Raw genomic sequence first — 72,089 nt, forward strand, 5'->3', positions numbered from 1 at the left:
CCATTTGCCCATTCCCTTCCCCCAGGGAACTGCAGGGGATGGACCAGTTGTTCCCAGGGAGTGTAAAATTGCAGCTTCCCAGTAAAGCTTCCCAGATGACCATGCTTATAATATCTGGCCTCCATTTTGCTCCTTTCCTATTGTTAGAAATAAGGCAAGCCCCTAAAACCAGGGGCTCCGGTAGAACACAAAGGATACTCGGGAGCCAGACAGCAAGGCAAATAGGTTGACTCCTGCAGAGCCCTGGAAGCACACACACTGAGCTGGCCATTGGCTCGGCATTTTATTCTGTACTCAGCATCTGTCTCTCACTCTTGATTGGAGCTTAGTCTCACAGTCTTTCTCGATTGGCTCATTTAAACCTTTGAGGTTTCAAAATGGCAGCCCCCAGGGAAGCTGCAAGTCACATGGACCAAATTGGTGGCTGCCTAAACTGTCTTTGACGGAAAAAAATTACTTGTTTTACCTTACACTATTAATAGCAATATGCACAACACTTAAAAAACTGTTATTTGTGCTGCTTCATCAGCACAAATACTAAAATTAGAATAGTATGGAGAAGATCAGCATGGCCTCTGAATAAGAATGACACACAAATTCATGAAGCATTTCATATTTAAAAAAAGAAAAACCCAAACAAACATAAAAACCATTATTTATCTTTTTTATGTACAGGGATAAGCAAAAGTAGATTTACAGGTGTTAGTACACCTAACAGAGTCTATTCTTGTATTATCAGTTACTGTATTATAACTGTAGACCTATTTTTGCCTACACCTGTATATGTCCAATTCCTATCATTATACTACTATTGATTTCCCAAGGGTAGAAATTTCCTCACCTCTCAAAGTTCTCTGTACAAGATTTTGTATATAATACATAGAGCATACTGCTTTCTCCTTCTTCTTCTTCTTCTTCTTCTTCTTCTTCTTCTTCTTCTTCTTCTTCTTCTTCTTCCTCTTCTTCTTCTTCTTCTTCCTCCTCCTCCTCCTCCTCCTTCTTTTTTTGATTAAAAACAAACAAACATCCGAGTCCAAATCCCTGGCACTTACTTGCTGTGCAACCTTGGGCAAAAGAATGAACTTTTCTTTTTTAAAATATATTTTATTGATTTTTTACAGATAGAAAGGGAGAGGGAGAGAGAGTTAGAAACGTCGATGAGAGAGAAACATCGACCAGCTGCCTCTTGCACACCCCCTACCAGGGATGTGCCCGCAACCAAGGTACATGCCCTTGATCGGAATGAAACCTGGGACCTTTCAGTCCGCAGACCGATGCTCTACCACTGAGCCAAACCGGTTTCTGCAAGAATGAACTTTTCTGAAAGCTAAACTTTTCTTATTTAACAAAACCGTACTTTATAGGGTTATCTTGAATTAAATGACATAAATCAAACATTCTAGTCAGTACTCCACATGAAGCAGGTATGCTCTATATAAAAACTTTTGCTATGAATAAAGCCTCATGTTAAGATAAAAAATACAGGTACCTTAAGACCTGGCTACTCAAAGTGTGGGGCTATGCAGATGCACTCATTGCCATTTCTGGGAGACTGCTGGAAAACTAGAATGTCAGGCCCAACCCCAGACCTATTGAAGGCGGATTTTAACAAGATTCCCAGGTGATTCATATGCATGTCAACATTTGAGAAACACTGCCTTAAAAGATAAAGTAAAGCCAAGGGATCTGTACATTGATTTGCCATAGTATTTTGGCAATTTAGCATGCATATCCAATGGGTTAGATCCTCAACTAGTCTCCATATTTGATGGGGATTTCTGATAAAGAGCCCCCCAAATAAAGTTTGCAACATTATACGCATCATAGTAATTCCTTCAAGGGAGTTAACAGAAAAGGCTTCTTTCTTCTTTAAACTTCAAAACCAATGAATTGATTTCTACTAAATGTGAATACAGAGGGACTTGTTGGTTTGAAACTTGTCTTGAAAGGTGTTTTTCTTTTTTCACTAGCCTCAAAATTTTTCTTTTCATCCCTAGGAGTTAAAGAACAAGGGAAAGAGTTATAAAGAATATAATAATATAAATTATTTTATTGTTGCAAATGGCACTTGCAAATAGAAGTTGCTTAAACACATCTAGTTCTTGAATCTATAATACAATATACATTTCATTTGGCATTTATTCTAATGGGACAGGAACCAAAGGAGGATTTGATGTGGCCCGGAGGAGATAGGGGTGAAAAATTTCTCTTCCAGAAGCTTCTCCACAAAGGGAGGAAATCTGAAGATTTGAGGGCTCAACAGCGCTATTTTCACTTCCCTGTTGATTTGTGAAATAATGTTATTTGGGCTTAAGTTTTAGTTTCTTCTTCATATGTCTCACGAGTCCCTGGTTACTTTTATAAACATGAGTCAGTACAATGACATGATAAAAATAGACTCAAGGGGGTGGGGAACTAAGAAGAAACATTCCAAGGAGAATATCAATTTTTATTTTATTTTATTATTTTATTTTATTATTACTTTATTATTTTATTTTATATTTTATTTTATTTTATTTTATTTTATTTTATTTCATTATTTTTGGAAGGCCACTGACTTTATTGATTTTAAAAACTTTATATGGACAGTGACTGTTTTGCCAAAAGAGAAGCCAAATGTCATTAAACAGACCAGGGGAGAGGGTAGGGGCCAGAAATCCACTCAGAAAAGCTGGTTGTTGACCTGAAACTGGCGGGAAAGAGAAGGGAGATGCATGCAAGAGTGAGAATTCCAAAAAAGTTGAAATGGTGAGGGGAGAGAACTCCCCTGAAACCCGAAGGCCATTGGTGGTGAGCAGACAGCAATCGTTTCCCTTGTAGAGGACAAGGGAGTAGCTCCCAGTCACCTGCAAACTCTGGAGACTCAAGGCTGGGGTTAGGGATTGGGGGCTCCCAAGAGAGAATCACAAGAAGGCATCACACCACTCTCTAAGGCACCCGAAGCAGTCCCAGGACTGCTTGGCATTGGCGCCAATGTGTCCTTTAGCCACTCCCTGGAAGAGGTCTTCGTCTTTCTTTAGCACCAGAAACTGGCCAAGGACCACGTAAGCCTTGTCAAAGCCCCTTTCCTCCAGCTTCTTGCCCAGGACTTCACCAATCCCGGCCAGGCTCCCCACTGGCTTTCCCCCTTGGGCTCTGCCACGAAATCTTGGTGCTTTTGGGAAGTTGTCATCTTGATCAGGATTGATCTGCAGTTCCAGCTCCCGTAACCACTTCTCCCGCCGCTGGCTGCTCCCGCGGATCAGAATATCATATTTTAAAAATCTGGAATTTTCTCTGGGGTGGTAAAAACTTGTACTTGGCTTTGCAGTATATAATTCTTCCTTCAGAAATCTACCCAAATTGCACAATCTGGTGGGATTAGAGCTCACAAAGATTACGGAGGTTTAATTTTTCTCCGCCCTTTTACCTTTGGGCCAAGACCTAAGAGCTAGCTAGCTGTTTGATTGGCTCTCGTGAAGTGTCCTATAAAATTCTAACCATTGCTTGGTGACAGAAACTAAAGTTTTCGTTAATAGCATGAGTATAGAGCAGTATTTAAACTGCTTGGGGCTTTTGCCCTGCAAAGCCATGGTCTTAAATTGATCAGGCTGGAGAGAAAGATGAATTTGGGGAGCTCACTATCACTTTTGGATTTGAAGTTTTACTGTTCATTTTTGTGGGTTACAGTTCAGATTATCTAAAAATGTAGAAACTACTAAGGAGAATGGAATCCATCTGATATCAAAATCCAATTTCACCCTACTAATATATCTTTTTCATTTAATTCAGTCTTTTAGAGAGGCACAAATAAGAAGAGATACTAAGAGGTCCAACTTTCCCTTTGCCTTCATTCTTTTAAAAGTCTGAAAGGAAGACAAAAGAAAGGATAATAAGATAGATGGGTTTCCAGTAGGAACTGATGCCTGAAAATTGAAATTCTCCACAGATTTGGTTGTGTCTTTGGCGTCCTGGTCTTAAAATAAATATTTGCAGAGTTCATACAAATATTCATTTGTGTGAAATGCAAAGAATAGGTAAACAACACCAGGAAATTCTCAGTTGCTCAACTAAGGAACAAAACATGTATTTTTCTCTTTCAAGAACAATTTATGATAGAGGAAGTGAAGAAGTATTTTGACTTGAGGAGGAAGTGTCTCTGTTCCCAAGCACTGACTGGGGGGAGAGGTAACTGGTTAACAGAGAAAATTTGAAAACTAGGAAAGAGGAGCAGAAGTGTGTAAAAAATGGGCAAAAAGAAGCAAGAACTTGTAACAAGACTGTCAAGAGTTTCCAGGGTAATTTATTTTGGATTTAATAATAAAGATTTGTATTTTGATGTTAGGGATTGTTGTTAGATTATTAAGTCAGAGAATGTCAAGTAATACCAAAAACTGACAATTAGAGAACAGAAATCAAAATAGTTCATGGGATTGTCAATTCCTCAAGTATTCAGGTACTTGCCTTGCTACCTCTGATTAATGCCAACTACAGGGTAATATTCAATAAGGATGAGCTATTCTATACACTATACATGGCCTTAAAATGAAACATATGGGATTAAATTCAATTTGCTCCCTTAATTTATGTCATATTTCAATTTTGAATTATTTTTCAATGGAAAAAATTTCAAAATGCTTCAGAAGCATTATGAATGCAGTAATCATATTATTTGATGCTGAAATGAAAATCCCTGAGGTGGAAAATGGGAGTTATTCAAGAGCAAACAGTATATATTACAATCAATTATATTCTAAGTAACAGAATCTCTAGTGCGCAACAAGCCATTACAGCTTCATAGGAAATCAGAATGTTGTAGTTAATAAAGCAATTATAATATGTCATCCTGTCCCCAAGATAAGCAGTACTGCCCTGGAGCTTACTTTATAGATTTCTTTGGTGTAAATTAGACCTACTGAAGTATAACCAAGAATCTTAAATGTCATATTAATTTTACTCTCTGGAATATATAATATGTTCCTAAACTCCTAAATGTTCAAGTTAATTTTTTTATAGAATATAAACTAAAATTAATCTTCTGCGGAGGAAATGCATTCAAACTTATATATAATACTGTAATTGTGTCTGCAAGAAATATAAAAATGACTAAGATAAACTGAAAAATGAATATGGGTAAATGGAGTTGTGTCTTTAAAGATGTTACATTATACATTGTTTTGACAAAGTTTATTATTATTTTTTTTTTTTACCATTATGTCTGCTGCATGGGCAGTAGGGCTTTTACTTTGCTCACTTTTCCTAGAGGTACAGATCAAATTCAGTTATAAACTACTCTGATCTGTTAAGTCAACTTGGCAAGTATTAGCGATTAATTGTTTGCAGAGATCAGAGATAAGGTGAAAACAGAGTCAACATACTAATCTTGGGTAATGCTATAAAGATAAGTAAGCATGCAAATTGTGGGGTCAAAGATTACATTTTTTTGTTAAAAATATATTTTATTGATTTTACACAGAGAGGAATTGAGAGGGATAGAGAGTTAGAAACATTGATGAGAGAGAAACATTGACCAGCTGCCTCTTGCACATCCCCCACTGGGGATGTGCCCACAACCAAGGTAGGTGCCCTTGACCAGAATTGAACCCGGGACCTTTCAGTCTGCAGGCCGACACTCTATCTACTGAGCCAAACCGGTTTCAGCAAAGATTACATTTTAAAAAAGAAATTATGTGAGCTTGTATATGTGTAGCAGTCAAATATCCACTAATGAGAATCTGGAGATAATAGGAGAGAGATGCCAGTACTGGAGGTACCAATTCACAGGTGATCCAAATAAGATAATGGAATATATGGTAAATGATGATTTTACTATTAAGCTACCAGGGGGAAAGCAAGAATTTCAATTCTAGGAAATAGAAAGTTGATAGGGGACTATTTAAAAAGCTTAGAAAGGAGAAAGTGAGGAGGCAGGAGATTAACTAGCAGTGTACAATGACACAAAATCCACTGGGTGGTACCATGTTTCCCCGAAAATAAAACATCCTCCAAAAATAAGACCTACTTACAGGTTTCCTTCTGAGTGAAATATAAGGCATCCCCTTGAAAATAAGGCCCCACTAGGCTCTGTCTCAGAATGAAAATTAATTTACCATAAACTGGTCATTAGGGTCGCCCTGACTGGCGTCTAGCAACCAGTGATGTTACGCAGAGTCCTGACGTCACTGCTGTGTGGAGGCGGAGCGGAGGTCGGAGTGAGCAGTGAGCGCAGGGCGGGAGAGAGGAGGAGACTTTCTCAGATGTGTGTAGAAGAACAGGAGGATTAGAGCAGACTGGAATCGGCGAAGGTGGTGAGTGCTGGTCTGTCTCTGATGACACTACCTGATGCTCGCGGCTGCCCTCATGATGACTGAAGGTTCTCAGTCAGTGGCAGACCCTGCTCCAGCCTAGATCCAGGCCCCAGCAAGCCCAGTGACAGTCCCCAAGCAGGCCCCAGAGGGTAAATGTCTGATAAAGGGGTAGGGGGGATGTCTGGTGAAGGTATTCAGTGGCACAGGGGTGGGGGGAGGGGATCACTTAAAATGACACAGGAGGATCAGAGGGGGCAATCAAAATGACACAGGAGGATCAAAAGGGTTACTAAAATGGTAATCCCCCCTCTGATTCTCCTGTGCCATTTTGATTCCCCCCTCGACCCCCCTGTGTCATTTTAAGTGATCCCCCTCCCCCCATCTTGATACCCCAATTCCTTTTTTTTTTTGCCCCTAGAAATGAGTGCAAAAAGAAAAAGCTACTCCGTGGAGTACAAGAAAGGAATCATGGAAGACTCTTGGGGCCAAATCTTACTGCTTTCTGCAAAGAGATGTTGAGTATCCGATTGGTCAGAAAATGACGAGCAGAGAATGGTAACCTCATTGAACAAGTGGACAAGGGAAATGCTAAAAAGCGCAAGTGTGGATCAGGTCGGCAACCATTATTTTCCAAGCTGGAAGACCTGATCTGTGAATGGGTTGTTGACAGGAGAGCAAAGGCTTTGGTTGTGAATAAGGCTCAGATTCAAGAATTTGCCCTTGCAATGGCACCACAGTTTGACATAGCCCCCGAAGACTTCAAAGCATCACAACACTGGCTGGATAATTTCCTTTTGCGAAGTGAACTGTCTTTAAGAAGATCTACAACATTGTTTAGATTGGAAGATACTCAAGTTATTAAGCGAGCACTTGCATTCAAGTCCTTTATTGATGATGCTAACTTCTCTAAATACAATCTTTCCAACATGATTGCTATGGATGAAGCTGCAGTGTTTATGGGCCAATCATCTCAAGCAACAATTGAACAGTGGGGTGCCTACTTAGTGTACATTCCCTCCACTGCTTACGAAAGTGCACGTGTTTCCTGTACTTTGGCAATTAGTCTGGATGGCAGTAAAATCCCACCTTTAATCATTTCTAAGGGCAAGAAGGAAAAGATTGAACGTGTTTTGGGCGTTTTTATTCTTGAAACTGAAAAAGCCTGGGCCACACAAGCAGTTATAAGGAAGTGGGTCGATTTAATGCTGCCGCTTGTTATGCGAGGGAGCCAAAGAGGTCTGCTAGTCTGGGATGCAGCCAACACTCACCGCGCTAAAGACATGAAGACATTTTTTTGTGAAAGGAAAATAGATCAGATAATGATTCCTGCAGGAATGACAGCCTATCTCCAGACTCTTGATATTGCAATAAACAGGCCATTCAAAGACAATTTGCGCATGGAAATTAATGACTACATTGAAAATAGAATGGAGAGAAATCAGCGTGGAAACTTTGTGAAACCTAAACTGCAAGAAATTGTGACTTGGGTAAAGAATTCATGGGAGAAAATCACTGACAGTTGCATTACAAATGCACTGCGAGCAGGCTACCTTGACAAGAAGTACTTATTAAAAGACAGTGCTATTGCTAAACATGAGAGATTTGGTCCATTGATTCTGAAAGAAATGGAGTCACAAGAAATTCACCAGGAAATTCAGGAATTGGATTGTTATGATGATGTTCCAGAAGATGATGACATGATTGTCATTGAATAAATGAGTAAATTCTTGATACTGTAGGATTCACAGTTTGTCTGGTTTGTGTTGACAACTACCGTACTACCATACCGTATACAGGTAATAAATTTCCTTTATTTTCATTTAACAATAAATGTGTACCGTATTCTTCTTCATGGAAAAATAAGACATCCCCTGAAAATAAGACCTAGCGCATCTTTGGGAGCAAAAATTAATATAAGACACTGTCTTATTTTCAGGGAAACAGGATAGTAGGGACACCTTCCTAAAGGAAGGGCTATATCAACAACAACAACAACAAAACTGGGTAGATACAGTATTATTATACCATCCATGCATTAGATGTCTATGTAGTTGTTAAAAAAGGATGAGGGCAATCTGCATGTAATAACATTGGAATATTTTTACTTTTTATTTTGTTGTTGTTTTTATTAATTCTCAGCCAAGGACATTTTCCCATTGATTTTTAGAGAGAGTGGAAGGGAGGGCGAGAGACATACAGAGAGAAACATCAATGTGAGAGAGACACATCTACATCAATTGGTTGCCTCCCACATGTGCACCAACTGGAGCCAAGGATTGAGCCTGCAGTCGAGGTACATGCCCCTGACCAGAATCAAACCAGGGACCCTTCAGTCCTCAGGCTGATGCCCTATCCACTGAGCAAAACCAGCTAGGGCTGAAATTTTTTTAAAAATTTAATTTATTGGGGTGACATTGGTTAATAAAATTATATAGGTTCAGGTGTACAATTCTATTATACATCATCTGAACTTGGTATTTTTCATGAAGTTGAGATTTGATGAAATAATTTTGTGAAGTGATCAGTTGTGTGTATTCACATATATGCATGTACATACATATTTAACATATACATATATACCTTTATATAGTTATAGGAAAGGCAATAATGGATTTTATCTTGAATTGGCAATTGGCATGTAGGATGTGACAGAAAGAGAAACTGTTGAGGAATTTGAGAGTGCTGCTAAGAACACTTGAAAGTGAGTAGAGGGTATACAGGGTGGCAACAATATGGTGAGGATTGGGGATAAGCTAAGAATGGATAACATATAATAGAAATAGCATGAAGAAAATTTGACATCAGGAAAGGAAACCATCAACAAAATGAGAAGACAGCCTACTGAAAGGTAGAACATATTCACCAATGATACACCTGATAAAGAGTTAATATCCAGATTAACCAAAGAATTTATATGCATATATGCATAACCCATGGACACACAGTGCAGTGAAGGCCTGGAAAGAGGAAGGAATTTGGGTGAAAATGGTCAATGGGGGGAAAGAGGGACATCACTAATACTTTCAATAATAAAGATAAAAGCAAAAGCAAAAAAAAAAAAAAGTCATATGACTTAGCACCCAAAAGTCAAACAATCTGATTAAAAAACGAGGAAAGGGATTGAATAGGTATTTCTTTAAAGAAGATATAGACATCAGTAGACACATGAAAAGATGCTTAATGTCACTAATCATCAGAGTAAATTACAATTACAATGAGATAGCACCTTACACCTGTCAAAATGACTATCATCAATAAAATGGCAAACGAAAGTGTTAGCGAGGATGTGGAAAGGGGGAACTCTCGTGCACTGTTGGTGGGAATGCAAATTGGTGCAGCCACTATGGAAAACAGTAAGGAAGTTCCTCAAAAAATTAAAAATAGAACTATCATATGACCCAGCAATCCCACTTCTGGGTATTCATTCGAACAAATCTAAAACACTAATTCACTTGATCTTAGCCAAAAGGCTGAGAAGCGATACAAAAAAAGTATATCCACTCAATTGTTCATTGCAGCATTATTTACAATAGTCAAGATATGGAATCAACACAAGTGACCATCAGTAGACTAGTGGATAAAAAAGTAATGGTACATATATAGAATGGAATATTATTCAGCTATAAAAAAAGAATGAAATTTTACCATTTGCAACAACATGGATGGACCTAGAGGGTATTATGCTAAGTGTAATGTCATACATAGAAAGACAAAATATTATTTTGCTTATATGTGGAAATTAAAAAGTGATATAAATGAACATACAAAACAGAAACAAACTCATAGATGCAGAGAACAAACTGATGGTTGCCAGATAGGAGAGGGCTTGGGAGACTTGGAAAAGAAGTGAAAGGTTTAAAAAGTACAAGATAATGCTTACAAACTAGTCATGGGGATGTAAAGTACAGCATAGGGAATATAGTCAATAACCTATAATAATAAAAGCGTGATATGCTAACTATACCAGACTGCCTAATGACCTTCTGGACACATTCTGGATGAACCTCTGGATGAATTCAAGGCTACAAGGGCCAAGGCAAGCTACCGCAGTTGTGAGAGCTGAGCCTCTTGCATGACTTTCATGCATTGGGCCTCTAGTCCTATATAATTAAAAGGCTAATATGCAAATGTTCCCCACAGGCAAGAATTTAGCCGACCAGGAGTTAGATGTGCACTGACCACCAGAGGGTGGTGTGGAACATGGCTGGCACCGGCTACTTGGCGCTGGCATTGGGTGGCAGTGAAGGCACTACTGGCCTTGATGTGCCCCCACGAGAGTGGGACTGTGGTGGGATGGTGGATCAGGTGAGTGGGTGGCACCAGGCCAAGGTGGGTGTAAGTAGAGGCCCCAATTGCCCCACCAGTCTCCCCACAGATTGGCTCTGATCGCCAGCCAGGCCTAGGGATCCCACCCATGCACAAATTTTATGCACTGGGCCTGTAATATTGTAATATCTATGTATGTTACCAGATAGACTTATTAGAGGAATCATTTCCTAAGTTATATAAAAGTCAAGCCATTATGCTATACACAGAAACTAATATAATGTTGAATGTCAATTGTAATTGAAAAATAAAAAGGGGATAAAATGTGACTTAAAATACTAGTTTTTAAGTCAAAATTTCAAAAGGTATAGGGTAAAAAGTAGGATTCATTTTCAAAAGCAATTATTTATTTTTAGTTTTCTGTATATCCCTGTAGAAACATTCTATGTATAAGCAAATGCTTTAAAAATACAAATTGGACTATATTATGTTCTTAGTAAAGAATGTATTTTGGAGAGAAACCAAGATGGTGGCATAGGTAAACACCTGAAATTGCTGCCTCACACAACCACTTCAAAACTACAACTAAAACACCAAAATGGACATCATTCAGAACCACAGGAAGCCTGACTGAGTGGAAATTCTACAACTAGAAGGGAAGAGAAAAGCACACTGAGACTCAGAGGAGGTGCAGAAGTAAAGTGCAGAGGTATAGAGGTGTGTGTGCAAAAAGGGCTGGCAACTGAGGATGCTGTTGTCTTTTTCAATTGGGAGGGATACACAAGCTCCTGACTGCTTTGAACTCCAGTTCCAGGCGAGACTCTGGGGACCCAGAATCATACAGGAAGAAACTGGTATGTCTGGCAGCGTGTGGAACTCGAGGGCAGCTTTCTCTCAGAGGTGCTTGCAGTGATTACCGTGGGACACTGAGACCCCAGGGGCATCATAGGGCAGGGCTGAGGATCAGCCATAGCTGTTTGATCTGCCCTGTTGATTCCCTGAGACCCTGACCCCTCCAAGCTGTGCGCAGAGGCTTTTGCATATGAATGGCCTGGCCCTTTGAAATGTAAACTTACCTAACAAACTGCAGCTAAGTCAGAGAGACCCAGAACATCCAAAAGAAGGCCTAAGGTCCCACAGCAGCTTGCATTGCTTCACAGCTGGGCCTCATCTGGGCACCACCATAACCCAAACAAAGAAGAGGAATCTACAGATCTCTCTGTAGCTCCTGCTGGGTGGCCTAAGGCAGAGGCTAAATTAGCACCTCCTTGGAGATCCAAGAGCCAGTGTATCCAGTGATCAGAGTGAGACCGCCCAGATTACAACTTCTATGATCCATAGGAATACACTCAAGGGGCAGACTCAGTGAGTACCAAAGTCTCACTGAAGCAAGTCTTGCCACATAGGGAGTCTCCAGCACAGAAGTTCTCCCATCATAGACACAGCTTATCCTAACAGCTAATTAGCCTGTAGGTCAATTCCTCCCTGGGATACCAACAACAATCAAGGCTTAACTACAACAAGATTGTGCACACAGCCCACAAAGGGGTGCACCAAGAGTGTCCACCTCAGGTAACTGGGGAGGCTGAGCAACTGGGCCCTATAAGACATCTAACATACAAAGCCACTCTATCAACTCAGGAAAGCAGCCAAAATGCAGGGACAAAAGACATGTCACAAATGAAAGAAATGGAGAAAAGCAAACTACTGGATATAGAGTTCAAAACCATGGTTATAAGGTTTTTAAAAGAATTTTCTAGAAACCACTGATAAATTTAGTGACACCCTCGAGGATATGAGAAAGGACCAACTAGAAATTAAGCATACACTGACTGAAATAAAGAATAATATACAGAGATCCAACAGCAGACTAGAGGATTACAAGAATCAAGTCAAAGATTTGACATACAGAGAATCAAAAAACACCAACCAGAAAAGCAAAAAGCAAAAAGAATCCAAAAATATGAAGATAGTGTAAGAAGCCTCTGGGAAAAATTCAAGCATATCAACATCAGAATTATGGGGATTCTAGAAGAAGAGAGAGAGCAAGATATTGAAAACCTATTTGAAGAAATAATGACAGAAAACTTCCCCTACCTGGTGAAAGAAATAAACTTACAAGTCCAGGAAGCGCAGAGAACCCTGAACAAAAGGAATCCAAAGAGGATCACACCAAGACACATCATAATTAAAATGCCAAGCGCAAAAGACAAAGAGAGAATATTAAAAGCAATAAGAGAAAAAGTTACCTACAAGGGGGCACCCATAGGACTGTCAGCTGATTTCTCAACAGAAATTATGCAGGCCAGATGGGAGTGGCAAGAAATATTCAAAGTGATGAATAGCAAGAACCTACAACCAAGATTACTCTACCCAGCCAAGCTGACATTCAGAATTGAAGGGCAGATAAAGAGCTTCACAGATGAGAAAAAGCTAAAGGAGTTCATCACTGCCAAACCAGCATTACATGAAATGGTGAAAGATATTCTTTAAGAAGAGGAAGAAGAAGAAAAAGGTAAAGATAAAAACTATGAACAACAAATACATATCTATTAACAAGTGAAACTAAAAATCAAGTGAATAAAAATCTGATGAACAGAATAAACTGGTGAATATAATAGAATCAGGGGCATAGAAAGGGAGTGGATTGACAATTCTTGGGGTGAAAGGGTGTGGGGCGTGCAGGAAGAGACTAGACAAAAATCGTACACCTATGGATAAGGACAGTGGAGGGGAGGGGGGAAGGGCACAGGGTGGGGTGGGAACTGGGTGGAGGGGAGCTATTGGGGGGATAAAGAGGGACGACTCTAATAATCTGAACAATAAAGATTTATTTTTAAAAAAGAACCTATTTTGGAGATTTCCTTTTATTATTAGACATTAAACTACCTCACTCTAACAATTGCATGGTATTCTACAATAAGGATATTCTTTTATTTGTTTATCCAATATCCTGATTCTGAATGCCCCCACCACTTGTTTACATTCTTTTAAAAAATATTTTTATTGATTTCAGGAAGGAAGGGAGAGAGAGAGAGAGAGAGAGAGAGAGAGAGAGAGAGAGAGAGAGAGAGAGAGAGAGAAACATCGAAACATCAATGATGAGAGAGAATAATTGAGCAGATGCCTCCTGCACACCCCCTATTGGGGATTGAGCCCACAACCTGGGCATGTGCCCTTGACCAGAATTGAACCTGGGACCCTTCAGTTCATAAGGCAATTCTCTATCCATTGAGCCAAACTGGCTAGGACTTGTTTACATTCTTAACCTATGTTGCTACAAATATATTTTTACATGTCTGTGCACAGGTGCAAATATATCACATGGATAAATTTATAGAAATGAAATTGTTGGGTAAAAGGATATGAATATTACAATAAAACAAACACTTTGATGGAGACTGGGAAATTGCCCTAAACATGTTTACAGTCTGATCAATAGTGTATGATAGTGCCTGTTTGTACAAAACCTTGCCACTAAGTGTTTAATTGATTTTTTTTTTAACTTTTGTTAATTGGAGAGAGAAAATGGTTTTAACTTGCATTTTTAAAGACTATGAGTACAGTTGAGAAATAATACTTCTTAAAAATGATAATTAGTGATAAAACTGAGAACTTTCTAAATTGTATCTGACTTTGGGTCTCTTTTGGGAGAGAGGGCCCAGGGAATTTAGTTATAAGAGTAAATGTACATGGATAGGGCTCATATAATGTGTAGTGATCAACTATTTTAACCAGAGACAGTTTCATAGATAGGTTTCATTTTTTGAAAAAGAGGAAGAGACACCCTTCTGTGGCTGGGTTTGGGTTTGTCAGTTGTCACCTCCCCCTCCTTTCTGGGACTTCCCACTGTTCTTTAGAACAAATCAGACGAGCAAAACCGACTCTTTTTCCATTGGATCAGTCATAAAAAAAAGTGGAAATGCAATGAGCGGCTTAGTTTCTTGGTTTTCATCAGTGAAAGGAATACTCACCAAAGGCTTGCGAACATTTCTGGATAAAGCACTGGCTGGCTTATTCATCTTCGTATGGTCAATCGTGTTTCTGCAGCACCAAAGGAGCAGATTGGTTAGTGAAGGTAAGAAAATGAGGCAACAGGCCCTGTAACTACTAACCTTTTCTTTCATTTCTCTTCTCATACTTAGTTTCTTTAATATCAGAACTCAGATCCAATCTTAGGAAATGTGAAATGCTTTTCTAGTTTACCAAATCAGAGGTGAGTGGGAGTTTAAGTAAACATCCAATAACGAGAAATTAAGTCAAACACTTTCTTCTCTTACCTCATGTTCACATTTGAGGCATTGGTAAAGTATCCCCCCGCCAAAAAAACACACACAAAAAAAAAACAAAAACAAAAAAACACAACTGATTGATCTGATCAAATATTTGTTGTGTAATTTATTCAGTCCTCATTCACTAATTCCTTCACAGGTTTAACTTATGTGTTTTTAAAAGAAGGCCAACTATACTTTCATAAAAGTAAAAATATATATATATAATTTCACAGGCTAAAAAAACCTAAACAGAATAACAATTTTGCAGAGAGAGCACAACTCTTGAATCGTTACGGTGATGAAATTTTTAGAGAGGAATACAATCATATACATTCCAATTGGATTCGACTCTTAGTTATTCATTGTGAGCTTATGATAAGTGTTTTTCTCTGTGGCAGGACATATTCAAAGTGAATGTGATCTATAGTGATGATGGCTTTATTTTATTTATTTATTTTTTGTTTTTTTAAATATATTTTTTACTGTTAGTATTACAGATATCTCTCATTCTCCCCCTACCCTCTCCTCCCAGCCCCTTCTCACCAAGTCTTCACTACCCTATTGTCCGTGTCCATGGGCTATGCATATAAGTATATAAGTTCTTTGGTTTATCTCTTCTCGTCCCACCAACCCCACATCCAGGTTCAAGGTATGTTAGTCTGTTCCATGCCTCCCTGCTTCGGGTCTTATTTTGTTGGTCAATTTATTTTGTTCATTAGATTCCACAAATAAGTGAGATCATGTGATATTTGTCCTTCTCAGGTTGAGTGATGATGCTTTTTGAATTGCCATCTGGGTGATTTGTTGCTATTAAAGACAGTGCTTGTACAGGTGGGCTTTTGTTTGGATTATCTTTACACTTGATCTTAGCAAAAAAGAGAAGCAATTGTTTGAATTATCTTTAGATCTAGTCAAACATTCTTTTTCTTGTGCACATGTATCTGTCTTGAATATAGACCTGGGTTGGCCAGTATATTCATATGGATATTTTCAGAACATTGCTTGTAAAGGTCAGTGTAAGAACCTTGCATTTCTGAACTTGAGAAGTTTCTTGAAGGAGTAAATTATATTTAAAATTGGTGTAAAATATTCATATTATACAAAGATAGTGAACTAATTCTGATAACATTTTGATGGGATGTTTTCAGTAGTTATTTCAAGTTACTGAACCATTTTTAATCACATGCCTAATGATTATCTTAGATATATGATATTGCCCCTCTATGCACTTCTCAAACATGATAGAATGTAAATTTGCCTTCATTAGTTGTTAACCCTTACCAAAATTTTGGTGTGTAAAGTTTATACACACACACTGAGTGCAGATTATTATGATCTCTAAATGCATAATAATCTGATCACTCAGTATATATATTGCAAATTGCCTTTCAAGAACGTTTGCTTCACCCTCAAATTTGAGACAAAAAAATAAATTTGCTTACCTGATTCGAAATTTAAAAATAATAATAATGTGTTGAGGAATGTCAGTGGAAACAGTTAATCTCAAACATTGCCGGTGAGAGAATAAATTTTCCCAAGCTACTTGAAAGGCAATTTGCAATAGCCAGGATATAATAATTCAGCTTTTCCAAAGTGGGCAGGCCTAAGAAAGCATTCATGGAAGCATGCACAGTGGTTACACATAATGAAAACGCAAGAAAAATCCCAATGTCCACTATGAGAAATGATTTGCTAACATAAGCTGTGCCTGTATATGTATGATTTCTGTAACTGTTAAAAGATAGATCTATATAAGCAGACCTGCTGACAGGTGGGACCCAAATCGCACCCCAATTAGTTAGGCCCAAGACCTTCTATGGAACAGCAGATGCTGTCTTCCTGTCTTCAGTTCCATAAAACTATATCCTGTCATGTGGGATGCAGCCCCATCCCTCAGCCTCCATTATTGTGCGGTTGTGGTCTTTTGTGCACTGTTTCTCAACCCAGCCTATCAGATGACTTGGTTTGCATGCACGTAAATTGTTCTTCCAGGGATAGGATGTTCTGCTGCGTATCGCCTCTGACTCTCCCACTTGCTCCCGATCCCCAATCTGCCTGCTTTCCTTTTGCTCTTGCCAGTTACTCCTTCATTCAGAGGACTGTCCCAATGATTGATGATGGATTTCACTATTTATTTTAAAAATATTTTATTGATTTTTTACAGAGAGGAAGGGAGAGAGATAGAGAGTTAGAAACATCGATGAGAGAGAAACATCCATCAGCTGCCTCCTGCACACCCACCACTGGGGATGTGCCCACAACCAAGGTACATGCCCTTGCCTGGAATTGAACCTGGGACCCTTCAGTCTGCAGGCTGACACTCTATCCACTGAGCCAAACCAGTTTCGGCTGATTTTGCTGTTTAAAATAGCAGATGATTTTGCTAAAGTTTCACGCAATCCTGATGAATACAAGGGTTGGCAAAAGTATGTTTACAGTTGTTCCTATGAAAAAAGACATGCAGGTTATGCTGATTATGATAGCTTTGTTAACCCAAAAGAATATCACAGTGGCACAGTGCACTTAGGTACAATCTTGTAAGGGCTCAAGTTGCTGGCCTTCATTATGTACACACTGTTGTAGTCAAATTGCTATACTCAAGCACACTTTGGCACATTTATTATCATCAATTTTTTGACATGCTTCACTTATGCAGTGAATCATATCATCCACCTTATGTGGCTTTTGCGAAAAGACTTTATTTTTTATTTTTTTATAATATATTTTTTGTATTGATTTTTTACAGAGAGGAAGGGAGAGGGAAAGAGAGTTGGAAATATTGATGAGAGAGAAACATCGATCAGCTGCCTCTTGCACACCCCCCACTGGGGATGTGCCTGCAACCAAGATACGTGCCCTTGACCGGAATCGAACCTGGGACCTCTCAGTCCGCAGGCTACGCTCTATCTACTGAGCCAAACTGGTTTCGGCAAAACTTTATTTTTGACAACTCTCCAAAGAAGTCCACTGGGGTGAGGTCTGGTGATCGCGGTGGCATGCCACTGGCCCTCACTGTTGGGTAGTTGTTCACTACGAAACACACTGTTTCTACGAACTCCGTATTGTTGAAAGAAGAAGCCATTAATATCAGGCTGTCTCTGTGATTGTGGTAAAACACTGGCCCTCAGCATGCTGAGATACAGGTTGTGCGTGATAGTTGTATGGAGAAAATAGGTCCAAGTATCCATTTACACAAAACACCCACCCAAACTGTAGTCCCTGGCTGACTCAATGGTTCTATCATTACATGGGGATTTTCTCCTGAATAGCAGACACAGTTGGGTCAGTTTCCAGCACCTGAAAGTTTTAAAAGGTGCTTCGTCGGACCACGCAATTTTATCAGTGATGACATGGCCTTCTCTGAATTCACAACCACTTCGCAGAATTGTAAACTGTAATCCAGATCATGTTTTAATACCCATGAGGCAATCTTGCCTGACACATTTCCAAACCTAACCATTGCATTAGATGACTCAAAGATCTATGGGAAATGCCTAACTCAATAGAAACTCTTTGTTTTTGTGTGTTTTGTTTTGCTTTTGTGGGGGATGCCTGACTCACTAACATTTCATTTTCCTGGTTGTAATACTGTCTGGCTGACCACTTTTTGGAGCCAGTTTCATCAAATTTATCACATATGTTGTAAATTGTTTGTCTTCTTAACGAAGGTGTATCAAATCGTTGAGCACATTTTTGTCGAACCTTTTCTGCATTCTCTGTCTTCCAGTATTGTTTACTATTGAGTATCCACTTTCATTGGTTAAGTTGTCAGCCATCATTATCTAAAAGATAAACTAGCCGAAACTGGTTTGGCTCAGTGGATAGAGGGTTGGTCTGCGGACTGAAAGGTCCCAGGTTCAATTCCGGTTGGAGGCATGTACCTTGGTTGCGGGCACATCTCCAGTAGGGGGTGTGCAAGAGGCAGCTGGTTGATGTTTCTCTCTCATCGATGTTTCTAGCTCTCTATCCCTCTCCCTTCCTCTCTGTAAAAAAATCAGTAAAATATATTAAAAAAATAAAATAAAAGGTAAACCATAAGTAAAAATACAGAATAATAAGACCTACAAGTTGATAGTATGATAATTAATAAATAGATAATATAAGAATAAACTGTTTTGAGTATTCACAACTGTAGACCTACTTTTGCTCACCCCTGTATATTGGGGTAAGGGAAAGAAGAACCAAGAATTTCTCTCTAATTGGAGGACATGGATTCTGCATGAATAGTGAGGAGCTCTAAAATGCTGATATAGGAGATGAGACTTGAAAGATATGGGTAGTGGGAGAGGGGATAGATAGGAACCAGGGGTCTCAGGACAGAAGAAAAAATGCACAAATACCTGGGATGGGCATGGAGTGTGGAAGAAACTGGGAGAAGTTTCTGAGTCTTGTGAGGCAAAGGCAGAAATGAGATTGGGAATGCAGATAAGGACCATACATCATGAGGACCTAACCTGTATGGACTTTATTCTGGAAATGATTGGAAGCTGTTAATATTTAAACAGGGCACATGTTATATTAAATTACTCTGCTTGTAACATTAGGGGTGAGATGATGCCAGGCTATAGCAGTGGAAATGAATAAGGAAAATATTCATATGGCTATATTAAAATAACAGAGGTTAGCTTGGCCGATGTGGCTCAGTGGTTAAGTATTGACCTAGGAACCCAGATGTCACGGTTTGATGCCCAGTCTGGGCACATGCCTGGGTTGTGGGCTCAATCCCCAGTAGGCGGTGTGCAGAAGGCAGCTGATCAATGATTCTCTCTCATTATTGGTGTGTGTTTTTTTTAAAATATATTTTATTGATTTTGTACAGAGAAGAAGGGAGAGAGATAGTTAGAAACATCGATGAGAGAGAGTCATCGATCAGCTGCCTCTTGCACACCCCCTACTGGGGATATGCCCGCAACCAAGGTACATGCCCTTGACCGGAATCGAACCCGGGACCTTTCAGTCCCCAAGCCGATGCTCTATCCATTGAGCCAAACTGGTTTCGGCATTATTGGTGTTTTTATCTTCCTCTCTCTCTCTTCCTCTCTGGAATCAATAAAAATTAAAAAAACACATCAGAGGTTAAATCATTTGTGTCTGTCAAAGACATAAGCATTACTACACGATTGGATCCTATCTGTAGCTCTATGGGGTGGGCATTGGCTGTCTTCCTGGAGCTTTTCTTTCTGAATTTCATTGCATCTTCCTTCCTTTATTCAGTAGTGCTATTGTTATTAAATAGAGTCAGGGTTGCTACCATTTTCCTGGAAGGACTAATTGCTTGTCATGATTGTGATATTTACTGCTCTCAACTGTGCAGTATTATGATATGCTTAAAGATCATACCACATGCTTTGGAGTTTGTAAACTTGGACTTGACCTTTGCCTCTAGTACTTAGTTGCTTTGTGACCTTGGGAAGGTCCTTTGTCATATCCAAATATCAATTTTCTCATTTGGAAAACCCAGATTATGATATACAGGGTGCGGTAAAAGTAGGTTTACAGTTGTGAGTACGCAAAACACAGAATTTATTCTTGTACTAGAGGCCCAGTGCATGAAATTTGTGCACAGGAAGGGGATTCTCTCAGCCCAGCCTGCACCCTCTTCAATCTGGAATCCCTCTCACAATCCAGGACTGATGGCTCCCAACTTTTCGCCTGCCTGCCTTCGTGATTGCCCCTAACTGCTTCTGCCTGCCAGCCTGATCACTCCCTAACCACTCCCCTGCCAGACTGATTGATGCCTAACTGCTCCCCTGCCAGCCTGTTTGCTCCCAACTTCCCTTCCCTGCAGGCCTGGTCACCTCCAACTTCCCTCCTCTGCCAGCCAGGTCAACCCTAACTGCCCTCTCCTGCAGGCCTGGTCCCTCCCAACAGCCCTCCCCTGCTGGTCATCTTGTGGTGGCCATCTTGTGTTCACATTAGGGCAAGATCTTTGACCACATGGGGCCAGCCATCTTGTGTCTTGAAGTGATGGTCAATCTGCATAGTACTCTTTTATTAGATAGGATAGAGGCCTGGTGCATGGGTGGGGACCAGCTAGTTTGCCTTGAAGGGTGCCTTGGATCAGTGTGGGGGTTCCTTTGGGGCATGGGGTGGCCTGGGCGAGGGGCCTGTGATGGTTTGCAGGCCGGCCACACCCCCTGGTGACCCAAGTGGAGGCCCTGGTATCTGGGATTTATTTATCTTCTACAATTGAAACTTTTCAGCCTGGAGCAGAGTCAAGCCTTCTGTTTGCTCAGTGGCAGCATCCATTTCTGTTGGGATTTATTTATCTTCTATAATTGAAACTTTGTAGCCTTGAGTGGAGGCCTAGACTGGCCAGGGCTGCAAAAGCTTGACTTCCTCTGTTGCCAGGTGAAACCTTAGCCTCCTGCCCTCTTCAGCTTTGTGGTTGCCACTATTTTTGTTGAGATTTATTTATTTTCTATTATTAAAACTTTGTAGCATTGAGTGGAAGCCTAGGCCGGCAAAGACAGGCAGAAAGCTTGGCTTCCTCCATTGCTGGGGAAACCCAAGCCTCCCTCCTGCTCTCTGTGGCCACAGCCATCTTGGTTGGGTTCATTTGCATATTCACTCTTGATTGGCTGGTGGGCATGGCTGGTGGGTGTAGCAGAGGTATGCTCAATTTGCATATTATTCTTTTATTACATAGGATTATCATTTATTAATTATTGTATTACTTTCTAGTTGAAGAACTATAACCCTACTTTTGCCCAACCCTGTATATCTAACATGAAGAATTGTTGAAATATTAGGGATAATGTGTGGAAAGCACCTGACTCAATTGCTTTTGTTATTATGCCCTATCCAACTTATTGCATCTGTTTTTAAAAAAAAAATAAAAAAAAATATATATATATTTATATATATATATTTAACACACACACACACACACACACACACACACACACACACCCCGTATTTTTCGGACCATAAGACGCACTTTTTTCCCCCCAGAAGTGGGGGGAAAAAGTCCCTGCATCTTATGGTCCAAATATAGCCTACACATATACTGTAAAAAAAAAGTTTTTTTACTTGCCCGGCTCTGTGTGGTCTCTGTGTGCTTGCCCGGCTCTAAAATGGTTCTAAATGCTGCTGTTTACTTTACAGGGTTGATTACATGTGTTTATGACTGTGATGTTGGGTTTTAATGCACATAAAATATTTTAGGACACTATTTGTTTCAGAATCTTTTTTTCTTTATTTCCCTTCTCTAAAAACTGGTGCGTCTTATGGTCCGAAAAATACGGTGTGTATGTGTGTGTGTGTGTGTGTGTGTGTGTGTGTGTGTGTATATATATATATATATATATATATTTCAGAGAGGAAAGGAGAAGAAGAGAGAGATCAAAACATCAATAATCAGAGAGAATCATCAATCAGCTGCCTCCTGCATGCCCCCTACTGGCTATCGAGCTCACAACCCGGGCATGTCCCCTGACCAGGAACCAAACTGGGATATCTTGGTTCCTAGGTCGACACTCAACCACTGAGCCACACTGGCCAGGCTGCATCTCCTTTTTGACTTAGGTTTAGCATAGGGAAGTCATAGCCTATGGGCCAAATTGGCCCTCTGCTTTTTTGTAAATAAGTCTTTATTGGAACACAGCCATACCCATTCGTATCACCTATGGTGGCTTTCCTGCTATGATAGCAGAATAGTTATAACAGAGACCTAAAATATCAAATACTTGGCCCTTTACTTAAAAAGGTTGCTGATCTCTAACTTAGGTTTTTCCAAAGGTTCTCTCTTGTAAAGGTCTTTCCTCTTTATATTTTCTCTTGAAACCCATGCTTGCATTGTTTGGGTGTAAATTAAAAGTGTGTTTATGTGCAGAAGTTATAACAATAGTTTTCTGAGAAACTATGTAAATGCTAGTGTAGAAGGAAGAATTTATATTGCAGTTTCTTCTGAAACCAAGTAAATGGTTTAACAAAGTACTGTACTTTAGCACATATTTCTAAGTTTTGAATTTGCACATCAGGTTAATTTTGGTATTCCCCTGTCTGGTAATGATTAATGTAGGCTAAATTTGCCTAGAACATTTCATCTGCAAATGTCCTTGGGTTTCTTTTCCTTTACATTTAACCAGTCATGGAGAATTCTAAATATATTTAGACATTTTATATATATTCAAAATATACATATATAGCTTCTCTATGATGAGAAACAAAAAGTCAAGTGATAAAATATCTTTGAACAATTGAAGTAATCCATTGAGTCAAGTTTTGGTGTCTCAGATGAAATGAAGTCTAATAATGTTAACATTTGCTTGAAATATAAATTTTGTAATACCTTTGAAAAGACTGATTGATATTACAAGAATTTCACAGATAATCACTGAAATGTACTAAGAAAAATGCCAACAATTAATAAAAATAAAACCAAATAACTTTATTTTTCTATCTTTAGATTTTAGAATGTCATGATGTACAACACTTTTCATTCTAAAGGTACATGAAAGAGTTTTAATGAAAATCAAATTAGTTAACATCTGTATAATTTTTGTTTATGAGTTTCATTCAATATTCTTCGCACAGCTTTAGAACAATCTTTGGGAAAAACTGCTTTAGAACATACTAGTATCTGCTGCCCTCTGCTGCTAACTTTTCAGAAATGAATTTCGATTCTGAGTAATGCTCACCTAACCCTCTTTCTATTCTCCTGATACAGCCATAAACCCCTGCAATATTAAAGTTTGAGGGGAATCTATATATTTTAATACCACAGGTGAGCATTTAATTTATAGATGAGAACTTGAGTCTCTGAGCGGTTAAGCAACAAGTGAGTGTGGGCTCTATTTTCTGACTACCAGTGTTTGAATGCCTGGTGACTGTGGATACATTACTTAATTTTGACATCTATAAAATGGATATAATAATAGTACCTACATCTTACAATCTTCATGGGGATCCATTGGTTTATTACATAAAAATTAGTTAGGCACAGCTGGTATTGCTCAGTGGTTGAGCATCGACCCATGAACCAGAAGGTCACAGTTTGACTCCTGGTTAGGGCACATGCCTGGCTTTCAGGCTTGATCCCCATTAGGGGGTGGACAGGAGGCAGCCAATCTATGCTTTTCTCTCGTCATTGGTTATTTCTATCCCTCTCTCCTCTTCCTTTCCTCTCTCTGAAATAAACACACACACACACATACAAAAAAACAAACAAACAAAAAAAAAAAAACAACCACCACTTGTGATAATATCAGGATTGTAGCTAGTACTAATGTTAGCTACAGTATTTTATAAACTTGTCCCTAACTAGACTAAAACCACAGCTAGTCACAAGGTTAGAACTAGAATTCTGGTCCCTTGACTACTAGTTCAATAATTTTCTTTTGCCTTTGTGAGTCTCACTACATAACTAAATTTTACCCGTGAATGTGAATTTTTAAAACGTTACTTGTTTAATACATTTGAAGCTCTTGTAGTTTTTACAAAGCTACGTGATACCGCAGCTCTTGCTGTCACACATTTCCTCCTTGAACTGTTCAAGGCAGGCTCCTCACAGCAATTATTCCAAACACAGGCTCCACAAGCCCCCAAGATGAAGTCCTACTGCCCACATTTGAGCTGATTTTACTGTTGACTTTAACTAACCTCTCTAAGGAGCTCCCTGCCTAAAAATGTCCAACGCGTAAGACCCTTAAAGAAACTAAACTAAACCCAACAGCTCGCTTTCTAGATCTCCCCATTTTGGCTAATGCTGGTGCCATTTGCCATCATGCCCAGACTCAAAATTACTTTTGGCTCACTCCATTCTCTCATTCACTTTTTTTATTTTGTTTTGTTAATCCTCACTCCATTAGGGAGAATGGAAGAGAGAGGGAAAGACAGAAACATCGATGTGAGAGGAACACATCAATTGGTTGCTTCCTGCACAAGCCCCTACCAGAGCCCAGGCTGGGGAGGAGCCTGCAACCGGGGTAAGTGCCAATGACTGGAATTGAACCTGGGATCCTTTGGCCTGCAGGTAAACGCTCTATCCACTGAGCCAAACTGGCATGGGTTTTCTCATTCAGTTTGATGTCCAATATTCTTAGTCTCTCAAGTTCATTCCTTCTCTTCCTGTTTTGCTACCTCCCCTCCTAGATCCTGTTTCAATCACGCTGGAGGCTGCAACCAACCAACCAACCCCTTGCCTAACTTGGGTCCTTAGCGCCAATCTTACTTTGCTGAAATTCATCTTGTACTTTACTGATCAATTTCATCATGCTATGAATCAGCTCAGCAAACTGCCAAAGCTTTGTATTGTCTGCAAGGTAAATGGAATGACCTCAGCCTTGCATGACCCAGTTTACCTCTCTGACCTTATCTCCTCCTCCACCCTCATAGGAATCTTGTCCTTTAGCCTTCAGGTTATCAATCCCTAGACATTAGGACACACTGCCTGCCTTTCCATTTATTGGACCTGCCTTGAGCACCATACTTGGTTTTTATTCCATTAGAATAAAAGTACCATCCAAGTTCTCAGTCAATGGCAAATAGGGCAAAGGGCCCATTACTCAAAACAAAATCCTAGATCCTCTTTCTTCATTGTTGTGAAAGAGTAGAGGTTACTGGAGTACTCATAAACAGTATCCACATAAAATGTAAGAATTCATTTGGGTTGATTATTTATTATGAAAAGACATAGGATAAATAGTGGGAGATTTGGGGTGTGTCTGAAGGGGAACAGGGATGATAAAGAGTGATTCTGCAGCCCTAGCCAGTTTGGTTTAGTGGCTAGAGAGCATAAGCCTGTGGACCAAAGGGTCCTGGATTCAATGCTGGTCAAGGGCATGTACTGTGGTTGGAGACTCCTCCCTGGCCCGGGCCCTGGTCAGGGCATGTGCAGGAGGCAACCAACCAATGTGTTTCTCTCACATCAATGTTTCTCTGTCTTTCCCTTTTCTCTTCCACTCTCCCTAAGAATCAATGGGAAACTATCCTTAGGTAAAGATTAACAGCAACAACAAAAATTTAAAAAAAAAGTGATTATGGAAATTGTAACATTTCGGTAAAGGCTCTTAGGTAACCTTGACGGTGAAATAACAGTTGCATCCCACCCAGACTGGTGTCTGTTACTGACCACATGAGAATGACAACACAGGCCTCTTTACTTTTTTTGACCTTCTCTCTCTCCAAGACTTTTTCCCCCTTTCTCACTGCCTGTTCAAATTCCTCTTTTACTTTAGGGCCAAATAAAAGTTTATCGTTTACACAGTGATCTCTCTTTCTCTTCGTTGCCTTTAGAATATGCTCTATCTTCAATCACAAACTCAGCTATGCAGGAAATGCTCCTTTCTTTCCCCCTCTTAGTGACTTAAAAAATATTTTCTTTTTAATTCTTATTTTAATTAAAACATTAATTAAAGTTATACACATACACAATTTGGGTCAAATAATTTTAAGATGTTTGCAATGAAAAAAACCCGACACCCGCTTTCCAGAAGCAACTATTTTATTTTATTTTTTATTATTTTTGTATAATTTCTTTTTTTTTAAATGTACTTTATTGATTTTTTTTACAGAGAGGAAGGGAGAGGGATAGAGAGTTAGAAACATCAATGAGAGAGAAACATCGACCAGCTGCCTCCTGCACACCCCATACCGGACATGTGCCCACAACCAATGTACATGCCCTTGACCGGAATCGAACCTGAGACCTTTCAGTCCGCAGGCCGACGCTCTACCCACTGAGCCAAACCGGTTTTGGCAGAAGAAGCAACTATTTTAATCTCCTTTGACTAATTACTTGATTTTATTGCTATTTCTTTTTTTTAAATTTTTATTGATTTTTTTACAAAGAGGAAGGAAGAGGGATAGAGAGTTAGAAACATCAATCAGCTGTCTTCTGCACACACACACACACACACACACACACACACCCACTGGGGATATGCCCGCAACCAAAGTACATGCCCTTGACCAGAATTGAACCTGGGACCCTTTAGTCCACGGGCTGACACTCAATCCACTGAGCCAAACCGGTTAGGGCTTACTGCCATTTCTTTAAATAGCATGTATGTGTTGCAACTTTTGGATTTTTCAGTATGGGGCATTATTTATTGACTTGCCACCATGAAAGTAAGGATTTAGTTATTTTTCTTGCCCGGGCTTTCACCAAATATATACCTCCTTGTCCTGCTCCTTTCACTGGCTACTCAGTCTGGACATATAGGAAAATGCCCAAGACAATTTTTATTGATATTACATTACTATCAGTGCTAAAACTATCTTCATTCCCCAATTTTATTAGAATCCTGTGGTTATGCTTTAAATTTGATTGGATCAATTTTCAGTGACTTATATATTGTTATGACTATACAAAGCTATTTACAACTCAGCCATGTAGTGAAACAGCATCAATCAGCTGCTTCCTGTACTCCCTTTACTGGCGATCGAGCCCAAAACTCCGGCATTTGCCCTGACTGGGAATCAAACTATGTCCACCTGGTTCATAGGTTGATGCTCAACCACTGAGCCACTCTGGCTGGGCAGTCAGGTTGCCTTTTGAACCTATTATACAGCTTTCATCCTGGAATGTCCTTTACTTTCAGTAAAGGTAGGGCTTTCTCTGACACTTCCTGGGCCTAGGACAAAAAATGGGGCGCCTCAGTCCCAGCCTTTTAAAAAAAAACTCAAAAAACCTTTTATTTATTTTTTATTAAGATATTATATGTGTACATATCTTACCATTACCCCCCACACCCCCCTGCCATACATGCCCTCAACCCCCAGAGTTTTGTTTCCATTGGTTATGCTTATATGTATGCATACAAGTCCTTCGGTTGATCTCTTATCTCCCCCACCTCTCCCTAACCTTCCCGCTGTAATTTGACATTCTGTTTGATGCTTTACTGTCTCTGTATCTTTTTGTTCAACAGTTTATAATTTTCTTTATTATCCATAAATGAGTGAGATCATGTGGTATTTTTCTTTCATTGACTGGCTTATTTCACTCAGCATGATGTTCTCTAATTCCATCCAGGTTGCTGCAAATGGTAAGAATTCCTTCATTTTTATGGCAGCATAGTATTCCATTGTATAAATGTACCATAGTTTTCTGATCCAGTCATCTGCTGACAGGCACTTAGGCTGTTTCCAAATCTTAGCTATTGTATTGTAGATTGTGCTGCTATGAACATAGGGGTGCATATATCCTTTCTGATTGGTGTTTCCAGTTTCTTAGGATATATTCCTAGAAGTGGGATTACTGGGTCAAATGGGAGTTTCATTTTCAGTTTTTTTGAGGAAACTCCATACTGTTCTCCACAGTGGCTAGCTACACCAGTCTGCATTCCCACCATCAGTGCATGAGGGTTCCTTTTTCTCCACATCCTCGCCAACACTTGTCGTTTGTTGATATGTTGATGATAGCTATTCTGGCCTGGCCGGTGTGAGATGGTACCACATTATCGTTTTGATTTGCATATCTCAGCCGAAGCCTTTTCATCTTCTCTTCCTAGTCCTAGCCACACCTCATACTGAGCCCACATATCCAATTTCAATCCACAGCCCCAACAAGAAGCGGCCCCTTCATTACTACTGGGCCTGGGCATGGGTACATGTCCAGACCCTAAGTTGTCTCTGGTCATGATGGGTTTGGAGAGAAGCCAGTGCAAACTCTGAGATTGGGTCTGGGTGATTTGAGCAGGGGCACAACCACGGGAGGGCTGGAGTGGGGCCCTTTCCAGTGCAGGGTTTGGAAGAGGGGACCAGGCTCTCCTAGTCTGAGGGCCCCTTCGTTTCGCTCCTGTTTTCATGTAACCCCTTGTCTCCATTTTATTCATTTACTTACTCCTTTCAGAGGAGCACACCTTCCATTCACTTTCTGAGAAAGTTGCCAGGAGACAAACTATTTGAGACGTTGACTTTATCTATTTACTTTTTATTTTTAAAAATATATTTTATTGATTTTTTACAGAGGGGAAGAGAGAGGAATAGAGAGTTAGAAACATCAAACATCGATGACAGAATCACCGATCAGCTGCCTCCTGTACACCCCCCACTGGGGATGCGCCCAAAACCAAGGTACATGCCCTTGACCGGAATCAAACCTGGGACCCTTCAGTCCGCAGGCCGACACTCTATCCACTGAGCCAAACCGGTTTCAGCTTTATCTATTTATTTTTTTGAGATGCTGACTTTAAAATAGTTTTATACTATCCATACTTAATTGATAAATTGGTCATTCAATTCTAGTTTGAAATAACTTTTGTTCAAGAATTAAAAAAAAAATTTATTGATTTTTTTTTTTTACAGAGAGGAAGGGAGAGGAGGAATAGAGAGTTAGAAACATTGATGAGAGAGAAACATCAATCAGCTGCCTCCTGCACACCCCCTACTGGGGATGTGCCCAAAACAAAGGTACATGGCCTTGACTAGAATCGAACACAGACCCTTCAGTCCGCAGGCCAACACTCTATCCACTGAGCCAAACAGGTCAGGGTTGTTCAATAATTTTTATTTTTTAAATTATTATTTTAAAAAATATTTTTATTGATTTTTTACAGAGAGGAAGGGAGAGAGATAGAGAGCTAGAAACGTCAATGAGAGAGAAACATCAACCAGCTGCCTCCTGCACACCCCCTATCAGGGATGTGCCCGCAACCAAGGTACATGCCCTTGACCAGAATCGAACCTGGGACCTTTCAGTCCACAGACTGACGCTCTACCAATGAGCCAAACCGGTTTCGGCTGTTCAATAATTTTTTAGATATTGTTGCATGATCATCCTGCTTCTCATGTTGTTGTTGAGAAGTCTGAAGATTCTGGTTCTTGGATTTCCCCCCCCTCATTTTTTAAATCTCTAGAAATGTATAGTATTTTCACTTTGATTCAGGCATTCTATATCATTCACAATAATAATAAGCAGTGTGGTCTATTTTTACCTAGTATTTTGTGAACTCATGTCCTACAGTTCTGGGAAATATTGTTGAATTATTTGAATTTCTCTTCTGTTTACTCTGTCCTCTTTCTGAACTAGAAATTTCTACTCTTCAGATAATAGATTTCCTGGACTGGTTTTCTAATTTTAACCTTTCTCTACTATAATATTTTCCATCTTATAGTTTTGCTCTACTTTCAAAATGAGAGTTTGCCTCAACTTTACCTTCTAGCCATTCTATTGAGTTTTAAAATTGTATAACATTTTTAATTTTCAAGAACTTCAGGATGTTTTCCATTAGCATCCCAGTCACAATTCAAGATTGCAATGTTATCCTTATTGCCTTGAGAATGTTAAGGATTACGGAGCCAAAAAGCTAAATGGGGTCTATTGATTATAAACTTGAATGAAGGGTGATCTGGGTGCCCCATTTAGTTGGGGGAACCTCTGATGTCAATTGGTCTCAGGCGAGTCTGATTCCCCAGAACAGTCTTCACAATATCCTGCCTGGAAGGTATTCTGAGAGCAAAAGGGAGAGAGAGATCATGGATTTCAGCATCTAAATGCGTATGTTTATTTAATCTATTATTGATTCAGTAGTCAACCCTCAGCTGGCATCTCATAGCTCAGAAACCTTAAGTTTTCAGAGAATAAGTTCCAAGTTTTCCCTTGGGAATGGAGATGGGAGATAGTCACCTGGCTACCTGGAATGAGAGAGAGGATCTGGGTTTCTGACTGCCTTTTCAATAGACTTTAAGTGAATCTTTCTTATTTTAGATACACTCGCTTTACCTTACTTCCAAAGGGTATAGGGTGCTACCAATCCTTAGATATTTAGGAAAATTTAAATCAGATTGGCACTTAGGTTTTCCCATGGGTCTTGTAAGATTCAGCCTTTTTAGGTCTCCTAAGTCATTAACCTTTGGCCTCCTGCTTTCTAGTTCTAAAATGTAATTGCTTTAGTCTCTTCTCCTCTTCTCCCTCTTTTTGTGGATTGTATCTTTAAAAAATCACTTACTGGTGTTCTAATGAAGTTCAGGGTGTGGGAAATACATGCATATGCCTAACCAGCTATTTTTCCTGAAAATCATTGCTTTTTTCTACCTCAATTTGATCTCGTTTTTGAGCTCAGCTTACATTCTCCGAGTAATGACTGTCAATCAGGATGTCCTCAGTCACTTCAGGGCTTCGTCCTCCTTGGGTTTGCCTCTAAGTTCCAGCTTGCTTACATAGAGCCATAGGGTCAGTTGGGGACATGGGAGTGGGGGGTATCTCTGGTTGTCATCATGTAGTCACACTGACGTCCATGGTAATTTCTCTACCCCACTTGGCGCCTGTGCAGGAGGCAGCCGATCAATGATTCTCTCTTATCATTGATGTTTCTATCTCTCTCTCCCTCTCCCTTCCTCTCTGAAATCAATTTTAAAATATATATGTTATATCAAAGCTCAGGTTATGGTTTCTCAAAAGCCATTTCTTCAAAAACGATGGTTTCTTCTGAGAGTTTCTGAGGCCAGTTTAGAAACTCAAAAGCTGAAAGTTGGACTTCTGCTCTGGTTTTCTACAATGATGTTCTGAGGCCTTGAAAGGGGAAGGCCTTAGCTGCAGCCTTGGCCAGGGGGTGGGGGGGGTGGGGAGGGGGAGGAGGTACTGGGGGGAGGGTTGGGAAATAACTGCCTCACAATAAAGCCTTTTTTTGTAAACCTTTTTGCTCTGTTAATTATCTTCTCGTGTACTAGTATATAAAGATTTGCCTTTTCACCTGGATGTTCAGTTTGTCAAGGGCAGAAACACACTTAGAACAATTTTTTAGGAAAGAAAAACATTTTCTTTATCCTTATAACTGTGTCCAGCCTACCAGCACTACTTTATGGATTTGTTGTAGACCTTTAATTTTGTATCATTATGGTACACGACTATACCTGGAATATAAACATTTAAATAATTGATACATTTGTTGAATATGTCTTGGAATAGTTCCAAAAAGAGAAAATAAACATTGAAAATATTACTCTTATACGATTAAAACAATTATGTTCATTACTAGAGGCCTGATGCATGAAATTCGTGCAAGAGTAGGCCTTCCTTCTCCTGGCTGCTGGCACCGGCTTCCCTCTGGCACCCAGGACCCAGCCTTCCCTTGCAGCTCCAGCTTTGTCCAGAAGGACAGAAGGACGTCCAGAAGGATGTCTGGTCTAATTAACATATTACACTTTTATTATTACAGATATCTGTAATATTTATTTTATACAATTAAACATTTACTTGGGAAATAACTGCATGAATATAAAAGAGGCACCAATATTCTAAAAAAGGACCTTTATGTATGGTTAAAATAATCCTTTCCTAATTTGACTTTTCAATGCAGGTTCATGTTGACAGGTCTGTTTCGGAAGCCCAGCTTTCAAGGACAAAGAGGATCAGTTTTCCTTGTTGTCTAGCGCCCAGCGCCAAGAATGTCAGTGCGTTCCTTTTTTTAGAAAATGCAGCTGCTGCTTTCTAGCCTATTCTAGCCACTCCAGACTCAGCTGACAACTGCTGGGGGTGGGGAGGGGAGGCAGTTGTAGCGAAAGCCCATGGTCAGGAAATCTTTTTGGTAACTAGGGTAGAGGTAAACACCTCAGTTGAGTGCAGAGACATTTCTAGGACTTATTGTGAGAAGTACGCTGGGCTGCAAAGGTTGGTGAGGCTTTTTGGTCCCTCATGATGGGTTGATAGTGAATTAATTTCATACCATGCATTGTTGTCAGGTATTTAATTCAAACGAACAAATATCTTTTCAGTCTCTCCTAAGTGCAAACAACTGTGCTACATTTGAGGGATAAAATCCAAAGATGGGTAAAATATTGCTCTATTTTCAGTAAAACCGGTCTCATTGTTTTTCTCATAACCCACTGGGTATGTTGTTTTCTCAATTTGCAGCTTCTCAATCACTCTCCATTTCCTCTGGGGCAGGATGCAAATGCCTTTGCTTGACTCCTAATGCCCTTCACGACCTAATTCCGGCCTATTTTCCCAGACCCTTCCGCTTATGCTCAGCATCTTGGTATATGGTGAATAGGCCACAACACCATATTCTCTTATAACTCTGTGCCTATGGCTGGAACTCTTACTTAGTCTTCACAATTTGGATGAAATGTCATCTTCTCTGTGACATATTCGTAACTCCTTTCCCTTATCCATAGGTGGTGTTAGGAGCTCCTCTTCTTCGCTTTCTTTGTGCCTATCATGATCTGAACCATCTGTGATATAATATTGGAATTGTTTGCATCTAGTTTATCTTTTCCCATACATATTTTATATATAGTTTTATTAATTTTGAAGAGGAAGGGAGAAGGAGAGATAGAGATAAAACATCAATGATGAGAGAGAACCATTGATTGGCTGCCTCATGCACACTCCACACTAGGGATGGAGCCCCCAACCTGGGCATGTGCCCTGACCAGGGATCAAACCATGACCTCCTGATTCATAGGTCGACTCTCAACCACTGAGCCAAGCGGGGCAAGCCCATAGTGGAAATTTCTTGAAGGATGGAACTGTGTCCTATTTATCTTTCTATCTCCAGCACACGCCATAGTCTTGGTACAAAGCAGGCACAAAATTAGTAATGGCTTGGTGAATGAATGAAATGACTATTTCCTTTACTTTTTTGGTACATCAACTGTCAACTAAAAAAAAAAATCCAGTCTTCATTTTCCTCATTGTTACTCATGAACTCTCTTTCCAGAATGCTGTCGGAAGGGTACATCAGTGGACTTGCCTACCGGAATGACACCCCCTGGAATTGTGCATCTTATAATGAGAACGTGGCTGAGGAAGAGGTAGAAGAGACTAACTCTGCTGCTCTTTGCTATTCCTCTGTGGATGAATCCCAAGTCGGAAGTCTCTACCTGAGCTGCAAATCCTCTGGCAAGTTCATTTCTTCAGTGCATTCAAGAGAGAGCCAACACAGTAGAAACCAGAGAATCGCAGTGCTACAGACAAATCCCAACCCCTTGTTTGAAAGCCCCAACTTGGCTGCAGTTGAAATCTGTAGACACCCCAGCAGAGAGACCTACTTGGTTCCACCTTCCTGCAAAAGTATTTGCAAGAATTACAATGACTTACATATTGCAGGGGGCCAAGTGATGGCCATTAGTTCGGTGACCAGAGATTTTCTCTGCGAGAGTAGTTTTGAATCCGGCCCTTTGCTGAAATCATCTGAGATTCCTTTGCCGATGGAGGATTCCATTTCTACTCAGCCCAGTGACTTGCCCCAAAAACCTATCCAGCGCTATTCATCCTACTGGAGAATAACCAGCATCAAGGAGAAAAACAGCCTGCAAATGCAGAAGCCTATTTCTAATGCTGTGCTGAACGAGTATCTGGAACAGAAGGTGGTGGAGTTATATAAACAGTATATTATGGACACCGTGTTTCATGACAGTTCCCCTACCCAGATTCTGGCATCCGAACTCATCATGACAAGTGTGGACCAAATTAGCCTCCAAGTGTCGAGAGAGAAGAATCTGGAGACCTCAAAAGCCAGGGATATAGTCATTAACCGCCTATTGCAGTTGGTGTCCACTGAGATCAGTACTCCTAGTCTCCATATTTCACAGTATAGCAATGTGAATCCATAATGGGGAGGATGTTTCCATTCCCCTTTATCAACTCTCACAGCTAAAACAACACTTCATTCATTTATTCTGAGAATGCGGAGGAGGGGGTTGTGAAGGAGTCAAGAGCTAGAGAAGTAAACATTGGCTGGAGGTCAGGTGTGAATTAAGAGGAAATCTCATAATATTACACATGATGAAGGAATGTGGGAAGAGGAGCTATAAAGAGTGCTTTCAAAGCCAGGGTTGTATAGCAACAAAGCAAAAAAATAAAAATGATCAAAAAAACAAAGGTAAGATTCATTTCAAGGAGTATAGAAATTGAAAAAGAAGACAAACTAAAAAGAACACACATCATGGCAAAAGTAAAAGGCCAAAGACTTCAGGGTAAAGAGTTAAAATGTTTGTTATTCATAAAGTCCCTCAAGTTGCTTTTTCTTGAGGGAAATAAACTGAAGAAGGCTGCTATATTTGGGTAGAGAGATAGGTTCAATTTCAAAATACGTTTTTCTCTCTTTTCTATTCTGTATCAGGAAATCACTTAAAATTATGTTCTCTATAAACATGAAAACAGTAGCAAGTTGCAATTGTGTTTTTATTATCAAATGGAATGGTTACTTAGATATAGCCACACAAGAGCCACTCAAATCTCCTAATTCTGTTTTCTAGTGGAGATGAAATGTCCTAAATGGAAAATACCACAGAGTGAATATTAAACTATTTTGATTTTGCTATATATGATTTTCTTGGTGATGTAAAGTTAGTAATCTTATTTTTCTCATATTCTTTTTTTTAAATATTCCATTATTGATTTCAGAGAGGAGGGGAGGAGAGAAAGATAGAAACATCAATGACGAGAGAGAATCATTGATTGGCTGCCTCCTGCACACCCCACACTGGTGATTGAGCTGGCAACTCAGTCATGTGCCCTTGGCTGGAATCAAACCTGTGACTCTTCAGTCCACAGGCTGATGCTCTATCCACTGAGCCAAGCCGGCTAGGGCTCTTCCTTTTCTTCATGCTCTCTTGACTCTTCTGGAGCCAGGAAGGGGTCTTCTGTATCCCAAAGACAAGGTTGCAAGGTCTAGGGTCCGAAGATATCAAATTCTGTAAATCCATGCACCAGAATGGTGGCTTTGTGAGTGCTGCCCTGCTTTACCTCCTTCCCCTAGTTCAGGGATTGGCAAACTATTGGCAAAATCAACCAACTCTAGCCTGCCACCTGTTTTTTACTGGGGGATATAATTAACATATAACAGTATATTAGCTTTAGGTATATAACATGATTTAAGATTTGTATATATTACAAAGTTATCACCACAGTAAATCTAGTTACATCAATTTTAAGCTCCCAGGAGCCAAGAATTTTTTAAGCCATTTAAAAAAAATGGGAAAGCCAATCACAGTAATATTTTGTGACATAAATAAATTGTGATATTCAAATTCAGTGCCCATAAAAAAGGCTGTATTAGAATACAGCCACACCCATTCAGTTATGTATTGTCTATGGCTGCTTTCATCCTGGAATGGCAGAGCTGAATACATGTGACAGAGAAGAGATGGCCCACCAAAAACCTAAAACACTATGGTCTTTTTACAGAAGAAGTTTGCCAAAACAGCACCACAGCAGTGCCTTGCCTATATAATGCTTGCTTTGCTTAATCCAGCTTCTCTGGGGAAAGCTAACTCTGGGATGGAGACTGGCGAGCATGTTTATTGGGGAGTGTTGGGAACCTCTGTGATGGAGTAAGGAAAGCAGAAGAGGTTTCCATGGAGGCCTCAGGCCACCTCAGAGGGTCTTGTATTGGGTGGACCTTCAAAATAGACCCAAGGCTTTTGGTTCTTCAGCTTGACAGAAAAAAGACATAACCTTAGCTGAGGCAATTTAGTGGAGGGCAAAATTCCCAAAGTGGGAATCACGTGTGAGTCTTCAGCAGACGAATTTTGACAGCTGCTGTCACCCAGTTCCTCACCCAGAAGGAGGGATCTGTGGAGCAGAACAGCATCCTCATTTCTAAGTATTTGTATCTGTAGAGTGAATGATTTTTTTAAAAAAAAACAACGTATGATATTGTATAAGGAAATCTGGTTAAGTAATTATTCAGAAATGTTAATCACTGTTTAAAATATATCATAATAATGGCTGCTATGTATTAATTACTTGCTATGTGTCTGGCACCAGATAAAGCATTTTGTATGGATTATCTTATATAATTCTCAGAAGAACCTTATGAGAGAAAGTGCCCATTTTTTTTTTTAACAGAAGAGCCAGTTTGGCTCAGGTAAGTTAAGGAGTTTGCCCAGAGGCACACAATGAGGGGTGGAACTGGTGGAACTGGATTTAAATCTTGTTCCATTTAACTTGAAAATCCTGGTTCTTAACCACTACCACCTCCTCTTGTGTTGACCACTATGTTTGCCTCATTAAAGACTGGTTTTCTACTCCAAGGGCAAAGAACTCAATCTCTACCATTCTGTTTCTTCATTTTTTTTTCTTTATCATGTTTTACTTGATAATATTTATTTGCATATCTTCCCCCCTCTAGAATATAAGCCTTGATTTATTCATTTGTTTCTCCATGTCCCAAAAATCACTTGCTCATAGTAGATACCCAATCAATACATGTCAAATGAATAAATAAGTTTTGATTGTATGGGGTACTGCATCTGATGGCCAAAATGAAATGCAATAATATGAAGAACAAAATTTTGACTAGAAAAATGTGCTATTGAGAGTTCCTCCTTCAGAAGAAAATTGACTGAATAAGTGAGCTTTAATTTCTTACAGCAAGTTAGTAAATAGTATAATAAAATGCATTATAATAAAATATTATCATGATTACTTTTCCTTTTGCTTACTTACTAAGAAATAATTTTTTACAAAGTAGAGACATACCTCAGAGATATTGCAGGTTCAATGCCAGACCAACACAATAAAGTGAATTATAATATTTTTGCTGGTGGAGGGTTTTGGCTTCAATTTGTAAAAAATACATCTGTGAAGCACAATAAAGTGAAATGTGATAAAATAAGGTGTGCCTGTTGACTGGCTCATTTTTTTCAATGAGCATTTAATTTGATGCTCTATTTTTTTAGGGGGGATTTTCATTAAACATATGTAGAGAAGACACACCTGTGTGTGCATACATATAATATACATATACATATACATAGGAGTAGGCACTGTTCTCTGCAAGCTTACTACACTGAGTGGCCAGATTATTAAGATCTCTGAACTAATATATATATTAGAGGCCCGGTGCATGAATTTGTGCATGGGTTGGGTCTGGCCAGCCTGGCCAGGGAGAGGGGACATGGGTGGTTGGCTGGCCTGCCTGCTGGTCGAGGGGACAATTTGCATATTAGCCCTCTATTATATAGAACATACACTGAGTGACCAGATTATTATGCGTTCAGGCATCATAATAATCTGGCACTCGGTGTATATTGTTGGAGAGACCTAGTAAATAACTAGAGAACTAATACTAAAGCCACTCAATAAGCAAGAAATTGGCAAAGTGGTACAAACAGGAATACAATTATCAGTGATTGCAACCCAAGTGTGATAAGTGCTGACCAGGAGACATGTTAGGAGACACTGGAAAGTGGAAGAGCCTGGTGTAGGCAAAGATTCCAAGGAAAAGAGGAGAAGTGATGGGTTTAATTACTCTTTTTTTCTTCTTTCTTTTTTTTTTTTTTATCTTGGATTGGGAGGATAGAGATGTTGTGACATTTCTTTTTCAACATTTCTTTTTATTGATTTTTAGAGAGAGAGAGAGAGAGAGGAAGGGAGAGGAATATAGAGATAGAAGTATTGATGAGAGAAACATTATCGATCAGCTGACTCTTGCACGCCCCCCTCTGGGGATTGAGCACAAAACTTGGGCATCTGCCCTGACCCAAAATCGAACTGGGGACATCCATTCCTGGTGAATGCTCAGCGTGAGCCACACTGGCCAGGTGGGCCTAATTACTCTTGAAGAACAAGATTGGATCTAGGCAGATAGATGGGAGATGTGTTCTAGGCAGAGGCATGAGAGGGTTTGGTATGATATAATCAGAGCTGAATGAATGAATTGTTACTGATACTGTAACCAGTTAACACAAAATTAATGACTTAAAACAACACACACAAAAAATAAAAATAAAACAACACAAACATTATCTTACAGTAATGGTGGTCAGAAGTCCAAAATTATCACTGGGCTTAAATCAAGGCATTGTCAGGGCTGCATTCCTTGTGGAAGTTTTCAATAACACCTTCATAACAAACATTTTATAGTTCGCTCATTCTATCTTTCAAAAAATATTTTAACATATTTACAGCTTTCATTTCAATTGGTAGACTATTATTCATAGTTTGGATACAATTATTAATTTTGTGTTCACTATGACCTATTCTGAATACCATTTTGCTTTATAGATTTCTTTTTATTTTATTTTATTTTATATTTTATTGATTTTACACAGAGAGGAATTGAGAGGGACAGAGAGTTAGAAACATCGATGAGAGAGAATCATCGATCAGCTGCCTCTTGCACACCCCCCACTGGAGATGTGCCTGCAACCAAGGTACATGCCCTTGACCGGAATCAAACCCGGGACCTTCTAGTCCGCTGGCAGACGTTCTATCCACTGAGCCAAACCGGTCCCGGCTGCTTTATAGATTTCTTAATTTAGTGAGCACATTGTGTTTTTCACCATAATGCTGTGCTCTACCAAAATTAGTAATCATTCCATCCTCTCAAAAGTAAAGACTTTGTTTTCAAAGTTTAACATTTTGATGGTTCTCTCTATTGAGCATGCCTGTGCATTTCCTTCCCCCTCTCCACAGGCATATTCTCTTTGTCTTTCTTTCTCCTAAGATCCAAAGGCCCTTCTTTTGCCTCAATAACTTGTTTCATGAGCTAATTTTTTTCCTACAGTTCATTTCTTCTATCTCTGACTTTCTAAATAAACTTTTTCTTATAGTTTGAGTCTTGCCTCTGAATTCTTTCTTAGCCGGAACTGAAGTACCAAGGCTGCTGAACCAAGGTCCCATCTGATTCCTCCAGTCTAATGCCAGGTGCTGGTCTAACACCCATACTTTTACCCTTAGATGAAGCCAGAGAGCTAAAGGGGCTCATGGGTTCCTATCCCAGTTGGTTTGTTTGCTCTACCTGTGACCCAGTCTGCAAGCGGCCCCCAGAGGTGCTTCCCTCTCCTGTGATCCCCAGAGCTCCCTCAGATAGGCTGAGGTAAACCTTAGTACCACAAACTCCACAGCCATAAATTTCACTTACTCAGGCATCCAATTAAACCCCTGATTCTATAAAGTTGCCAGCAATCAAGCAAAAAAGAAAAAAAAATAACTCTTTAATTTATAATAGCATTGACAGTAATGTCAGATGTTTCATCTTCAACAGAATGAACACTCAAAGATTTATTTTAATTACATAAATTAAATAGAAAAAAATGAGCCATTATTGGAATTAACTGATTTTCTATTTGAAGCATCTGGGGTCATTTAACTTCATGAGCAATTCCTCTTTTGTTCTTGGCACAAGCCTATTTATAATAATTACATTAGCTTTTTTTATACATGCACAATGGAACTGAAAATTAGAAAAATTAATTTGGAATGGGTATTTTATCTCAATGAAAAGTGAAGTGTCATGTACCATTGATCTTTCTCAGGTACAGTTATAAAATAACTATAAAATTTTGTCAGATGTTGGTGCTTTTTCAGCAGATTTGTGTTTTCATGTAGTCGGTAATGTCATTGTGATTGCTGTGGCTGATGACAAATGTTTTTTCTTAATATTTTTTTATTGATTTCAGAGAGAAAGGGAGTGGAAGGGAGGGATAGAAACATCAATGATGAGAGAGAATCATTGATTGGCTGCCTCCTGCACCCCCCCCCCCCCACTAGGCATTGAGCCTGAAACCCAGGCATGTTTCCTGACCAGAAAGTGAACTGTGACCTCCTAGTTCTGTGGTCGGCAAACTGTGGCTCGAGAGCCACATGGGGCTCTTTGGCCCCTTTAGTGTGACTCTTCCACAAAATATTACGGCCTGGGCGAGCCTATTTTGAATAAGTGGCATTAGAAGAAGTTTAAGTTTAAAAAAATTGGCTCTCAAAAGAAATTTCAATCGTTGTACTGTTGATATTTGGCTCTGTTGACTAATGAGTTTGCTGACCACTGTCCTCTAGTTCATAGGTCGATGCTCAATCACTGAGCCACACCGGCCAGGCTCACCATTTTTTCTTGAGAAATGAAAATTCAGTTCTTAATTACACTTAATCTTCTTCCATTTTACATACCAAAAGGCTTAGTACAAAATACAATGCATTATCATACAATAAAATAAATAAATGGTAGCAGATTCATAGTAGTCAATAAGTGACAAAACTTTGTAGCAAGAGTGTTAACACTTCTCTCTGAAAACTTCTCAGCTCTTTTTCCCATATAGCTACATATACACATCACTGGTAATTTTCTAGGTTTCCCACTGACCTCACTAACTGTTAGACCTAAGAGTCTAATTGCTAGGTTAAAGGCTATATGTTTTCAAATTAAAGAGATAAATCCATTCTCATCAGTAATATACAAGACAGCTTGTCAATCCATATCTTTGCCAAATCTTGACATTGCAAAACATTAAAATTTTTGCCAGTGGAATATATAAAAATGGTATTTCTTTTGGGCCTTGATTTATACTTTCTAGACCACGAATGAAACCAAAAATCTCTACATATGTTTAATGATTATAGGTGTTTTCTGTTCTGTGAAATGTTTGCACATACCTTTAACTTATTTTTTTTCTTTTTAAAAATACACTTTATTTTTTAGAGTAGTTTTAGGTTTACAGCAAAAATGAGAAGAAAAGACAGAGTTCCCATATATCAGCTGGACCCATACACACACATCTTCCTTGATTACCAATATCCAGCACCTGAGTGGTCCATTTGTTACAACCTATAAACCTGCATTGACATGTTATTATCACCTAAAGTCCATAGTATATCTTAGGGCTGACTTGTGGTGTTGTACATTTTATGGACTTTGACTACCATATAATAACATGTATTCACTCTTATAGTATCATACAGAATAGTTTTACTGCCCTAAAAATCCTCTGTGCTCTGCCTATTTATCCCTCCTAATTCCTGGCAACCAGTGATTTTTCACTCTCTCTATAACTTTGCATGTTCCAGAATGTCCTATAGTTGGAATCACACAGTACATACCCTTTTCAGATTGGATTCTTTCACTTCATAATATGTATAAAGATTGAGATCTCCAGATATCTAGTGTATGGCCTGTGAAATCATACTTTCCGTAATACAGGCTACTTCCGAGCAATGGCTATGGGGAAAGGGTCAGTAGCCAGGTCTCAGTCTGGGCCCACTTAAATGAGTTCTAGGAGTCACTATGGAGGAAACAAGCCCCCTCGAATGGGGAGCCCCATTTTAATCACTCCTCACTTCACCAAGCTATTTATTCATGTCAAGGCTTTCTCCTCAACAACTCATTCCCCAACTGCAGAAACTTCAGAGAAGGCACCAGCCCTAGGTCAGACCATGTGCACCCATTTTCCTGAGATCCTCGGCACTGTTTATGCACTGCCCTGATTTAATTTCTGAAAACACCCATACCAGTGGGCTGAACCTCTGAAGGGTTTCTCACAGTTTTCCCCATACCTTCACTTTAAGGCTTAAAGTGACCTCTCAGAGACTGGTTTCAGCTGAGGGAGCCAACTGTCCTAATCTGGCATGTTGATTGATACTGAAACATGAGCAGTCATTTTGTAGGAATGAGTTTTATAATCACTGTACTGTATTTATTCATGTTCTCTCTGCTGTTTGAAATGTTCAAACTGCTGATAAGGTTTCTCAAGTGTTCAAAAACATTAGTTACACTAAATTTGTTATTGTAGCTTAATTTATTTAAGGCAGCATTTAATTAAGGCAGCATTTAATCTCTATGTCTTTAAGAAAAAGTGACTTTCCCAGTTTTGCTCATTATACATACACATTTGATAAATTGAACATTAAAGCAAAGTCCAGGTCGTGGTAATTTTTTACTCTACACACAAAAGTGTTTCAGACTTTAAAGACTCCATTAACAAATAGAAATGATTTAGTCAAATAAATATTGTAAATGGTTCAAGTATCCCCAGTGACCAAAAATGCAAATTAAGACAATGATAAGAGACCATCATTTATTAGTCAATTTAGTAAAAAAGCTCCAAACCTTTGTCAGGATTCCTATTTGGACGGCATATGCAATGGATGCATGCTTGAAAGGAATCTTACATTGTGAAAACAAAATACTTTGGTGCAAAACTTTAGGAAATTATATTAAACTAGTAACCTGTGCATGAAATTCATGCACATAAAAGGATTTAATTAGAGGAAATAATTTTAATATTGCTATTTGCCCTTTCTCTATAATAGAAGTGTCAGAGATGAAAGAAAATTAGTAAAATGTATATGAAAATATTTCTCCTGTCAGAGTCTAGGACATACCATGGGAACCAGAGTCAAGTCCCCACCCACCCACCTGTGCCTCAAAATTGTGCAAGGCCCAGATTCGGCCGGCCCCACTCCTATTGGGCTAGATCCAGACCCAGCCGGCCTCATCCCGGTCAAGCCCAGCTGGGTGGGTGTGTGGCTTCAGGTCATCTGGCCTGGTGCTGGGGTGGGGGGCATGGTCTGAGGTCCCCCATCAAGTCCTGCCAAGCAGGGGTGTGGCCTCAGGTCCCATAGCCTGGTACAAGGGCAAGGGGTGTGGATTGAGGTTCCTGGCCCAGCACTGGGGTGGGGGTCGAGGCCTGAGGTCCCCAGTCAAGCCCTGCCAGGTGGGGGCCATGGCCTGAGGTCTCCTGTCAAGGCCCACCAGGCAGGAGGGTGCAGCCTCAGGTCCCATGCCCCAGCCCAGAGCCACACAGACTCAGGTCCCTGCTGATTGCTTGTTAAGGCTTGCTACGAGAACTTGGCCTTTGCTGTGGGCATAGCCATCTTATGTTATGGAATCCCTGCCTCCACTGTGGGGGCAGTCATATTGTTATGGTGTGATGGTCAATTTGCATATTCCTTCTTTATTAGATAGGATAAATATTCAGAGTGAGAAGTGTCCATGATGCAATTTCATTTCTGGGAATGTATCCTAAAAATGGTTTTAAAGTGTAGATAACAGAGAGAGTACTTTAAAAATACGTCAAGGTAATTTTACTTTTTTGTGCTGATATGTATATATTTAAAAAAATATCTTTTTATTGATTTTTTTTTTAGAGAAAGAGGGAGAGAGAGAAACATTGATGTAAGAGACAAATATCAATCGGGTGCCTTCCAGGGATTGAACTCGAAACCTGGGTATGTGCTCTGACTGGGAATCCTGACCAGAAATTGAACTGGTGACTTTTTAGTGGATGGGATGATGCTCAACCAACTGAGCCACACTGACCAGGGCTGTATATGACTGTTACAGTTGGCCTGATGCAATATGTGTAGTAATGAACATGGGGAGATAAGGCTGTTACATCAGTAATTCAGAGATTTCAAAAAACCAATCTTCGAGTTTTGACCACTAAAATGGAAGTTTGAGTTAAGAACATTTTTTGGTTGGTTTGATCATCAGGCCAACTAAAGCAAAACTCACATCATATACATACAAAAAAGGAGAGGAGGTGGGAGGGAAGAGATTAACCAAAGAACTTATATGCATATATGCATAGTTCATGGACACAGACAATAGTGCGGTGAAGGCCTGAGGTGCAGGATGGAGGGTGTCAATGGGGGAAAACTGGGGGGAGGGGGGAGGGTTAAATTCTTATAATTGCCTTTATTGTATCGTTTAGGCCAGGATTCAGTTGTACTAACAGGCTCCACTGTAAGTACAATAGTTCAAGCAGGAAGAGATTATAGAATTCTGGGGAGAGCTGAAGAAAACAACTCTAGTTTGAGCTTTCAGGAACAACTTCCACAGACTCACCACTGAACCTGGCCATCAAGACAGCTGCTGCCTCTTATATAGTCAGGAGACTCCTGGCTCCAGAATTTGCTGTTATTGCCACAATCATGATCAGGAAACTGCTTCTGTGAGCTCCAGAGCGGTGTCATTCCTGCTATGATCCACACAAGCAAACAAACAAATGCCCTGCATCTGTGTTTCAACATTATGACTGAATTCTGAGACCTTTGTCAATGCTGCCACAGGAAACCAAATGCCTACAAAACCAGGTTTGCCACCAAAAATGGTTTAAGCAGCAGAAGTTCAGCCTCTGTCTCACTTCCACTTTCTAAATTTTGCATGGATGCATCTGATGGCCTGATTTTAAATCACACCCAGAATTCTAATCGCAAGGAAGCCTAGTTTTTCTTTCTGGCCACTGCAGAACAGGAAGAGGGTGAAATGGATGTTGAATGCCAAGCCACTCTACCATCACATATATTAAAACCCAGGCCCTGCCCTAGCTGGCTTGCTCAGTGGATAGAGCATTGGCCTGTGGACCGAAGGGTCCTGGGTTCAATTCCTGTCAAGGGCATATGTCTGGGTCACAGGCTTGATCTCCTCTAGGTGGCGTGCAGGTGGTGGCTAATCCATGATTCTCTCTTATGATGGATATTTCTATCTCTCTCCCTCCCTCACCCTTCTTCTCTGAAATCAAGAAAAATATCTTAAAAATAATAATAAATCCAGGCCCTGGGGACTGCATGATACTGATAATGAGAAATCTTAACCTTCAAGGTGATGGTATTAGGAAGTGGGACTCTGGGAGGTGATTAGATCATAGGAGTGGAGCCCTCATGAATCAGATCAGTGTTACTATTTTTATTTTTTAATTGATTTCAGAGAGGAAGAGTAAGGGAGAGAGAGAAACATCAGTGATGAGAGAGAATCATTGATTGGCTACCTCCTGTATGCCCCATAATGGGGATCGAGGTTGCAACCTGGGCATGTGCCCTTGACGAATCTAACCCAGGACCCTTCAGTCCACAGGCCGATGCTCTATCCACCAAGCCAAATCAGCTAGGGCCAGATCAGTGCTCTTATAAAAAAGAAAAAAAGACAACCAGTTTCGGCTGGTAGTGTACTCTTAACACTTGCTTTAGCCAATGGGACATTAGCAAACATTATTTAAAAAATTGGCTCGCCCTAACGGTTTGGCTCAGTGGATTCAGTGTCGGCCTGCGGACTCAAGGGTCCCAGGTTCGATTCCGATCAGGGGCATGTGCCTTGGTTGGGGTGCATCCCCAGTGGGGGATGTGCAGGAGGCAGCTGATTGATGTTTTTCTCTCATCAATGTTTCTAACTCTCTCTCTCTCCCTTCCTCTCTGTAAAAAATCAATTAAAAAAATGGCCTTGAAAAGCAATTGTGCCATGAACTTTGCCCTCTTTTTGCTTCTGGAACTCAGCTGCCATATGGAAAAGTCTGCGTTAGCCTGCCGGGTAACCAAGAATATGTGGGCTAGTAATCCCCATAGCCAGTGCCCACCACCAGACATGTGAATGGGGTCCTATGAATCCATCCAATCACAGATGCATGAGGAAGCCTAGATGAAATTACCTGCGACAGGCCCATTCAAGGAACTGCCCAGCTGAATCATAATACCAATACTTGTTTGAAACCACTAAATTTTAGGGTGGTTTATTATGCAGCTAAAGCTAACTCACACATTTCAAAACTTCAGAGATTTCTCGGGCATTGTGGGGAACTGAGATTGGGCCAGACTGTCAGGAAGACAGGTCACAAGTTACATGTTTTTTATAAAATGAATCACCTTTGCTTTCAGTAGTGAATGCCGGCAGAACACACAGAGCTGGAATCAGATCAATACCATCTTATGGACTCCATCTTCTTTCCCTAGTGCCATGAGGTAGAGTAAGCCCTACAGGCTTCTTAGAAACAAAAGGCAATATAAAGAAAATCTGAAACATTGGCTCATCCAAAACAAACTCAGTTTAAATCATTAGACTTCATGGAAGTTACCAGGTTGGACTAAAACTTAATTTTTATTCTATCTTGTGGAGTGAAGAAGAATATATCAGTTGTAAAAGATGGAGTTAGCATAAAGTGACTCAGAATAGGCAATATATTTTAACAAATCATTAGTTTCAGTGTAATTTATTATCATGTAAATTAATGTACAAATTAAACATTAATTAAAAGAAAAATGTTTAAGTAATCTACGGTAGAGCATTTGATGATATATATATATTTTTTTTTAATATTTTTTAAAAATATATTTTATTGATTTTGTACAGAGAGGAAGGGAGAGAGATAGAGAGTTAGAAACATCGATGAGAGAGAGTCATCGATCAGCTGCCTCCTGCACACCCCCCACTTGGGATCTGCCCGCAACCAAGGTACATGCCATTGACCGGAATCGAACCCGGGTCCCCTCAGTCCCCAAGCCGACGCTCTATCCATTGAGCCAAACCAGTCCCAGCTGATGATATTTTTTGATAAAACTATCTAAAATATCATTTGTGAAAATTATGTAACAGTATAGAAAAACTTACTCAGTAATATTAAGTGCAAAATCATGATATAATATTTTATATCCAGTATGACTGACAGTTATGTTTTTATGAAATGAATCACCTTTGCATAGAAAGTAGGCTGGAGAAAGGCCACAGTATTCAAACTGATTTTATGTAATGGGTAATGGGATTAGACATGACTTTTGGTCTTTTCATATTTTCCAAATTATCTTTAATGATATTGAACTATATGGTGCTGGTTTTGAAAAATTTATATTGTACTGTATGACTTTTAAAGTCTCTTCTAGGTCTAAGATTCAAGGATTATAAGAATGCATTCATTGAAAAATGTTTTAATGACATGATGCTTGTGCAATAATTTTAATTATTTTTGTTTACTACAGCCAGAGTTTAAAATCTGAGTGGTTTATTCACAGTCAAATAACAATTTATTGATGGCTAGAAGAATCTATATTCTTGTGGGGAAGCACAGTGCTTGGTTGGAAAGTCTATGAGGAGGATTCTCTGAAAGGTCAGAGGCTCCTAGAGCAGTGGTCACCAACCTTTCAGACCTCACGGACCACCAGTGACACTGGTTTGGCGACAGCTGCTCTAGGGGGAACCTTGCCAAAGGCAGCAGACCCTGCCTTGACTTTTCCAAATAAGTCTGAGCCCACAGCCATTTTACTGAAATCTTTATGATTAGACTTCAAAACGCCCTTGTTTAAAAGACACTATAGATGCATGTGTTTTCTCAAGGATGCTTATCCTGCTGATAGCATCCATCTAGTAGTTAATTTTAGTTCAAGCTGTTGTTATAATAAAAGCCTAAGAAGGCAGGCAAACATGGCTGCCAAGTTCCTATAGCCAAGAAGCCCCTTAGCCCTCTCTTTCACAGAAACATATGTCAGAGTAATCATTCATCCATCACTCAGAGTCTGCTGGTCAGCTCCGGCAGATGGTGCCCCATGTGAGGAGGCATTTTCTTACTCTTCTATTTCTGAGTCATTCATTAATCTTTTTCTGGCACTGTGGGAGATAAGTGAAAACTAAAATACTTCAAGACAAAATGAGAACATAGCAATTTTACTGTCTTGCCCTTGTTGAATGTATGTAGACACACAATGGGTATATGTCTGTCTAGAGAAGAAAATGTCTGTTAGAAACCCAAGCTAGAGAAGAGAAATTTCAGTTTTCAAAGAGCCAAATATTTGTGTTCAACTAAACAATGTGATACTACATGCATGGACTTGTTTATTTTTAATAATCATAGTATTTTTCTTGCTATTTAAAAATTTAGGAAGACTCTCAAGGAAAATGGAATAATTAATAAAGTTAGTTCCATTTTTCTATCTCACTAAGGAAGGAAGGTATTTTAGATATAAATAAGTAGAAACTTCAGTGTAGTAATACAGAAAAGTTCAGAGGAGCATAACATACGTGTGTGTGTGTGTGTGTGTGTGTGAAACAGAAATTACTTATTCTCAAATTCATACCTGATCAAATTGTGACCTACAAACCTCTGCTGGTCTGCGAATTATTTTTAGTTCAAAAATAGTTATAACTAGTTCAGGAACTTGGTGTAGGTTTGGCTTAATTGGTTTGTGTTTATTTGTTCTCAGTAGTTCTTCAATGTTAATGCTATTCCCAAGTTAAAGTATATACTTGTTATTTCAGAGGTTCTCTCTTATCCATCTTTGCATGCTACCCTGGCTATCCCCCCAATATTCCCTAATATTCCTGGAGCTCTTAATGTACCAACACTTCTTGGCATTTTGCAATCTCGTGTATGCTGCCTTCCATTAGAATACAAAAGGCACAGTGCATGTGGTCCATTATTTCCTAGGATTAAAAAGAATCATTTAGATGTTCATTACAGCCACTTTTCCTCCTAATGACCCAAGAATCCTTCAGATGGAGGGGGTAAATTCAAATGACTGCCACCACATTGTACTCAGAATCACTACTACCTTTCAGTGATTAAACTTTTGATATTGGTTTCAGATCTTTATGATTGAGATTAGGTTTCTACGATCTCCAGCTGCTGCACCATTAATTAATCATCTTCAGTAGCTTTGTAACTGTGTCAGATTCACAGTGCTTCCTCCTGTCTTCAAAACGAGGTAATTTCCAGGAGCATCTCAGTCTCTGATGCAAATAAACTTCTGACCACCTGTTCCAACAATTAGCCAGACAAGACCAGACAGGTTTGTATCCCTGATGGGATTTATCCGGTGCGGTGCCAGGAATATTATGAATATGACCACTACCCATACAATAATACTTAAATGTGTACAGCATTTTACAATCTGCAAGGGGATTTCCAATCAATGAGCTCACCTGATATTTTCTAAAACCTGTGAGATAGGTATTATCATCACTTTTATGAGAATATTTGTTTTCCTCTGTCAAGGCTGTTTGGATAATCATAGATATAAAGAAAATATAAGCAAGATGAGAAAAAGAGAGATTGGGGGTGGTGGAGAGAGGTACTCATTTTCTGGTAAGCATAATCTGACAGAGGTTGAAGAATTAATGAGGTTAAAGAAAAGATGTGCTGGTAGATCTGTGATCTGGCACTGCTAGACATTGGAGAGGTTTAGGAAAGTGAGATAGAAATTGTTTCAGTGATACAGGTGTGGGTTTTTTTCCATCTGCCACTGAGTTTTCTAAAAATTGTTGTACTAGGGAGCAGAGGTGATGGAGGTGCAAATATGATATTTCATTTTTTAAATTTGTGAAGGGAATGATTGTTAAATATAGCATCTTACTTTCATGCAAGGAAAGTGAAATATTTTTGTCATTGGGAAGAACTTAGAGTATCTGAAAGAAGAATGGGCACAATCAAAGAGTAATTAAAACTGTCAGCTTTTATTAAAGGACTCAGAGAGGTGAATTGATTTGTGGCATATGCTACAGCCACTAAGAGCTGAAACTGAGATGTGAACCAAGGCGTATTTGGTACCAAATATACTCTTCAACCCACAATATAATACTCTGCCTCATTTGACAGGTTTATATTTAGAGACAGAACCAAGATAGCTAAGGCATTTTACCTTTACTTCCTCATAGATGGGACTGACATTACAGCACACACTGACAACAGAGCCAGAGTCTTGGCTTTTGATTAAAAAAAAAAAAAAAAGCCAAAGTTATGGCTTACAACAAAAGATTTGGAAGATTAGAACATCAGTAATAGTTGGTTTTTTTGTTTTGTTTTGTTTTGTTTTGTTTGTTTGTTTTTTGCCCCTGAGCCTAGATAGAGAACTGTAGATGGAAGGAGCTTGGGCATTAAAGCAGTTCCTGAAAAGAGGCCCTTTGCATGTCCATCTCTGCCAAATTTGGGACAAGTCCTTGTGGGAGAGGGAGACTTGAATTCTCCACAACCATTAAAGGTTGTTTAGGTTCAGATTTACTATCACATTCAAAAGGTACCATCGGCTTCACATAGCACCAAGTTTTCCTACCTTTACCAAAGGATGCAGGACAGAAAAAACAGCATACTACTGACAGCACAGGCCTTACAACTCCCAGACCTGGCTTTCCAATGTCTTTAATTATTCTACCCAGGGACTAGCAAGATCACAAGAGAGGATGTTGAGTATACACTGAGTGGCCAGATTATTATGATCTCTGAACGCATAATAATCTGGCCACTCAGTGTATATCCTATATAATAAAAGGATACTATGCAAATTGTCCCCTCCACTAGGAGTTTGACCAGCAAGCAGGCTGGCCAACTGCCCATGTCCCCTCCCCCTGGCCAGACCACCCATGCACGAATTCATGCACTGGGCCTCTAATACACACACACACACACACACACACACACACACACACACACACACATCCTGAGTGGCCAGATTGTTATGCTTTCATAGATCATAATAATCTGTAATTTGGCTACTCAGTGTATATGGACCACTTTAAGCCAGGATGTTCTGGGGTTTCCTGAGCATTTATATTCTTATAGTATTGTAAATCTTCAATAGTGCATGACTAGATTCTATTCGCAATGCTCCTGAAACTCATAAATCACAGGTTGTACACTTAACCAATGAAAACTCTTGGTAACTATGTACAGCTTGCCCATACAACATGCTCAGTACATAGCAACCTTCTTAGGACCCTTGTTTACCTTGGATCTAGTATACTTTTATACATCCTTTGATTTAGTATTGCAAGAAGTTAAACCAAGGGTCAAATCTTCAGATGTCCCTGAGATGGGGAAACATTTATAATCCACCTATTAATGGTAGAGAGGCAAATATGCCTGAGACATCTCTATAACATTTAAATATGACCACACAGGACCTGCTTGTGGCTGAGAAGACTTGACAGAGAGACAACCCACTCAAAAAGGCCTTGCCATTGGCCAAAGAAGATGTAGCAGTAATCTGTGTAGACTGATGACTAAAGAGAAGAGAGAGGAGAATCCAAAATGGCAGCAGAGTAAGTGGAAGCTACACTGAGATGTTCTTAGGGCCAAACTGGAATTACAACTAAAAATTACAACAGAAAACAAACAAACTGGAATTACAACAGAAAAAAAAACACCCTGAAAAATCAACTGAAGACTAGCAGGAGAGAACCCTGATAAGCAAGGATGGAAAGTGAAAACCGCAAGAGACTGGTAGGAAGTGCAGGGGTATGAAAGGGCTGGCTGGGCTCCCACAGAAAGCAGCTGAAGGCCTGGAGGGATATCTCAGCTGTGGGGAGTTCCCACTGAGAACTCTGGGGCTTACACCCCAAGCATGGCTCCCCAGCCCAGAGCACCAGAACTGAGAAAGGTACCCATGTAACATCTGGCTATAAAAGGCAGCAGGGTTGCTATCTACTAGCGAGAGAGATGGCTGGAAATGCAGGCACTCTCTTAGAGGGCCAATGCGCAAAACTCCCTGTGGAGCCACTCACCTTATGATCCAGCAGATGGAGGGCAGAGTGGACTGGAGCTATGTGAGCAGAAGTCAGGATTGAGGGATCTGGGGTTAGAGCTCAGAAGGCAGCTGCCCATTTCCCTGTGCTGAGTCATTCTCCCATACTGCAGAGGATGTCTTCCTCAGGCAGATCGTTACCATCCAGCTTATTCATGGTATTTGCTGTCCTCCTTTGCCAATGCATTTATCTCTGAAGAGGTCTTTCTACTATTTTCAAGTAGATGCCCTGGCCGGTTTGACTCAGATAGAGCATCGGCCTGTGGACTGAAGGGTCCTGGGTTTGATTCCGGTCAAGGTCATTTACCTTGGTTGCAGGCACTTCCCCAGTAGGGGGCATGTAGGAGGCAGCTAATTGATGTTTCTCTCTCATCAATGTTTCTGACTCTATCCTTCACCCTTCCTCTCTGTAAAACATCAATAAAATATTTTCAAATACATGGTGCTGAATTGCAAGATTTCTTTTTTTTTTTTTTTTTTTTACCTCTGTAATCTCCCAGTCGTTTTTTTTTGTTTTGTTTTGTTTTTAATCCTCACCCAAGGATATTTTTTTCCATTGATTTTTTAGAGAGAGTGGAGGAGAGAGGGAAAGACAGAGAGAAACATCGATGTGAGAGAAACACATTGATTGTTGTCTCCTGCAGGAGCCCCGACCAGGGCCTGGGCGGGAGAGGAGCCTGCAACTGAGGTACTTGCCCTTGCCTAGAATCAAACCCAGGGCCCTTCAGTCCACAGGCTGATGCTCTATCCACAGAACCAAACTGGCTAGGGCTGTTATCTCCCAGTCTTGAACCTCTGTGGCTTTTGTAAGACAGTACAGCTATGCTATTTGTGGGTGGGCTTTGTTTTTCTCTCACCTTAATGGCAACCCCTGACCTCCATGGGGTTTCACCCAAGCACCCCTCCTGGGGATCAGTCACAGAGGGAAACAACAGTTCTACCGGAACAGCTCTTGGTTTACAGATAATCTGCTCCAGGACCTGACTCTAAGGGCAACCGGAGGTGAGTATTGGTGTTATGGGGCGACTCGCAAGAGACAACCACCAGAGACAGAGATAAAAATTTGTGAGCCTTTAATAAACTGGCCAGTGACTGCAGTTGCAGCACTCTACCACGGTCAAGTCCGAACTGCAGTACAGGTCACAGGTGTTATAGCAAATTTATACTCAGAAAACACAAGAGTGAGTTAGGACAGTTACAATGACAACCCAAAGCTTACAAAAGTGATTTCAGCCATTTCCAAGGAACTCAGGGCACAGGTGCAACACCTGGGCAGGCTTGGCCGGAGGAGCTTGAACCTCCACCTCCCTCTCAACTCCAAACAATCCATTGTTCAGTGACCTACTCTACCTCCCTCTGTCCTAAGACATTCTGCCTCCAGGCACTGGAGGAGTTGTACAATGTTTGCAGCCCAGAACATTGGGAGTCTAAGCAGAGGCACGGCTCTGTGGTTCCCTTTCTTTGTCTGAAACACCACCGCCCTGCCCAGTAGTGGAGAGTCACAAGCACGACTGAACCCTGTGCTCTGTCAAGCATCTGCTGACTCAGATGTTTGCTCCCTCTTCTCTCGCCCCACTGAGCTGTCCTCCCACCCCCACAGCTCTCTGTTCCTCCTGGCCAGAGGAGGTGCCTGCTAGCTTTCTCCCCATTCCTGGCTGCGGGGCTGTGGAGCATCTTTGCTTTCCTCCCTCCTCATCTCCCTGTTTATTCCCAGTTGCCCACCTTTAGATGTTCCAATGCATGTGTCACTCAAGCCTCCATCTATGTTGAGCAGGCATTTCTTTGTTGAATTGTAATTGGTTAAGTTGTTGAAATTTCAGGGAGAGAGGACAAGGGACTCTCTCACACCGCCATTCCTCTGACATCACTAATCCATTATTTGCTTTGAACAATCAACTTTTTAAAAAAAAATATATATATATTATTGATTTTTTTACAGAGAGGAGGAGAGAGGGACAGAGAGCTAGAAACGTCGATGAGAGAGAAACATCGACCAGCTGCCTCCTGCACACCCCCTACCGGGGATGTGCCCGCAACCAATGTACATGCCCTTGACTGGAATCGAACCTGGGACCTTTCAGTCTGCAGACCGACACTCTATCACTGAGCCGAACCGGTTTTGGCTGAACAATCAACTTTTTAAAAGTTAAATGCATCAGAATCATCTTTAATGTAAAACTATTTTATTGCAACTTGTTAGGGAAGAGAATGTGGGGTCTAAATATTATAGTGTAATTGAGACACAGTAATATTTTTATGAAGAGTTTGGAGTTTTTCATTTCTGTAGCATTTTATGAGATTTAAACCACAAGACTGCACATTGCTGAACGAATGTATGGTTAAAATGGGCTTTACCATGTGTAGTATTTACTTTCTAAAAAACTTATGCATAAAGTAATTATGAAGTAGTCTATTATGATGCTAAAGGTGTTACTGTAGTCTATTATGATGCTAAAGGTGTTACTTCTAAGAAAGGATGGAAATCCAGGTAGCTAGAAGGATACACAAGTGGAAGGCGTGCATTTGCCACTTAGAAGTGTATAATTATTACAACAATTGTGCTCACTTAGAGTGCACTGTAATATTCAAGCTCATAAATTCCTATAAGCTAATTTCTCTCACAGAAGGAAGTACTAAATGATTAAAGGGCTTCCTCTGTAAAATGCATAACTAATTCAAATAGCACTAAGAAAATTCATAAACTCATTCTGTAAACAGCTGACCTGGATAATTAGAAGAGTCAAGAATAAACACCTCAATTGAAAGAAAATTCTTGCTGAAAATTTGCTTTATTTCATTTTCTTTCATAGTGCTTCCTGCTCCCTGGAAAACGCAATGATTTGTGAAGTTACTGAATGGGCCAAAAAATCTCACTGAGCTAGTGACTTACAGGCTCAGGAAGTCTCAAAGCAACTGTCGAATGCATCATACTAATCATCTAAATTGAAAGACAGAAACTTTAGTTATCCATGTACTTCATCTATATTATATCAACTTATATATTCCTATAGAAAGACTAATTGGTTAGAGATTCTCAAGCTTTTAAAATGTAAGAACCCCTTTTATTTATTTATTATTATTATTTATATTTTTTATTAATTTCTTTATTGATTAAGGTATCACATATTTGTCCTCAACCCCCATTTCACCCCCCCCCAAGAACCCCCTTTAAAGCATCAAAGCATTTTAAGATCCATACAGGTTGAGAAAATACATTATTACAAGTTACTACTATGGATTCTGTAATGCTATAATGGCCATTTGTTGTTTTTTGGTCAGCATCTGTTCCAGTACCCCAATTTTCCGATGATGAAGCATCTGTACTTTCCTACTCTCAATCTATTCATGTTGGATGATTTTGATTCAATTCTTGGTTCTGGGTGTCAGCATGTAACTCAGGCATGGCCAATCAGAGCATCCCATTTCCCTTGCCACAGTAAATACTTCCAAGATGAGCATGGACTACCCAGTTAGAGGTGGTCTTTGAACTTTTACTGGGACTGTTGAGAGTGAGGCAGTCCCTTTTGTCCTAGACTTTTGGAATGTGCCAATATAAGCCTGTAGCTAGCTATTGGCACCACCTTCACAATGATAAAGTATGCATGAGAATAAAGCTCAATGACAAGAGATATAGCTGATATATTTAAAGAGATGGAGTGCCATTTTCATGGTTTGGGTCCCTACAACTATTCACGCCTGAATTTATTCATATACTTTTCAGATATACAAGCCCATAAATAACATTTTTAGTTTAAATATTTTTTTTCCTTACTTGAAAGCAAGGGTCTTTTCTAATACCAATGCTCTGATCTTTTATTTTAATAATCCCCAAGAGCAAGTAATATTTAAAAGCTTGGTACAAATATTCATGAAACATATTATTTAGCTAATGAGAAATTAACATTCTACGTGTATATGAATGTGAAGACCTTTGGCAACTACCTACTGCAAGGGGTCAGAGACCTATGGGTTTGGAACCTTTTTAATCTAAATTTTAGAGATTGCATAGAAACAGTTTAAAGCCACATTTACACAACTAAAATGTAAAGTAAGAAGATGATTATCTTGAAAATCTAGTGGGGCTTAGAAAGCTAATCAACACTGCATTTTCTCTCTGTCAGCATAGTTTCAAATTCAAATATGGCTCGCATCTAAAAAATATGCACTGCAGTTAGATGGTTTTTATAGTGATTAAAAATACTCCAGGGAATATACTACAATTTCATTTTAGCATGTAGAATATTTAGAACTTTAATAAGGCTACAAGGTATTATTCAGCAAAATAAAATAAGTTCATTTTTAATGTCATGTTAAAAAGAATCATAAGGATATGTACATAGCTATAGCTATTTTTCCAAGCATCATTTTATTACTCTGTAAGTTTGTCAAACTATACCACTGCGTTCCAGGTGCCTTCAAACACATCATTTTATTTAATTCTAACAGTAATTCTGTAAGGAGATGAATTAGAAGTTATTGAGATTATGTTAAATTCTATGGCGCATGAGGCATAAGCACACATACATGAATATATATTAGTATATGTATTTTAAATCCTTATTGTTGAAATTGTTACATATGTCCCCTTTTTTCCACCATTGACCTCTTCTAGTCTACCCCCATCCGCTGCCATAGGCCTTCACCACCCTATTGTCTGGGTCCATGGGTTAAGCATATACATATACAAGTTCTTTGGTTGATCTCTTCCCATTCACGTGTATATGAATGTGAAGACCTTCGCATCCTTCCCTTTGAGATTCCATAGTCTGTGCCACACTTCTATGTCTCTGGATCTATTTTGCTCATCAGTTTATTTTGTTCATTCGATTCCAAATATGAGTGAGATCATGTGATAATTGCCTTTCTCTGACTAGCTTATTTCACTTAGCATAAAATATGGCCGGATCCAATTTGCTAATATTTTGTTAAGGATTTTAGCATCTATATTCATCATGGATATTGGTCTGTAATTCTCTTTCTTTCTTTTTAAAAAAATATATTTTACTGATTTTTTAGAGAGAGAAAGGGAGAGAGATAGAGGTAGAAACATTGATCAGCTGCCTCCTGCACACCCCCTACTGGGGATGTGCCCGCAACCAAGGTACATGCCCTTGAGCAGAATCGAACCTGGGACCTTTCAGTCCTCAGGCGGAGGCTCTATCCATTGAGCCAAACCGGTTTGGCTGTAACTCACTTTCTTTGTAGTGTATTTATCTGGTTTTGGAATTAAAGAAATCCTTCTTTTTTAATGCTGCATAGTATTTGATGATGTAAATGTATCACAGCATTTCCCCCCAACTCATCTATTGATGGGCACTTGGGCTGTTTGCAGATCTTAGCTATTGTAAATTGCACTGCTATAAGCACAGGGGTGCATACGTTCTTTCTGATTGGTGTTTCAGGTTTCTTAGGATATATTCCCAGAAGTAGGATTACTGGGTCAAATGGCACTTCCATATTTAATTTTTTGAGGAACCTCCATACTATTTTCCACAGTGGCTGCACCAGGCTGCAGTCCCACCAGCAGTGCACTAGGTTCCCTTTTCTCCACATCCTCCCCAGCACTCGTTATTTGTTGATTTGTTGATGGTAGCCATTCTGATAGGTATAAGGTGATACCTCATTGTCATTTTAATTTGCATCTCTCTGTTGATCAGTGACTGAGCAGGTTTCTGCACACACAGTTTCAGTCCACTCTGCCCTCCCTCTGAGGAGCTCAAGGTAAGTGGCTGCACACGAATTTTGTGTGCATTGGCCCTTTAAGAGGGTTTCTTCATTTCCAACCATCTCTTACTGGTAAATAGCAACCTTGATTCTTTTCATAGCCAGGTGTTTTGTGGGCACCTTTCTCAGTTTTGGTGCTCTGGGCTGGGGAGCCCTGCTGGAATTTAAACCTCAGAGTTTTCAGTGGGAACCCCCAACAGCTGAGATATTCACCCAGAACTTCAGCTGCTGTTTGTGGGAGACTGGACAGCACTCTCATACCTCTGCACTTCCTACCAGTCTCTATGCGGTTTCCACTTTCTGTGCTTGGTTATAAGGGTTTTCTCCAGCTAGTCTTCAGCTGGTTGTTTCTATATTTTAGTTGTAATTCCACTTTGGTCCTGGGGGAATATCAATGTAGCTTTCACCTAATCCACGACCATCTTGGAATCCCTCTATGCCTTCCTTTTTAAAGAGTTTGTTTATTTATTTATTTTATTTTTAATTTAAAATCTTTATTGTTTAAAGTATTACACAAGTCTTCTTTTTCCCCCATTGACCTCACCCCAGCCAATCCCACCCCACCCCCAGCACATGCCTTCACCTCACTACTGCCTGTGTCCATTGGTTATGCTCATATGCATATCCTTTGGTTGATCTCTTATCCCCTCACCCCCACCTTCCCTCATAAGTTGAACAGTCTTTTCTATGCTTCTATGTCTCTGGTTCTATTTTTGTTCATCAGTTTATGTTGTTCATTATATTCCACAAATGAGTGAGATCATGTGATATTTACCTTTCTCTGACTGGCTTACTTTTCTTAGCATAATGCTCTCCAGTTCCACCCATGCTGTTGCAAATGGAAAATAGTTTATTTATTTACTTATTTTTAAATATTTTGATTTTTTACAGAGAGGAAGAGAGAGGGATAGAGAGTCAGAAACATTGATGAGAGAGAAACATCGATCAGCTGCCTCTTGCACACTTCCCACTGGGGATGTGCCCGCAACCAAGGTACATGCCCACGACCAGAATCGGACCTGGGACCCTTCAGTCCGCAGGCTGACACTCTATCCACTGAGCCAAACCAGTCAGGGCAAGAGTTTATTTTTTAATGATCAGTTTTAGGTTTACAACAAACTTGAGACTAAGTTATCAAGATTTCTCATAAATCCTATCTCCTGCCCCTACACATACATAGTGTCTCTCATTATCAATATCATTCATCAAAAAGGTACTTTTGCCCAGCTGGCATGGCACAGTGGTTGAGTGTTAGCCCATGAACCAGGAGGTCCTGCTTCAATTCCTGGTTGGAGCATATGCCTGGGTTTCAGGCTTGATCCCCAGTGTGGAGCATGCAAGAGGCAGCTGATCGATGATTCTCATCATTGATGTGTCTGTCTCTCCCCTCCCCCCTTCCTCTCTGAAAGAAATTTAAAAAAATATTTAAAGGTATTTTTTGTAGGGTTATGATACATCATAACCACCTAAAGTCTATAGTTCACCTTAAAGTTCACTCTTAGTGTTGTATATTCTATTGTTTGGACAAATGTATAACCATATGTGGTCATTATATTACCATACAGAGTATTTTTACTACTCTGTAAAATTTTACTACACTTTAGGGTAGTAAAAATACTCTGTGCTCTGCTTATTCATCTCTTCCTTTTTGCCCTCCTCTACCCTCTCCCACTTCCCTGAACTCACTGATATTTTTATTGTCTCCATGGTTTTGCCTTTTCCAGAATGTGATATATTGTATTGTAGTTGGAATCATACCATACGTAGCTTCTTCAGATTGGCCCGTTTCACTCAGTAATATGCATTTAAGGTTCCTCCATGTCATTTCCTTTCTTTGAAACATTCTCTTTGATTATTTTATAAAATCTAAATTCTTGACCATGATACTCATGGCCACTCATTATTTCTTCTACATATTTGGTTTTTCAGACTATCTTCAATGGCTCTCTTCACTTCTAGTGGAAGTGGACTCTGCCTCTTCCTGAAGACCCTTGGTCCCATGTTTATTCCATTTTCTTTGACTAGAATGCTCTCATGTTCCCAGTCCTGGTTAGTGTTGAAGGTATTTCTTCTTTCTCTGAGAATTAGAGCACTCTTGACACCTTTGTAAGACAGTTATCTTGCTATTCTATACATTATAAATATTTGTGCATGTTTATTATCCCTGCTATATTGGGAATTCTCTGAGGAAAGAGATTATTTATATTGCAATCCTCAAAAGAGCCCTTTACATTTTTTATCTTAAACATTTTTTAAAATTATAGTTTTCATTCATTATTATTTTATATTAGTTTCAGATGTAAAGCATAGTGCTTAAACAATCATATACTTTACCAAGTGTTCCCCCCAATATTACCAGTACCCACCTGGCACCATAAATAGCTATTACTATATAGAGGCCTGGTGCACAAATTTGTGCAGTGGGGGCAGGGGGATGAGCACAGGACATTGGCTGGCAGGCCCCAATCTAGTTGTGTGGATGTGCTGAGGTAGCAGCAAGCAAAGACCACAGACAGAGCTCCCCAAAACGGTCTGAACACTAGCTATGTTCTGAGGTGGAAATACAGCTCTGCTTCATTGCCTGTGCTTAGGCAGCCTCACTCTCCCTGGGGCAGAGTTGCTGACAGACAGGCCATCTCTCCTACCTCAGCCACACATTTTCTCAGGACTCCACCCCCAAGCATGATAGATAGCTGACTTCAGCCAATGGTGGCACATCACTGTAGGAGTGCTAGCCAATCAACGGTTGGGAGCCTGGAAAGGTGTGGGGGCCAAGCTAGAAGTGGCTGACGGGGGCAGAAAGGCAAGTGGTGTAGTGGCAGAAGTAGGATGGCGGTGATGCTTACTTTACATCTTTGCAGTTAGGCTGCTGCCTTGCCCATTCTGCCCCCTCTGAGCTGCTATTCTGTCTTGATCAGCATTGTGGTTGTTCTCCTCCTGCAGGCTTCCTGGACCCAGATTCTCTGGTGCCCAGAGCCTTAGCTGGGGGTGGGGGGGAGGAAGAAAGGGACCAGCCAGGGGTAGCAGGGGGAGGGACCATTGGAGATTGACTGTGGGAGTGCACTGACCACCAGGGGGCAACTCCTGTGTTGAGTGTCTACCCTTGGTGGTCAGTGCATGTCATAGCAACCAGTCGTTCCAATTGTTCTGGTGGTTTGGTTGTAATGGTCACTTAGGCTTTCATATACATAGATTATTGAATCCTTGAAGTTTATTCTTTTTTAAAAAAAATGAAAAGTGAGTAAGTTTTAGGTTTGGATTGTTTCTCTTATGCTGACCAGAAAATTGGAGAATAGTTTGTGAGTGTGTGTGTGTGTGTGTGTGTGTGTGTTCATTTTTACCTGTGTTTTGAACCTATTTCTAAAGACTAATTTAATTTAGGATTGTAGGTAGTTAAGGAATAGGAAAATCTCCTTGTTCTTGGTGCTATTAAGGCACTGTTTTAAGAATGGAGATAGATATAAGGCAGAGTTCCCTAATTTTTTAAAATTTAGATGGATACAGTATAAATCAGTTCTGGAAGTGACATAGCACCCCTCTGTAGTACTATATCTGAGAGGACTGTTAGATGAAAGTAATCTTTTCTAAACTCAAACTGACATGGGAACAGTTAAGTCTGATTTGTGAGCTACTGAAGTGTCATCTTTTATTCTCCTCAAAGACTTTAACAACTTGAAGGTGAGAACAAAGAGAAAGAAGGAAATGGAAGCTCATTTATTTTTCTTGATGTAGAAATTGATGTCCATCAAAATCATCTCTTTAATGATCTGCAATGATACAATTGATGGGTCGTGAAAATATTCACCGAGTTTTGACATACTGGGTCACATTTTAATTTTATTTTTGGTGTATTTTGAGATTCAGTTCTATTTCTGTGGATGAAATTCTACCCCACTACTTAATAGTGTGGGCATTCATGTCCACTTGTACCACAATTTGCCATAATTTCCAATGGGTTTTTCCCACTTTATTTTATTTTGAGTGTATGAGTATAATCTCACAAATTGTTTATCCATTAAAAATATTTCTTCCTGACTAAGGTACAAGAAGGGGAAAAATCAACTTGTATGTTCTAAGAATTGAAACATATTCCCACTTCTGATGGAACTGCATAATGCTTTGAACTATAGAAAATAAAAACAGAAAACCCAGAGAATATGATCACATATTTATTATGCTTTTAAGTTGTAATCATATGAGGGATATCATTAGTATTTTCTTAGCATTTCAGCGGTATGTATCACAATAAAGTCATTTATGTTTTCTTGATATCTACTTTTCCTGTTTCTTTTCATTAATTTATCCATCAAATATTTTCCGAGTACAACTCTATATGAGGTAGAGTTTTCCATGCTAGCATTCAATTGTGGGTTCTTAATTAATGCGGCCACATCCCCATCCTACTGTCATCTTTATCCCCTACATGGTAACCAGCATTGATTATAAAGTTCTAAGGTTATATTTCTACCTCTTTTTACAGTGTCTTTTTCTTAGTACATTTGTGACAAAGTGATTCTCAGAAATTTATCAGGACGTGAAGATGCAATCCTAATGCAAATGGAAGTTTTGCTTCCCCATGCCAGCAGGGTAGCTATTTCAAGTAATAGTTTCCATTATGGTTAATACAGTACTTCTGTTTCAATTGAGAACGTTAGTCTCCCAATGACAGGACTAATGTCTCTAGCAGCTGCTTGACTAGTTGTGAGAAAGGAATTCTTGGTTTCTTTTTTAGTTATGCAGGACTGTTATCTGCATAATTACCACAATGCATGATAGAAATTGAAATTCCTCCGTCTCCAAACTTCACATTTTATTTGGTCTTGTTTTAAAAAAAATCCCACACTGGGGATAGAGCCTGCAACCCCGACTTGTGGGAATCGAACTGGTGACTTCTTGGTTTCTGGGTCGATGCTCAACCACTAAGGTACACAAGCCAGGCCTTATATGGTCTTTTAATAGCTGTTGACTGACTGATTTTAAGAACTGCTTAACTAGTTTGATTGCCTTTTCCTCCCACCTGACTGCTTTTTCTGAGAAAGCTGATCTAATCGTGCTTTTCTCCAGCTTTAATTATCCCATGCCTTTTCAACACCCACCTTAGTTACAGAACCTCCACAGACCTGGCCTTTTCCCTTCCTCTGATAGCTAGACACTAGATCATGCCTTTCCCTGCTTATTCCCATACCATGCTCTTTATCCTGCTAATGTAGCACTTACTACACAGTAACACAGTCATTCATATTTCTATCTTCCGTAGATTTGGCGTGTGTTGAGGGCAGAGTTCCTATTTATTTTTGCCTTTCCAGCACCTTGCATAGTGCCTGGCATAAAATAGGCAATCATTACTTGATGACTTGAAGTAAATAAATACACTGAAAGCTCCTGGTGAAGTCCTAAAGAATTTTATAGGAAACATTAAATTCTTTTTATGTCTTATGAATGTTTACTTTTTCAGTAACCACTTGGTACTAGGTAGTCTGTTCTAAGTCCAAATAATAACTCATCCTATAGTAATTCAGTGAGTTCTGTATCATTTTGCTCTTGATGAGGCATAGTTGATTGCTTACTAAGATGTAACATGACCATCAGCCCCCCCCCCTTTGCCCTATTTCTCCTTCCCATCATCTATCTATAAAACATATGAAATAATTTTGAGGCTGTTCATCTTTGGGCAATTCATTTCAAAGGGATATGGTTTGAAATGGGTATTTTGAGCTCTGGATCAGTCAGAATTTTGGCAAATCTCACAACAAGAGTGGAATCCATAGGAAGCTTAAGTACTTTATTTTCCCCACAGAAGGAGAGGGAAGTGAACTTCCTACAGCAAGCATGTCACACTCAAAGGCTAATTCGGGCCAAATAAACAAGGTTTAAGTTTATGTGGGCCGCAAAAAAACAAAAGCTTCAATTTTCATAGAAACGTAGGCTTATTTTGATAAGAGGCATGCTGAATACAAAGGGCTGAAATAATGAATCATTGTTAACATAAAATAAAAAATTAATAAAAATTATTTTTTCTTGAACATTAACTTATCAAATAGTGAATAACTGCACAAATTTCTTTTAAAAAATATATTTTATTGATTTTACACAGAGAGGAAGGGAGAGGGATAGAGAGCTAGAAATGTCGATGAGAGAGAAACATCAACCAGCTGCCTCCTGCACAGCCCCCACCGGGGATGTGCCCGCAACCAATGTACATGCCCTTGACCAGAATCGAACCCGGGACCCTCCACTGAGCTAAACCGGTTTCAGCCTAACTGCACAAATTAATAAGCATAATGCAAATAAACCTATTTTTCTTGTTCTCTAAAAGTGAAATATTTCCTGTTGCTCACACCCAACAAGTCAGTACAAGATTAATGATGTGGAAATCAGGTGCTAAAATATTTGTTGCTAGTATTAGTGGAGAGAAATAGTGGTTTGAGCGTAAGGCGTGTAAGGAAAATGATGTAACATGATTATAGTAATCAGTCATTAGCAAACCTTGTAGTTCATCATTAATAATCCTATATAATAAAACCCTAATATGTAAATTGACTGAATGGTGGAATGATTGGTCTAACGACTGGTCGCTATGATACACACTGACCACCAGGGGGCAGACGCTCAATAATGCAGGAATTGATCCCAGTTGGGGATAGGGCCTAAACCGGCAGTGCGACATCCCTCGGGGTCACAGGCCAGACTGAAGAACTGCCCCCCACCCCGTGTGAATTTTGTGCACTAGGCCTCTAGTTATGTATTACAGGACATTGTAAAAATTAAGATACGAAATTTTTATTAAAACATTTCTTACAAACCATCATATTGGCTGTGCTGCAAAAATATTTGTTGTGGGCTGCATGCAGCCCGTGGGCTGCAAGTTTGCTATGATTGTCCTAAGGGCTCTGTGTTGAGAAAATTATCTCTATATGGTATTTTGAGAAAATTATCTTCTATATGGTATTTGTTGGAGCTCATTTAAGTGAAAAAGTGTTCCTCAGACAAGGCTTACATCTGTTTTGATTCACCTCACCTTTCCACTTTCATGTTCATTTTATTTTTCCTAATCTTTTTTCCCATAGCTTTTCCTGACCTCTTTTCACCATGCCCCTTGGATATCTAGTCTCACAGTTCTTAACTCACCTACATGTGCTGTTTATGGGACATCCAAAAAACCCTATTCAAGCTGAGGTAAAATGGACTAATGGATAAATTTTCTAAAGAGATTTTACACATTTAAAAAAATGTCTTTATTGAGTTCAGAGAGGAAGGGAGAGGTAGAGAGATATACAAACATCAATGATGAGACAGAATCATTGATTGGTTGCCTCCTGCACAACCCTTACTGGGGATCAAGTCTGAAACCCAGGCATGTGCCCGAGCCCTTGACCAGAATCAAACCTGGAACCCTTCAGTCTGCAGGTCAATGCTCTATCCACTGAGCCAAACCAGCTAGGGCAGAGATTTTACACTTTTAAAAGGATTCCTGGACAACAAAATGCCCTAGACCAAAGGAGTAGTACCCCGAAAGAAAATTACACATGCATCTCAGACCACTTCAGAAAGGTCCTGGGACCAAGATAGCTTTATGTTTTCATAGACATGAGAGACTCTGCGATTTGAAAGATGAGAGGATCTATGAGACAAATTTAATGTGACAGTTCATGTTGTGGGTTTTCAAATTATGTCCCTCAGTACCTGGAGATTTTGTTGAAGAAATTCAGAGTCACCAAGGTGATACAATGGGGAAACCAAGTGAGCAAGTGGATTTGTCTCTTTCCTGCTCTGCATGTGAACTAATAATAATTGATTATTAATAATTATATTAATATAATTCAACTAATAAGATAATTGTACAATACCACTATGATCCTTTAATAAATGTTTTTTTTTTCTAGACTTCAGGTTTTCAGAACTTAGAGACCAATCACCTGGGTCTTGTTTAATTGATCACATCTAATATTCTTTCAGCACCTCTGGGAGTATCAAAATGATAGCTCATTCAATACCTTATTACACACATACACACCTCAGATGATTTATGAAAGATTATGGGAGCCCACTGACACAGTGAGTGGGATTCATTGAAATGTATTCACACTCTGCCATTTAACTTTGCATATCCTTTCACTGAAAGAGGAATATAGGGACTCCCATGTCCCTTAACTTTCAATTTGGCCACATGACTTGCTTTCACCAGTGGGATATGGGTGAAAACAACACTACTAGTTTCAAGTTTAGGCCTTATGAGGCCTTGTGTGCTCCACTTACCCTTTACTCTCTGTTATCACCATGAGACAAACATGGTCTAGCTAGTCTTTTGATCCAAGGAGGTTGAGAGATGTGTAGGACAGAGTTGGATCCAACCTGCACCTGGAAGTCATCTGGTTAAGCCCAACCAAGATCAGCTGAGCCACCTCATCTAATGTGTAGACATGTGAAAAATACATATTCAGAGTTATACACTGAGTGGCCAGATTATTATGATCTCTGAACGCATAATAATCTGGACACTCAGTGTATATTCTTATATAATAAAAGGCTAACATGCAAATTGTCCCCTCCACCAGGAGTTCGACCAGCAGGCAGGCATGCCAACCGCCCATGTCTCCTCCCCCTGGCCAGGCTGGCCGGACCCCACCCATGCTTTTATTAGGTAGCAATAGCTGGTTGATACCATAGGTAAGAGGTTGAGTTTGATGACAGATCAGAATTTAGGCAACCTCCCTAAAGATTCAGTATTCTCGTGTGTAAAATGTATGTGCCCTGGCCGGGTTACTCAGTTGGTTGGAGTGACATCTGTATACCAAATGGTTGTGGATTCAGTTTCTGGTCAGGGCACATACCTAGGTTGCAAGTTCTATCCCCAGTTCTGTGTACAGGAGGCAACAAATACATCTTTCTCTCTCTCCTCCTTTTTTACTCTCTAAAATAAACAAAAACATATCCTTAAAAAATGTATGTAATCATAACTATATCATGCTATTAAAGGCATTATATAAGATAGTAAATGTAAAATGCTAGGCAGTATGTATAAATATACTAGAATATTATTATACTTACAGATACAAAGAAACTTCAGGACTCAGAAATGTAATGAAATAGGAGACATGCATGGATATCAAGACATGGATTAGATATTAGAATATATGGTGATTTTACAAAAAGCATTTATTCTGAAATTTGGGGTGCATATAAATCCTTTTTCTTTAGTTTAATGCCTGTTAAGTTTCATAAATTTACTACTTGGGGAGGTGAATCATTGGCTTGAAAATAATATTCTTTTAAAGGAAAATAAAAACATGATGTTACCAACATCACTTGGTGTTGTTACATGCCGTATTTAGCAGTCTGACTTGTTTGTGACCAAGTGAATACATTTGTTTCTGTTCAGGTGAATACATTTGAGATTAATTTTGTAATTTTCAACATGCCAATATAAAACAACTCCCCCACCCCCTTCTCCATGGCCATCAAGTGAGAATAAATTGACTCTTGATGCAAAGTTGAGGCCAGAGGTTGAAATTTACATGTGATTGATGGTCAAAATACTGATTAGCTGCACCCTCACCCCCTTCTTGTATGCCACCTCCTGGATTGGGACCTGCTTTGTGTAAAACATTGAGATACTCACTGATCTCTCAGCCCCTCAGATGCCCTTGAAAGTAAAGAACTACAATAGTTGATTAAGTTGGCTGTGAAGAAAGACAATGAAATTGGTTGTTAAAAAAGAAAAAGACAACTCCTAATAAACATGTTTTGTAAAATGCATTCTTAATTCTTGGATATACACTCGCAATATATTATTTCCTAACTGATTAGCAAATCAATTTGTTCAACCAGCTTTTAGCACCCAGCTCAAGTTTTCTTGCAGGGAATTTAGAATGGATACAAAATCCCAGTAGTGGAGGTGCCCTCTTGCCTGACTGAGGCCATTCCTCTATGTCAATCTTCCATTTCCACAGGAAGAAAGCCTGCAGGGGAGTGGCGACCAGGCTGCAAGCAGCTGCAAAAGGCTTTATAGTTGCAGTTAAACCAAAAAGTGCTAGACTTGTCTTTGCTTTCTTGATGTTGTTTTTGCTAATGAAGGTAGTAAAATGTTTAGAATTCATTTTTATCCATTTAAAAATATATTTTTTATTGATTTCAGAGAGGAAGAGGGAGGGAGGGATGGAGGGAGGGAGGGAAAGAGAGAGAGAGAGAGAGAGAGAGAGAGAGAGAGAGAGAGAGAGAGAGAGAGAGAGAGAGAGTTCAATGATAAGAGAGAATCAATGATCAGCTGCCTCCTGCAGGCCCCACACTGGGGACTGAGCCCAAAATCTGGGCATGCACCCTGACCAGGAATGAAACTGTTTATAGGTCGATGCTTGACCATTGAGTGACGCCAGCTGGGCTCATTTTTTTTCTCCATTTGAAAAACACATGTACATAGTATGTATGCAGCATAGGTAGGTCCCTATATGCATTTGGATTCCTCCATAAGTTGTCCCTGAGATGATTTTAGTTCCCGTAGTTTATTGGGTGGTGACTCCAGGAAGCATGGTGAGGGAGTTAGGAAAAGAAAGAAAAGAAAGATGCATTAACAAGGACTCCCTGCGAGACCTTGTAGAACACACTCAGAATTGTCCCAGTGATGGTTTGAAAGCTGAGGTATTTAGTCCTTCGTGCCATGCCCTCTTGATTGAAAGTGGCTCATGGGGGTGTTAATTTCCAGAGTACCCTGTATAGGCAGGATTCATGTAGGCAGCCAGAGAGAGACTTCAGGCAGTGAGAAGGTATGTACTGTGTTAACTGTCCTCCCAAGCTGCAGGTGAGCGCTGGTGTCAGCAGAAAGAACATGACAAAATTGCCAAGAACATCTGTTATAGGTAGGGGAATGCATGTTTCTTCTAGTTTTAGTTAAAGTTTAAAAGAAATAAAGTTTTCTTTTTAAAAAAAAAATATATTTTTATTGATTTCAGAGAGGAAGAGAGAGAGAAAGAGAGAGAGAGAGAGAGAGAGAGAGAGAGAGAGAGAGAGAGAGAGAGAGAGAGAAGAGAGAGAGAGAGAAACATCCACGATGAGAGAGAATCATGGATCGTCTGCCTCTGGCATGTGAATCGAACCATGACCTCCTGGTTCCTAGGCCAACACTCCACCACGGAGCCACGCTGGCCAGGCTTCAATGTTTTTCATATTCCATGAATTTCAAATGTAAAATACACTGAGTGGCCATATTATTTTGATCTCTGAATGCATAATAATCTGGCCACTCAGTGTGTGTGTATATGTGTGTGTGTGTGTGTGTGTGTGTGTTTATATTAGAGGCCCGGTTCATGAATTCGTGCATGGATGAGGTCCAGCCAGTCCTAGTCAAGGGGATAATTTGCATATTAGCCTTTTATTATATAAGTTATACACTGAGTGTCCAGATTATTATGCGTTCAGAGATCATAATAATCTGGCCACTCAGTATATATATTTTAAACAATAAGTTTATAGCCCTAGCTGGTTTGGCTCAGTGGATAGAGTGTTGGTCTTCAGACTGCAGAGTCCTGGGTTTGACTCTAATCAAGGGCACATGTCTGGGTTGCAGTAGGAGGTGTGCAGGAGGCAGCCAATCAATGATTCTCTTATCACTGATGTTTCTATCTCTCTCTCCCTTCCTCTCTGAAATCAGTAAAACTTATTTAAGAAAAACCCAATAAGTTTATAGACAGAAATATTTGCAGTGTTTTCATAAAGGTCTTATTATTTTCTAAACTCAGATTTTTTTTGTCACAGTCCCCCCCCAAACAAACAAACAAACAAACAAACAAAAAACACAATAAAACAAACCAAACCAAACCAAACAAAACATTTTATGTGCAAGAACAAAGATTTAGTCAGGTTTTTGTTGTTTTCATTTTACTTGGCTTCCCTACCTTAACTTTACCTTTGGGGATTTTGTTGCTAATTCTTACCACAAGATGTCACTATGTTACCACTCTAATATCTAAGTGCTTTTTCTGCAACCTTTTAAAAATATTTCCTTTGCTGATCTTTCAATAACATATTGATATACATCCATTGAAATTATCAAATTTTTTTCTGGTAGAGGAAGTTATAAAATTTTACTCAGATAAAGATCAAATCACAAATGATATGACTTTTTCCCACAGAATCCAGAAGTTTACAGGGACTTTGAAAGAATCACCCGCCCCATACACACTGGACAATACAATTATCATGGTTAAGTAAAATATCTTACTTTTTCATTATTTGCTTTATTCTATGCTTTTGAGATTTACTTAACTGTCTGTAAAACTTAGCACTTCTCAAATATTACAAAATAAAACCCCAAAATAATGTTTTTAGAAAATTCCTTTTGAATTTCAATTTAACTAGCAAAGGGGAACTCTTCTGAAGTCTGGATGAGGAGTTTATTACATATCTACTACAAAGAAACTTCATAGAATTATTAAACCTTCAGGAGGTGTGCAGAAGGCAGTCAATTGTTTCTCTCTCATCAATGTTTCTATCTCTTTCTCCTTCTCCCTTCCTCCTGAAATAAGTTTTTTTTTTTTTTTAATTTTAATAGTTTGTGAATCTATGGAGGAAAAATTGGATAAAAATATAAAGTCTTGCCCAGCCGGTGTGGCTCAGTGGTTGAGCATCGACCTATGAGTCAGGAGGTCAGGGTCGATTCCCGGTCTGGGTGTATGCCTGGGTTGTGGGCTCGATCCCCAGTGTGGGGCATGCAGGAAGCAGCCGATCAATGATTCTCTCACATCATTGATGTTTCTCTCTTTCTCCCTCTCACTTCTTCTTTGAAATCAATAAAAAATATTTTTAAAATTGTAAAGTATTAATCTCACTTTCATCATATTTATCATATCTTGTTGACATTTTCTTTGTTATCAAATCTTGAACATACTTGAAGCTATTATTTTAAGAAAATAAAGGACAACATTTTGTCAGCACTCCAACTTAGGTGGAATAATTATATTGAAGAGACTATCATTTGAATACTTTCGTTTTGTACTCAGTCTAAATTATGCATTTTACCAATAAGCAATTAATTGAAGTAGAGACACCTGCAAACTAATGTCATCAAATCAAGTGTGTAAGTAGAATGTACACTTAAGTGAAGTGGCCTATATTTATACATTCACTTGTATATTTACAGTGGCAACAGAATTAAATATTGCTCAATTAAGAACAGACCATTTAATGGATTGCAGCCTCTGAGAGACAGGCAACAAAATTTAGTCCAGGCGGGTGAGCATGACATATTCTATGCTATCTGGTGTCTCTTGAATGCCCACTGCCATGTGAATTTGTCATTCACACACTTTTCATGAACTGTGATTAATAATAACTAATAGCTCAAACTCCCTAGATTAGTGACTTTTAATACAGAATTCAGATAAAATGGGATCCCATGAAGGCCCATGAGTCCTCTGAAATTTGTAAGAAATTATGTGTGTGTGTGTGTGTGTTTGTGTATGAATGCATACTTTTTTGTGGTGTGATTGAACCTACCAATGAATAGCTAATATCCATTCTCCCTTTGTTCTTGTTACCACAAACACCGATTTTATACTGTCTGAAAGGTGCATGGCCAAATAGTTCCAAGGCCTATTTTCCCACGTCTCATCCAGCTAGGATACACCAAGAATTAAGTGCAATTTGGGAAGATCCAAGATGGCGGCCGAGTAGGTGAAAATTATACTCACCTCCTCCTAGGACCAAACTGGAAGTACAACTAAAATAGAGAAAAATCACCGTGAATAACCCTTGCAGCTCAGAATACAGGGGGATACTCCAGCTGCAAAGGTTTTCTGTGAGGAGTGTGGGGTCTCAACCCCATGTTGAACTCCCCAGTACAGAGCACCAGGCCGATGCTCTATGCACTCAGCCAAACCAGCTAGGGCAGCAGTTTATTTTTAATAAGTAATCAGTTTGGAGCTGTTGTGAATAAAACTGCTATGCACATGCCTATGCATTTATTTATGTGGGCATATGGTTTCATTTCTCTTGGATAAATAAAAGGGGTATAAATTCAATATGGAGTCTCAAAAATGTATACACACACTTTTAATAATTATAAAGATGGTGCTTATTTTTTATTATTTTAAAAATATGTTTTTATTGATTTCAGAGAAAGGAAAGGAGAGGGAGAGAAAGAAGCATCAATGATGAGAAACATAGATAGGTTGCCCCTGCATGCCCTCTGCTGGAGATCAAGCCTGAAACTCAGGCATGTGCCATGACTAGGAATCAAATTCACGGGTCAATGCTCAACCCTTGAAGCACACTGGCCAGGCGGCAGTGTTTATTAAAATAGATTTCATTTTCAAAATTGAGCTATCAGCTGTTAAAATGTGTATACATTTTTTGGGATACCCTGCATGTTTATTTTATTTTATTTTTTTCCATTAGGATTTTTTTTATTATTAAATTATTATCTGTGCCTGCATGTTTATTTTAAAACTGCCAAAATGTTTACCAAAGTGGCTGTAAAATTTTACACTACTATACACAATGTCATTGGTGTTGTCCAATTTTTTTTATTCTAGTAATTTTTGTGAGTATATTGTGATACTTGATTGAGTTTTTTAAATTATTATCTTATTATTTTATTTTATTGAGTTTTTAATTTGTGATTTTCTGATGATTAACAATATAGGACACTTTTCATGTGACTATTGA

General features: G+C 39.5%; 1 protein-coding gene and 1 pseudogene across 2 annotated transcripts; one reads left to right on the forward strand and one right to left on the reverse strand.

Annotated features, from left to right (window-relative positions):
• Positions 1–2,525: 2,525 nt before the first annotated feature.
• LOC311615590 (barrier-to-autointegration factor-like) lies at positions 2,526–3,175 on the reverse strand (annotated as a pseudogene). Its single transcript has one exon. The product of its transcript is annotated as a barrier-to-autointegration factor-like (transcript).
• Positions 3,176–14,411: 11,236 nt separating this feature from the next.
• On the forward strand, positions 14,412–37,328 carry TASL (TLR adaptor interacting with endolysosomal SLC15A4). The gene is made up of 2 exons (XM_084869745.1): positions 14,412–14,631; positions 33,433–37,328. Exon 2 carries the CDS (start codon positions 33,434–33,436, stop codon positions 34,325–34,327), a length of 894 nt encoding a protein of 297 aa, XP_084725871.1. The 5' UTR covers positions 14,412–14,631; position 33,433; the 3' UTR covers positions 34,328–37,328.
• Positions 37,329–72,089: the final 34,761 nt, after the last annotated feature.

Source organism: Pipistrellus hanaki (genome assembly GCF_964339955.1).
Source record: "Pipistrellus hanaki genome assembly, chromosome: X".
Taxonomy (NCBI): Eukaryota; Metazoa; Chordata; class Mammalia; order Chiroptera; family Vespertilionidae; genus Pipistrellus; species Pipistrellus hanaki.

What these genes read in the sequence shown, in the direction of transcription:
- TASL (XM_084869745.1), top strand. Translation starts at nt 33,434, where the DNA reads ATGCTGTCGGAAGGGTACATCAGTGGACTTGCCTACCGGAATGACACC.